This window comes from Hippoglossus stenolepis, chromosome 9, assembly GCF_022539355.2.
Source record: "Hippoglossus stenolepis isolate QCI-W04-F060 chromosome 9, HSTE1.2, whole genome shotgun sequence".
Classification (NCBI taxonomy): domain Eukaryota; kingdom Metazoa; phylum Chordata; class Actinopteri; order Pleuronectiformes; family Pleuronectidae; genus Hippoglossus; species Hippoglossus stenolepis.
The window spans coordinates 24702757-24769586 of record NC_061491.1 but is presented as its reverse complement, the minus strand read 5'-3'; the positions used below and the strand labels follow the sequence as shown (position 1 = coordinate 24769586).

At 43.7% G+C, this 66830-nt stretch overlaps 4 protein-coding genes across 5 annotated transcripts; 1 reads left to right on the top strand and 3 right to left on the bottom strand.

Annotated features, from left to right (window-relative positions):
* Positions 1-6177: 6177 nt before the first annotated feature.
* zgc:112294 (transmembrane protein 17A) lies at positions 6178-9681 on the bottom strand. 2 transcript variants are annotated; one of them, XM_047341397.1, is made up of 4 exons: positions 9405-9681; positions 8638-8744; positions 7426-7539; positions 6178-7125 (listed from the first exon to the last, which is right to left on the bottom strand). In XM_047341397.1, the coding sequence occupies exons 1-4, from the start codon at positions 9529-9531 to the stop codon at positions 6805-6807; spliced, it is 669 nt and encodes a 222-aa protein (XP_047197353.1). In that variant the 5' UTR covers positions 9532-9681; the 3' UTR covers positions 6178-6804. The 2 variants fall into 2 exon arrangements, with proteins under 2 accessions (XP_047197353.1, XP_047197354.1); XM_047341398.1 differs by having other exon boundaries at positions 6178-7080.
* Positions 9682-10049: 368 nt separating this feature from the next.
* On the bottom strand, positions 10050-12472 carry selenoe (selenoprotein e). The gene is made up of 4 exons (XM_047341088.1): positions 12017-12472; positions 11702-11778; positions 11315-11393; positions 10050-10399 (listed from the first exon to the last, which is right to left on the bottom strand). The coding sequence occupies exons 1-4, from the start codon at positions 12107-12109 to the stop codon at positions 10256-10258; spliced, it is 393 nt and encodes a 130-aa protein (XP_047197044.1). The 5' UTR covers positions 12110-12472; the 3' UTR covers positions 10050-10255.
* Positions 12473-20815: 8343 nt separating this feature from the next.
* On the bottom strand, positions 20816-38923 carry scarf2 (scavenger receptor class F, member 2). The gene is made up of 11 exons (XM_047341363.1): positions 38216-38923; positions 35620-35678; positions 35430-35531; positions 34197-34716; positions 33475-33693; positions 33176-33304; positions 32709-32812; positions 31385-31499; positions 30961-31058; positions 25370-25525; positions 20816-24421 (listed from the first exon to the last, which is right to left on the bottom strand). The coding sequence occupies exons 1-11, from the start codon at positions 38326-38328 to the stop codon at positions 23202-23204; spliced, it is 2835 nt and encodes a 944-aa protein (XP_047197319.1). The 5' UTR covers positions 38329-38923; the 3' UTR covers positions 20816-23201.
* Positions 38924-40699: 1776 nt separating this feature from the next.
* Positions 40700-52574, top strand: prodhb (proline dehydrogenase (oxidase) 1b). The gene is made up of 14 exons (XM_047341381.1): positions 40700-41080; positions 41823-42016; positions 44771-44805; positions 44896-45048; positions 45290-45354; positions 45473-45589; positions 45713-45786; positions 46286-46367; positions 46645-46737; positions 47227-47373; positions 48422-48597; positions 49410-49508; positions 49625-49713; positions 51334-52574. The coding sequence occupies exons 1-14, from the start codon at positions 40772-40774 to the stop codon at positions 51522-51524; spliced, it is 1824 nt and encodes a 607-aa protein (XP_047197337.1). The 5' UTR covers positions 40700-40771; the 3' UTR covers positions 51525-52574.
* The last annotated feature ends 14256 nt before the right edge of the window (positions 52575-66830 follow it).

Here is a 66830-nt window from a genome sequence, read left to right as displayed (position 1 = left end):
ATATGGACATAATTTAATGTGGTTGTATTTGAGACAAAAAGGCTGATGTGGGTAACATGCAAATGACTCAACTCAAAACCCTTTCAAATCATAGTAAAACAAAGCTCCCAGGAAACTGGATATCAGCCTTTCTGTGGTTCTGGCTGTAAAAGCTTTGCATTCTCCTGTGTCATCAAGCGCTGCAGATTTAATACTGTTGCTGCTGATCAAATATTCATCTATACTGTACAGCGAGTGGCCATTTAAACCACGGGGGAGATGCCACTTGTCCTGCCATTCCCCTTCACCCAGGTAATCAGAACCAAATTGAAAATATCCGACTACCAATTTCCCTCTGAGTTTCAATATCCCTGCCTGCCAGTGTGATGTCACATTCCCTGCTGGCTGCGAAAAAAGGGGGATACAATATAAGTAGCTTATGAATGAGATTTGAATTTCATGGCTCAATATCATTTAGAGGCAGTAATTGGGCAATATGTATTCTGTACCCCTAAGAAAAGGCCCCATTCGTTCTGATTGGAGCGGCGAAACACTCGGGTCATAGCAACAGCATCAAATCTCCAGTCATACATGTGTTCCCATCAACTGTGATATTGCCCTTTCATTGCAAATGCCAGGTCCTATTCTATCGGGGGAAATGAGTAAGAGAGATTGAACAGTGTCCCAGAGGATTTAACGGGAGGCTCACAGCTTGACACTCCCCGCGGGCCCCGAGCAACCGGGGCTCGGTATATTCTTGGAAGTATTTTTCCCTTCAGTTGCTAATGGAAACAGGTTGTGGACGGAATAGGAGGGGTCAGCTGCGGACATTTCACTGGTTTAATGAGTTTCTTTACCAGCTGAACAGACTCAGAGAGTTGAAGGACCGGTTCGCCCCGAAACATTGCAAGAACTTTGCTTCGCTCCGGTGGTACACAGAAAAACTTCAGACTGAAAAAAAAAGAAAAGCAGCTGAGATGATTTTCAGATTTTTCCTCTCAGACACACAAACTTTAAGATTTCTACTTAAATCCCAAAACAATGGAGGGAAATGGAATATGTGCTTCATTGTGGTCACAGATTCAGACTTCTAAAGGCACTAAAGTAGTTCCAATGGTACTCGTGGTGTTGGGGCTGCATTCACCTGCTCGACTGAGGCTGCTGCACACTGGTGGATTTTCAACTTTTGACTGATTCTAAAAACACGGGAGACAAACAGACATTAATGACAGATTTAACTGATGTTTAATCTTGTAATGTTCAGATCGCACACAGTGGACAAATTGACCAGAACGTCTGACCACACATTGTCGGAGCCAATAAACGTAAATAACCGACATTTTTCATATTTATGATTCGAGATCAGGGAGGCTCCGACATTAAGGTTATTTCGTAAACCCCCCCACACTTCAGGAATATTTGGGCAGATACGCCCCCATGATTGTCGAAAGGGGCAAATTGCTTCTAAAATCTGCCTGATTATCGTCTAGTGAGCAGCAGCCTTAACTCATTTGTTCCTAATAAACTCATGAAACTTGAAAGAATAAAGCCACAGTTTAACTTTTATGTTTAAGGGGTTTTCACAACTGAAAGTACAGACCGAAGTTCTTGTCTGACACATTCGATCCGGCTGGTCGGGTTTCACGTTGCACTGTAGGGAGCTGACTCCTGACGTCATCACCTACGTGGGCTGTGTCTTCCTATACTCCACATTAATCGGTGTGTAGACAGATGTTCAGCATAGTCACATCATTTCAAAAACTTTTTGAGTCCCAAAAATCTTCAGTGGGTACATCCTCATCATGAAGTAACATGTCTCCCAGTGGAATAGTTTTAATAGTTTAATGGAGACAGAGGAATAAGCTGTAAAACTCTCTGGCCACAGAAGTTTAATAAGATTTGACCTTTAGCATTTTGATGGCATTCAGAAAAATGTAGAAAACTGCTGCAGCCTTATTAGAGAGGAAATGTTTTATGTCTTCAATCTGAATGAAGCTTAGCGTAAGTTCAGTCAGGAAGACCTAACCTGCATACTGATCAGCTGATTGTGGGCGTTCCTAGTATATCCAATCAGGTCTGGCGCAGTCTCTTTCAGCAGCTGTCAAACTTTAAAAATCCCTTCTCCTCTCTTCCGCAGTCAGCCGTCATTCAGTGACTCGCATAACCCCTCCTCCAGCCCAATCTCCTCCAGTCTTGAGAAGAATACTCATCACCTCTTCCGGATCCCGACCTCAACTGATCATATATACTGTGTAATCCCACATCGTGTTGGCAGCGATCAAGGACCATGATGATGGATCCCAATAGTATCAGTGGATCATGACAATGGATCGTGGATTACGGCGGCACTCGATCATGGTGGCAGCTGATCGCGGACTAAAAAATCGACAAGACTGCCTGACAATATACTTATTACTCGTGGCATCCATTGCACTTCTGTCCGTCCTGGAAGAGGGATCCCTCGCATGCGGCTCTTCCTGAGGTTTCTACATTTTTCCTTGTCAAAAGGTTTTTGTAGTTTTTCCTTACTCTTGTGAGGGTTGAGGGCAGAGGATGTCACACTTAGCGAAGTCCAATGGGACAATGCTCATAATATGGGCCATCCAAACAAACGATTGACTGATGAACCACCACCAGTGTCTAGACCCCGGGGGGGGTATTCCTGTTCAATGCTCTGCTCCACCCCCTTCTAATCCTGATGACATCTCACAGGGGTCTAAAATGCCCAAAGACTGTAAACATTCACAATACTTCTGTGCGTTTGCCAAAATAAACATTGTTAAATTGGGAATCAAGTCTCTCCTGATTGAACTGAGGTAAGTGTTTAATTGTATCATCACACCGTCCATTAGCGACTTGTAATAACACTTTGCGACTGGAGCCGAACGGTAGTTTGAGGGTTAATTGTATAACCACCTGGAATTAAGGGGATGGGAACGTTTCCAGGCGTCTTGGCAGGTCTGGTGTGCTCTCCACCGTGAGGGATTACTGAAATAAGGAACAAGGATGTTTCTCTGACGTGTCGGATATTGCCTCCTGCGAGTGCTTGTAGCCTCGTCAGTCACATTTCGCGAGCACCTCCGAGCTGCCGCCCAATTATAATTAAGGGCGATGACGTGCTCGCCGGAGCTCAGCAGACGATAATGTGAAAATACAAGCCTTGTTGAAAACTTGGAGAAGTTGCAGGAGTGATGACTTTGAATGGAAAGGACGCTAAGAAAGCTGTTTACAGGAGCTGGAGAACATTATGTCTCCAGATTGTCCCAGGATATTATTTACCACACTTCAAAAAACAGGAAGCCAATTGGATAAAAGGTGACGGGTGCGGATGTGACCACGGTGTCTCCAGAGGGAATTTCTTCTCCTGTCTGATTAATCTCCTTCCTCAATAGATCCTAATAGAGTTATTAAAAACAGATAGAGGAGGAGCTGAGGGGGTCAGAGCATCGTGGTGAGAGCAACGTGAACACAAGAACACATTGGACTTGTGTTGGCATTAGAAAAACATGAAAACAGCATAAAGAACATTAGTTTTGGTCTTGAACATGATTCTGTGAAGCGTTTACAACAAATCAAGACATGACAACAGAATTAATTGTGATTCATCGGTATAATTACGATCAAACAAATGAGAACACGGTTGAGAGGATCACAGCTTTATACCCGACTCCTGCAGCTTTAAAATAACCGCCTGCCTTTTACCCTCTTTACTCTGCATCCGTTTGTTTTCTCTTCGGCTTTTACTGAAGAGGACAAACGTGTTGAAAGTGACTTTTTCCACGAGCGCAGTGTCTAAACTTTAAGAGACGACTTTATCCTCTGTTTGCACTCAAAGACGAGTGAAAAGGACAAACTGTGTGTTCTTCCTGTTCCCGGATGGATCAGGATCAGTGATGGTTTGATTTTAGGGTTTTAAGGTGGCAATGATTAAAAGGATTTCTAATGTTTTTCTAAATGTTGTAGAGGGCAAAACTGACGACCAGGCGCTGTTTGCTTTGCATCTACTTTATAACTAGTGGTCTTAGCTGGTGTCAGAAAACACTGGAATCTGCCCTCTGTCTAAAACCTGTGAGGAGCGAATGAGTGACAAGGTGCATCAGGACAGAATCAGGGGATTTACTGAGGAGGAAGAAGTTACTGCACAAGTTGGAAAAGATCCGACATTGAACTTGTGTCTTTGTGATCTTTTTCTTTTCACTTTCCGGCACATTTAGGGGACAAGGTGGTGCAGATCCCCCCCCAAAAAATCCAGATCTACTAAATTCAAATGTGGTTTCATGAGGGGACGTCTATAGTTTTAACATGCAGGTTGGTCTGAGCCAGTGACTTCAGGTCAGGCCAGGTAAAATCAGTAATAATGAGGCATCACACGCACACACACACACACACACACACACACAGAGAGAGACACAACGAACAAGAAGCAGCAACTGCTCCGGCCTCTATATGTATAAATGTGTCTACATAGTTAATATATTGGTGCATGTGTAGATATTATGACCCTATATTAAGTGGGCCTATGGTGTATAGATGCATTTTTTCCATAGAAGACACAACCTGTGGAAATACATTTCCTCCTGGGACAATACAAATCGAACTGGTAATTAAAAACATGTTGCTGCTGACGAACCGGATTCACGATCTGAAATAAATACAACAGAGTAAACGGCTCCTTCTCTCCTGTTGTCTGCACACGTTTCCTCTTCCATTTTATCGTTGAGCCAGAAGCACCGAACCAAAACCAAGCTGCCTTATCACCAGCACCGGTGGCAGCAGGTTCCTCTTCCACTCCGCGAGGTTAATTCACTGTAGGGAAGAATTCAGGACACGTGGAGCAGCTTTAACTGAAGTGAAAGAGCAGCGGCTTTTATTTAAAGGCCTGTGTTTGTTGCCATTTTCCTTATTTAGTCAAGATAAACTCGTGTTATCCTTCCTGTCGACCAATAAATAGACTTTTTCCCCTTTGCAGCAACATGGGACCTGGTTCTTCTCGGGTGCATTGAGCTTGTTTCCTGGATGTAAAGTGGAGCAGGATGAACACGTTGTATCACAGAAAGTGTGTCTCTCTCATTAGCAGCTTGGTGTGTGACTAGTAAAGCATCTGAGACTCTGGCTTTAGGCTCGTCGTAAAAAACAAGTGAGGAATCATTTTTTTACGCCTGCATCAAGAGGTAAGAGGGAAAGTGTAGACAACACGATATGCAATCGATTTCCATAAAGACACGACCCGGAGTTACAGATGATCAAATAATACTAGTGCGGACATGCCTAACCTTTCTTCCTCTGCCAGAGGGTTTCCTGACCAGGACATGTGCTGCATGATGATCTGTTCTCATTGGACTGTGCAGCACTTTCAACACTTCCCCTCCTTCCCCTGGTCACTGACTGCCACTGTGTGGTCATAAATATTTAACACAACTCTGCTGCAGTCACAGGTTTAAACTCTCGGACTTTATAAGCATTAAGAAATTGTGATTCTCACTTTTAAAGCTCATATTATAAACGGTAGGAGCGACTTAAAGATAAAGTGAAAAACAAAACGTGTTTCTCATTGCTCTTTCCTGAAAGAACAGGTTGCTTTCTACCTCTGAAAAACTAATCTCGTCTCGTGGGTAAAAGAAAAAAAAATGTAATCTACTCTTGCAAAAACAATTGTGTTCTACCAACACTCCAGCCTCCGTCATCCATCATCATTAAAGAGGAGAGAAGAGGGGAAGAAAGCAGCTCCTGGCATCGAACTGCCTGTGTTTCTGAGCCCATTCTGTTTTTGTGATGATGCACCTTCTTCTATTCAAGTCAGGTCACTTCATGACGGCTCGGCTGACACGACATCAGGCTGTGACATTTAGAGTGGGGCTAAAGTGACGTGTTTAATCTTTTCTAAAAACAACAACGGAGAATGTCTGGATGTTGGCGTCAGCGCTTTCTTTTTTCTTGCACAAGAAAATAAATCGAGGATGAAGATTTCTGTTAGATTTGTCACATGCAATCTGCACCAGTAGTGTCCTCAGAGAACCAGAATGCAAGGCAGTCACAACACAGATGTGAACAACAGAGTGCCGATTGTACAAAAAGTTCAGTATCTGTATTTAAATGGTCACAATGCAGCTGTGGATTAAAAGTAAGTGAACACTTAAATGTGTTTTTTGAGCTGCAAACTAAATTATATGACAGTTTTTAGATGAAACACATTAATGCTGTTTTTAATTTCACATTTATTCCCACATTTACAAAACCATGTCATACATAGATGGCTCATAACGCCCCGTAGTGTTTACAAACCATCTCAGACCTTGCAGGCCTGATGCTTACATAGAGAAAGCAACAGTTTGGGACGTCTCTACATCATGACATTTATATTTCAAAGATGGAAGTCCCTCGCCACCAGCGTCCGATCGAGTCTGGAAAGACGCGTCTCATTTTCAAATTAAATTAAATCTGAGCTGAAACTAAAGGCCTAAACCAACATTGTCTTCCAGTCAGAGACGTCCCCCAAGACCACAACCTAGTCCTTGGCCATTGCTTTAACCTTGGCTGCCCCAAACGGTTCAATGAAACTCTGGAGGCGAGTAACTCTCTACTTTTTTTATGACATTTCTTTTGCAAAAGTGTGTTTGCTGCTGCTGGAGTCGTCTTTCGTAGCCGGACAAACGCTGGCGAGCTGACAGGGGGAAGGTCCTGCGTCCCAGCTCTGTGTTCTAAAGACATTTTCTTGTATTTCCAGTGAGAGACACCCAAACATTTAGGGACGACGATGCACTTAGGCACAAAGTCCACTGTTTGGAACAGTAAGTAAACAAGTATTGAGTCAGGTGAACTCATATTTCAGTCATACATGTCACGGAGCGGTGACACCGGCAGCACGCTTCGATGGTACGACAACCCGTGGACGGGGCTCATCCCCGCGTGGCGGAGGCTCTCCACTTTGCCAAACTGCCGCAGATGGAAGAGGAGGGTGAGCTTTCGGGTCATGGTCCTGAGCGCCAGGAAGGAGGCCAGGATCTGGGCGAGGAGGAAGAGGAGGTACAGGGAGTGGACGGCTCTCTCCAGGGGCAGGATGAGAATCCCTTCATCGGTCAGGAAGAACAGCAGCACTGGCAGCTGGAACATGAAAGACAGGAGCCAGAAGGCGGCCAACTCTGGCACCTGATGACAGGCGGGGGAGGAGGGAGAGAATTCGGGTTGGTGGACGGAGGCGATGCAGAGATAAAGCAGTCGAGGGCTTTAGTTGTACACACATGAAAGCACACACACACACACACACACAGAGAGAAACTCAATAGAATAAGGTGGTTGTAGCCTCGAGCTGATTGTTTGCTCAAACAGGAGGAAAACTCAAGCAGCCACTTCCTCCGCTGTGTCGATTTCACAGACGAGCTCCGTGTTGTGTGTCTGCGTTGTGTGTCCGTGTTGTGTGTCAGGGAGGATGTCGGCTGTTTGAATTACCTTTTCTTTAAGGTTGCCGATGTAGCCCAGATAAAGTCGCACCACTTCGATGACTGTGAGGAGGATCATGCCGGTGATGAGCAGAGCCTGGTAGTATCCCGGCAGATGGTAGAACTGCAAATGAAGAACGGCTGTTATGTCAATATATTGAATTTAAAATTAAAAGCTGCATACTTTATTAAAAAAACACATAAAAGTATAATTCTTTAGCAAATCCCAAATATAACTTTAAGAGTGTGGATTTTTATCAATTCTGATGATCTAACACATTGTTTTTAAGATTGTATTGATGAGTTTTAAAGTTTTACATGACCTTTATTTTTAACCTTTATTCAACAATTAGTGCATATACATATACATGGATAGGGATATATACAGGTAGTAGGACAAAGTGGAGAAATAGACAAACAAACAAAACAAGTAAATCATGATCGTAATAATAATAAAATAAACAGAAAACACATAATATAAAGACAAAGAACAAAAAGAGGTAGAAATAAGTGTAATTTGTTGTAAATATTCATGGAGCTTTACAGGATGGGTTTGGTATTTTGTTCTGTTTATCAATTTAAATATACACATTTCCACTTGCATACATATTTCTGTTCTGTTCTTTTTGCCCTTTTCCTTTTTTTCTATTTTTATGGTCTCTCGTTCCCAGAGCACGATTGGCTTTTGCGGTACCGGCCCGAAAACCTGTGGAATGACTTCACCAGCTCAGACCAGACCTGCTACGACTGTTACTGCTTTTAAATCCCTTCTTCAAACGTGTTTTTAAAGCTTTTCATCTCCGTTTGAATTTAATTAATTTGCTATTTAATGTAATGTTTCTTTCTTTCTTTTCATTTGTTTTGTTTAATTGTTGTTTTATCCTTCTGTGAAGCACTTTGTGACCTTGTTAAGAAAAGTGCAATACAAACAAAGAATATAATATTATTATTGTTAATATATTATTTGTTGTAATACATTTATTATTTATTAATCTCAGTGTTGTTTGATGCGACCAATAGATGGCGCCAAAGTCACAAGTTTTCCAATTTGACATATATTGAATTTAAGTGGATTTAACTTCTAATGAATGAGTCCACGTATTCAACTCCTCTTTCCCTTATAGTTAAAACATTTTCCCCAGTTGATTTGATTTCAAGACGTTTGTAAAGAGTCTAAGTTTAATCTAATTTGAGTTTGTGTCGTGAACAATCTTCAACCAACCTTCACTTCCAGCATGAACACAGCCGAGAACCACCAGCAAGGAAAATAAAACATGTTGAAGTAGAGCAGCATCTGCAGGGGGAGGTGAGAGACCAGCTCGTTCACCACTGCAACACAACAAACACAATATACATCACATCCATGATCTATGAAAATCATCAAAAATAACATTTATAAAAAGCTGTGTGGACAACAATTGTACACAATCTAGATTTCAGGGATACAGAATAGAATATAAGTGCCAAAAACCAACACGTAATACCAGGAGGAGCCTGCTTCAATAAACGTATTCTATATGTCAATAGAAAGAGCTTTAAAAGTGCATATACAGAAATATCAATAAGATACAATAATCCTTTATTAGTCCGACGGTGGAGAAGTTAGCAGTATTACACCAGCAAGAGTAATAAGTAACATGCAATACTTAAGTGTAAGGAATATAAAACGATATATAGAAATGTATAAATATATGAATGTAATAAAACTAATATATAAAGTGTAAAGACAGGAAATATATGGGAATGTGTACAGTGAATGGATTACACATGAACCGTTGATATTGCACAGTTGAGACTTAGAAGACAGAGTTAAGTTATGATAAGTTTCCATGTAGTATCCACAAAGATTACAACGTATTTACCTCAGTTATGAGATCAGAATTAGTTTCAGTTACTCATAATCACATATTTTCAAACAATTCATCATAGTATATTCTACAATGATATTTACAACTATGGATCATACTATACTACACCACAATAACCGACCCAATGCGTCCTCCTGCTCCCTGGTGAGGTCGCTGTCTGCCGTCCGGTTGTTGGTGAACACCGAGCCGCCCATGTAGGCCAGACCCATCTGCAGGTTCTCGGGGACAGGTGAGTAAAACACAGGCATTGTGGGTAGAGTTGTTCACCATAACCGAGCCAGAGGAGTCAGGAAATCTCCCGTTCTGGAAACTGTGTTTGTGTTTTCAGTCACTACTGCTAATCCCTGTTGTGTTAAGTTGTGCACAGAGACACAAATGGACACACACACGCAGACGCAGGCTGGCAGACACTGGTGCTAATCAGATTAAAGTGAGGGAGGCGGGTTGAGGATTAGGCTGAAACAGCATCCTGACAGTTTGTTAGTCACTTAGTGGCTATTTATGATGCTCAATATGATTTGTTTGTCTAATTTGAGAATCCAAGAGTTATTTAAGATCTATACAGAAATAGAATATGGAGCAAAAATAAGATGCATCTTCATAAAATAGAGTTTAATTTGACCCTCCCTTGCAAATAAAAACTCAAATTTTGAGTCTGTTAACAATATGTAAGCTTCTAGTTTTCTTTTATTCATGCAACAGCTCTATTTAGTGACTGTAGTGAAGAAAACCGACCCACATGAATACACTGACACGTTCAAACATGTTTGTGTTGTTTTCCAGACATATTTCTTTTTATTATTTAGATTCAGCTCGCTAACAGAAGGACACATCCATGTCTAACACCCTGCTCCCAGCACCCGGCCAGCAAGTCCTCAGTGTGGAGCCTGGCTCCTCGTTTTCTGGCCTTTGGGCCCCACACGTCATTAAAGCGGCCGGGCTGCAGCGGCAGGGTTTGTCCACAAGATGTCGTCACAGCTCGTCCCTCGGGGCGCGCAGGGGGAAATGCTGGAACTCCTCTGGCACCTCTTCCCCTTTCTGGGCCCTCTTGTAGAAACCCAGTGAGTCCAACAGGCTGCTGATCTCATCTGCCTTCATTTTCTTCACGGGAACAGTCTGACGTGTCGGGGAAACACACACGGGATCACACACACATGCACGAGCACATACACACATGCATATGGACATAAGGCTGATAAGGCTGTCATGTTGTGTGAAGTAGATGGATGCAGAGAAGATGGTATTTTGCAGACTAATGGTTTCGTTGTGTTTCGTCTTTAAAACCGTTAATTTCACCGAAACTGGATTTTTTTTATTAAAACTTCCGTCTGCACATTTATTTTCATTTATCTGCTCAGTAATTTAGTCTCTGAAACGATTCTGCATTTGAATTCAAATTACAGTCCCAAAGGGCGACCGCCCACATTATGAAGCAATAAATGAACACAACAAACACGAGACCTTGAAACAGACGCAAGAAAAACTGAAAAAAGAAAACTCCCACATTGACTTAATAAGGGAAACGAAAAAGGTAAAAAGTCGACTCAAAGTGAAACAAAGTGGGAGAACAGTTCACTCTCCAGTCACAGCGGGGGCTCTTTGTGCATTTAGAAGAAACTCATTAACGTTGGTTTCACTGGGAGAGTTTTATCGTCCCTTGTCGGCCTGATCGCAGATTCAGGGGCTTTTCCACACTGATAAAAAGTCTGTGGGAAACATTGACAATTTGAAATTGAAGGGCTCACATTTATATCAACATTTATGCCAAGTATCATGTCTCCGTATAAAAATATTGCTCAGCTGTCAGAAACTCAGATTTATATACTTTCTCAACCTCCTACTTTTATTTTTTTCCGTGTCTCACTCTTTCAAACACACTGTCTCTGTGACTCGGTATCTGACAGAGGATCTCATATCAGATGCAGCGGCTTTAAAACTTCCCCACATGAATCCGTCTCGACACTCTGCTGCTCCCGAGGAAAACTGCATCACAAGGCCGGATTCGAAAAGATCCCTGAACTCGCGTCTCACCTTCACAACCTCGTCATCCTCGTCGTAGAATATCAGACGGGGATTCTTCTCCTCCGATGAGTCATACTCCAAGTTGTGGCTACGCGGGGGGAAAAGAAGGGATCAAGGGAAACAACAGGTACACAATAGGGTTTTGTGATGTGTAAAGCACATCCATCGGCTTTCTGCTATTTTTAGACCCTGCGTGATTTCGACTTGCAAGAGTTTTTGGAAAGCTCCCAGAGCTGGCTGGCACGGGACCGGGCTATTTGCTGGGACCATTGTTTTGTCTGCGAGGGAGAGGTCACGAGAGGACCGGCTGCTGTGTGTGTGTGTGTGTGTGTGTTGGGGAAAAGGTCACGTCTCGACAAGAGGCCGCAGGAGAATGAAAAAGAGCAACAAGGATACTACAGAGCCCAGCGCTCCAGGAGGAAGTGATGGAGCTCGGGCATTTTCTTTATGCTTCATCCAACCACGCTGGGAGCCTGCAAGGACGACAGCAGACGGTTGTTAAAGCAGCGTGACAAACGGCCTTGTGCTCGCTTTGTTCTGCTCAAAGCTGCCAGCTATCAAAACTCTGGACACCGACGTGACAGCACGTGGCTCAACCCTGATGTCAGATGTAAGATAAGAAGATATTTGATTTCAAACTTTTAAGCTAAAGCATTTTATTGACTTTAAACTTCCTCTGTGAGTTGTTCATCATCAGGTGTGTGTACTCACCAGCAGTTTACCTCTGGCTACCACCAGCTCCTCTGTGCCGTTTTCTGACGCCCTCACACCGAGGGTAAGGGCGAGCACCAATAAAACCCACATTTTACCACTCACTGGTTTCTTTTAGTGCTGTTGCCGAAGTTTTTACCAACAATATCAAACCCTTTCACACACTTGGACACTTTCTCAGGCTGGACGGGACCATGACATGTCCCCACAGGGGAGCAGCGTCCACCTGGGTTTGGTTCTTCTCACTGTTTCTCCCTGTTTGTCTGTTAAAATGCTTTTTAAACTCAGCACTGGAGAACAACTGTCCCACACACGCTTGATTCTTCTTCTGTTGTTATTTAGGCTGTTTGTTGAGTTTTCCAAAGTCACACAGAGACCCCCATCTGTTACGGTTTATGGTTTCTTCCACATCAGATGTCATCAGCAAACATCTGGACTCTTATCACTTATTCCCATAGAATGAACTCACAGGTAGTTAATGGCCAATGAGAGCGAGTCCGAGCCTCGCAGCTGCTGACAGACGGAATTCAGCTGAACCTGATCTGTCCAATTTCTCTAAGAAACATATCTAACCTGCGTGTGAACTAAAAACAAGTTTGATTCCCAGGAGAGTTTCTGATTGGAGAGAATCTGTGTAATGTATGTAAACGCATGCATTTCTACTTTCTTCATTTCAAACAAATCAAATCAACATTTAATATCACAAATATTTTAGGACTCTTGCAGGAAAATGTCATATTGACAAATGTGGAACAACGACACCAATAGACTCTCAATTTATCCCTTTTTGTTTTGGTCTCCACAAACTCATACAGACATATTGATTACAGCTGCTAATTAATGTGAAATGGAGGAGACCTGGTGACGGCCTGCTCCCTGTTTTTATACCAAGCTAAGCACAGATATGAGTTAATGATCTTCACAAGTCTTATGAAGAAAGTAAATGAGCATCCATCCATTATCTGTTCTTTGATGGTGGGGGGGCTGTAGAGCCAATCAACCTAAGCTGCATGTGTTTGGACTGTGGGAAGAAGCCGGAGTACCTGGTGTACCTGGAGAAAACCCACACAGATATGAGGAAAACATGAAAACCTTCTTGCTGATTTCATAAAGAATATTTACTCTAAGTTTGTACATTCTTGTAAGGCAGAAATAAAATCTCTGATGTCTGTTGTGTTCCATCTTTACTCCGTCCAATAACTTCCATACTGAGGCTGACACCTCTGCATAAATCTCACAAGTGTTGCCTTTATATAGATACCAAAAATGTTCATATAGACCCTGTAGTTGCAGAGATATTTTCTATTTTCTATTCATATCAGGGATGTCATTTTTGAATGTGAGAATGCAAATCATGAAGTCTGAGGCTTTGGACTTTCTCCGGAGTTCCTCCTGCCAGCCCTCTGGTAAAAACATCCTCCGGAGGATTCACGGCGAGAGAGTTGGCAAAGTTTCTAGCAAGCGACAGAAGCAAAAATGAAAAAGACCTTAAGAATACAACAATGTCAGGATGACAAAGAGGCGTCAAACACGTCAGACGTCAACTTGGAAAGACAAGACGTAGAGAATGAATTCTGTTGGTAAATCATGAAAATACCTCTACTCCTTTTTTGTTCAGTAAAATCTGCTTTGTTCAGATACAGTCAAACTAGTCTCTCTCTCTCTCTCTCTCTCTCTCTCCCTCTCTCTCTCTCTCCCTCTCTCTCTCTCATTGCTGTTGTTGCACAAGTCGAACACTTGAATTCCCTCGTGTGCTCTGGTATGAAATCAGACCTTATGAGAGAACGCTGCACATTTGCACCGCGTTAACACACTTGAGGAGGAAAACATCTCTCCATTTGTCCGAGTTTACCCGACTCCCTCTATCCTGTGAAAAGGCCGACGCATCAGGTCGCCACACGAGGGCGGCGACACCCACACGCACACTTCCTGGCAGTTTGGCGGGTAAAACGTGTGCACGCACTGCTTTCGCTCTACTGTTTGAGATTATGTGTCAAACGGCTGTAAAACAGTCCCCCTGCTTTAACAGGGTTTCCTCCCCTTGGCAGCCGTCGTAAAATAAAACCCGAGGGCCTTTACGCTCGTCCTGCTGGAGTTTCACGCTTTGCGTCTTCAAGTTTTTAAAGTTCCACTCCAGCTCCTCGCGGTCTGTGTTGGACTCGGAAAAAAAGAAAAAGAAGTTAAATCGCCGAGATGAGGAAAGGGAGAGTTGATGAGCTGAGGAGGAATCGTAATGAGCGGTGGGGGTGGGGCGGCTGTGCCTCGGCCTGTACGTGTGGATGTAAACCATATGTGTTCACCATCAGCATGTTTCAGCTTACATCACATGGTGCCGGCCAAAAAAAAAGGGGGGATGTTGTTATTATTCTGCTGACAAAGGGGAAAACGCTTTCATTTATAACCAGAGGAGAGAAGCAGACGATGAAAACATTTACAAAAAAAAAAAAATTGGACCCAGCAACTTTTCCTCTATTAGGAGACTCTCTTTTTATTTATTTTTTTATCAAATTGCAACACTTGCGTTTGGCAGAAGATCAAACGCTGAAACACCTCGCTGTGATCCTGCCTCCTTCAGAGGGCTCACTATAAAGACACACACACTTCCTGTCGCAGCTAAACACCGGATGCTGCCCACCAGCTAGCAGGACATTAGTGTGTGTGTGTGTGTGTGTGCTCTCTTATGATGTGCACATTTGTGGGAGAGAAAACTTGGCTGTAATGTCGACGTCAGCTGTCACGTACACTGAACATTTGCTTGTGCTTTAAAGGAGCAGCAGCGGCGACGAATATAAAATGTAAAGCTTTAGTTTAAACAGTTATCTTGTGTGTGTGTGTGTGTGTGTGTGAGAGAGAGAGAGAGTGTGTGTGTTTATCTGTCTGGAGCCTCGGGAACCTGGGGGAAGCCGGCTGCCTGTCTGCCTGCTGCGCTGCAGTCTGCTCATAAAGAGAAGCAGCACTGAAGGCTTCGTGCTTCATTCATTAACAACACAATGCTAATGAGGGGGCTCCACTGTATAATGTGCAGTGTGCAGACATAACCTCGTGAGGTTTAGGTTTAAGGTGCAAATATATATTTCCTCGACTTGGAAAACGTGTTAAAACGGCACAAAACACAGAGAAGCTTCACATTGTTAGAGAAAAAAACGAAAGAACAAGGTTTTTTTTGTATTATTCTCACGATGAATCCTTATACATGGATTTATTTGTCTTGATGCAACATCTGAAATTAAAATATCTCCAGAATCTGTTAATTAAGGGTGTGTAGTGAAATGATGCTACGTGACAGTGACTCTAAACAGATTTACAGCTCATGCAGTAAACTACAGCGTCACTGATTTTGATTTAGCTCGTGGTTAACGTGAACCTTTGACCCACAATTAGCTCAAATCATCCCAACACGGGGGGGGGTCACAGAAAGCTGTGAAACGCTGCTGTCCTCTGCAGACGATGTGTGTTGTACAGACGTCAATGACGAGGTTTTTCTTGCTTTGCTGTGTTGATGGTGAAGGTTTATCCAGTCAGAATTATGGGACAGTATTTGTATAAATTATGTAAAGTAACTTAAATTTTCAATGTACACCACTGATGTAGGACTTTGATTTACCTGCACCTTGTATATTTCAATTTTATAATATAACCTGCTACAATACTCATGAGTACTTATAGTAAGAATGTAATGCAGGATAGATAGTTTTTATTCTGTTGTACTTCTCTTACCTGAAGCAACAGTTTGACATATATTCATTTTTTGAGAGTTTAATGAGAAGATCATTATGAGAGGAATATGTAGATACTGTGTCAAAAAAAACATGGCTGTTCTCTGGAGGGACTTTCATTTTGCGTTGCCTCATTTACCATCAGATAAACTACAGAGCATCAGTTGCTGACTTGGTTTTAATTGTACTTTCTTCAGTGCTGTGGCCCTTTAATGTGACCTCTCAGTCGACGGTCAGCTGACTCTCATATGACCTCACACAGAGAATCACACAGGCGTCATCACGTCAATAACTTTTATCACTAAATCAGAAATTTACCACCAATCAATGCGTCCTCACACTTTCTGCTCGGCAGCTGACCTCTGACCTGCCTCGAGGAGGAAGGAACCAGAAGAGTGATTTCCCGTGGCGGTCACTTGGTCAGTATCGTGTGACTGATGCAACAACAGAAACCACACAACCCCAGAAACACAACAATGCAGTGCAATACGTCCAGTGCAACTCATTTCAATGACGAAGATTTCACTGTTTACATGTTTATATGAGGAAAAGCATAAGGTGATGGGCCTGGTAGTGACGTCATGGCGAGAGGTTTTGGCTTGGAGGTGAGAAGAGTGGCGGGGAGTGTGGGAGGGGGGATTTGGACCGACGGTTGTCCAGTTGCTGGCCACATCAGAGGAGCCGGGGGGGCAAGCAGACAGTAACCGCTGCTCCCCTCCCCTCTAATCTGAGTCTGGGTAATCAGAAACACATGGCTCCCCATAATGACTCCAGTGTTGTCCTGCGAAGTAGAGCAGGGCTGCGAGGGTCATGTACACACCAGCACACAGCCTCAGTGACGGTGAATACACGGCCGACACTTCCCTTCACACGCCGCTGCACCGCACCCACGGACACTAAATAAGTCCTGGCATCCGAGCACAAGTAAAACACTTCTCTGCCCTTTTTTCGTCCAGCTGTTATCAGTGTGTCTAAATAAATAAACCCCAGATAAGAAAGGGTGCGAAGAATCCTGACCCCGGCCTCTGAGTCACAGGGATGTGATGATGGAAGCAGATCTGATTCCGGCTGATGGTGAAACGCAGGCGGAAGGTGAGTAACTCTGCATCGACATGTGTTTCTGTAACTGAAAAAACAGAAAAGAGAAGTGAGAAGTTTACATCTCCAACAACACGAGCTGCTGTGAGATTCAGTCTGTCGCTCACAGACAGGACTGATCGCCGGGTTCAGTGCACAGAAACATAACCCGTCGGCTTCTTTTTCCCCGGGTTTGCACGGACACACTCGAGTCTTGTGATCATTTTCCGTCCCAATATCTGGAGCAATGCAGCAGCTCTGCCTCTCTTTCTCTCTCCCTCTCTCCCCCCTTTCTCTTTCCCTCTGCTCCAGAATGGAGTGAGTGAGAAGCAGAAAGGAAGAAAAAAAAAAACTAAACTTCGGTTGGGTCAGCTTGTGGAATTATGTGAAAGCTGAAACCTCAGGCCACATTATGAAGCCTGAAGTCCCACTTTACTGCACAAGATAGCGGATGGATGGGTGTGTGAGGGATAAAAGGACAAGAGGGGGGAGAGGAAGGAGGAAAATAGGCTGTGGAGGAAAAACACAAAAGAAGGAGAAAGGCTTTAAAAGAACGAACAGAAACAGAAAAAGAGAGAGAGAAAAGGGGAAGAAAAAGAGCATCTGACTGATCTGCTTCCTATTAGCCGTCCAAATCTTCTCCCCCTAATACGCTCGTTCTGCAGAATTATGCTGACAAAGGGGGAAAATTTCAGGGCAATTTGAAGTCCCAGACAACGGTTTGCACACCCTGAAAGACACGGAGGAAAAATAAACTCTCCATCTGGAGAGAGAGAGAGAGAGAGAGATGAGGCTTCATTTCTCACTATTTGTGCTTATTTATCTCCACATTTACAGAGCGAGTGCAAATAACAACTGTGTGTGTGCGTGTGTGTCTTTGCAGAAGCGTTATGTCCCGATGCTGCCGGAATAATAATAATACGTCAGATGCAGCAAACCAAAGTAAATTGTACTTTTCAAATCTCATACAATGAAGTTCATCGATCCCAAACACAAACTTCAGATCCGTGTGTTGTCGCTCTTATAACTTGTGCATCGAGAGCAAACTATTTTAGGTCACTGCCACTGCATGGGAGTTTCGTTTCTGTTATAATGACAGTCTTAAATCGCACAGCGAGTAGATGTCACTGGAAATCTATAAACACACGTCTGATGCTGGCATTTCTCCTCCTCTTCTGGTTGCGCGCTGACCTCAGTTCTCCGCGGTTTTGGCTCCACAAAAGCACCAGCAATCCATTTCCAGTAAATGTCATTTCATAAGTTTCCTGAATTTCCACGGGGCCGAGGAGCAACATCGAAGGCGGAAGGAGGAGCGCAATTAGCCATTTTTTTCTCGACAGGGATGAACAGATGAAAACAGCACTTTTCAAATGTCCCCTGGCTGCGTCTGATGCAACGAATCGGCCGGGGAAATGACAGCGTTTTTAGGAAATCAGGGGACATAGCCGATGCAGATGTTTGTCAGACAGCGACACAGACAAGGAGTGGAAAACTAGAACAAAAAACCCAGAACCCCTATGTTACAGGGAGATTTTTCAAGAATAAACTTACACTAACAGCAGGCTGTCAAAACAAATCAAGAGACGTGAAATCTCGCCTTTATTCCTGCAGAATATCTTTGTCTGCATGAGAAGTTGCTCTATAGCTGAGAAGCAGTTGCATTAATCCCAGATCCTGAACTTACATGGGCATCGGAAAACTGCTCTCGAGTCGGTCCGCGGCAGAATTAATATTCTCGACCTCTTTTAAGTGTAACGTGACTCCACTTTCTTTCTGCTTTGCATTGCAGAAAATATTTGTCTTTTTTCCCCCCTCACTCATAAATTTCTTTCTTCCTCTCCTCGCAGGGACTGAAATGGCTACCAGATGTGGTTCCAATCTGTTCCCGTTGCCATGGAAACGCGGGGACTGGAATAGGTTTGCAGAGTCCAGGGCTTTTTGGCTGACTCATAGGGCCTCAGTTTTTAAAAGCCTCGCTGTTGCTATAGATTTGGCACGACGAGGGCGCCCCGGCTCCAAGTCATGTTTACACTGGCAGCCGAGATGTCACTGAACCCCCTTCCCAAACTCCTCACCCTGACTCTTTGACCATGCCTCGCGTTATTCGGTATAGTCGCTCCTTTGTGTTTCACACGTCCACCTTCAATACCAAGTCAATGAAACGAGCACAAAAATTATTCTCAGCTAACTGCAGAGGGGATATGACGAGGCCAAGTTCCATAATCATACACAGGCTTTGCACGTTTAAATCCATTCAAAAGCTGCCGGCACAGAAATCCCTCACAGGAGATGATGCACATGATCAATCACCTCAGTTTATCCTGAACATGCTGCGCGCTGGTGACACACAATGCTCCTTTCCGTGCTGTGACTTTCCCACAACATGTCAGGGATGAAAAGCCAGAGAGCATGTGTTGGTATGACTCAGCTGAGAATCCCCTCCATCTGCGAGCGGAGAGGACGAGCAGATGGCGGCAGTTGTGTCAACGTTCCTCTGCATCCTGGCAGTGAATCAGACTTCAGGACATTGTCACATTGGATGTGCGATGACTGGAGGGGGGAGTGTTCAGACTCTGGTGTTGGTTTGGTTGAATATCTGGATGGCAATTAAGAGGAAGATTGATTTGAACGATTAAAGTCCAACTAAGAAGTCTAGCAGCTGATGATGATGTTCTACACAGATCCCTGAAGTAAATGCCAACATCAACACACTCCCACAGTATTACAATGCTGACATCTAAGGCGCCATCTTACGCCCTGCAAACTTTTCCTCTGCATTTGGGCCTCTTGTCCACAAGCAAATGGCGTTTTTAAGTAACTCAATTTTATTATTAATGCAAAAACTCTGGTATCCGTATGTAAAGCAGAGCATCTGTGAAACGATAACATCACAGCTTAAGTCATCAATGCCAACAGCTGCTTTGTGTGATGAATGTTGTCTCGAAACAACGACAACAATGGCAGCTACACACCGGTTTCTCATTGTTTGGTTAGCACTGCTAAGATCACATGTTTTTAGCTAAATTTAGCATCACTGCACCATATTACCAATATTCACAGGATTGTTGATGTAGACTTTATCGCCACCTACTGGCCTGTTATGCTCGTTTTAGCATTTTTCTGGATGGAGATATTTAGTGAAACAGTTCGTAACGAATATGTTCAACAAATTATCCGCAGTAGTGTAGACAAGGCCTTAGTCTTTTGTGTTAGTTATAACGTTGTGGTCAACACTAATAAAAGGCAACATCAAAGTAGGTATGAGACTACGCTGATCAAAGTGAATCCCAATCCAGACTCAACACTTATAAAACATGCATGCATTCATTAAACACATGTAGGACACTGTGCAGAAAAGAGTAGAATCCAAAACAAAGCCTCTCTCTTCTGTTTCCAATTAGCCATCACATGACCCATCCAGCCATCCTTACATCAACCCATTCATCCTCCTCCACTGCCTTGTGGCCCAGTCCTGGCTGGATCCCTCTTCTCCCCGCCAAAAGAGGACACATACGCGGCGCGTGATTAGCTCCTTAGCACAGAGTTTCCAATGTTTTTTCCCCCCAATGAAAGGAGCTCTTGTCCCTCCTCTATCCTGAAGGAGCCAAATCAACAGTCCCCTGGCTTCCTCGGGCCCTTTGAAGAGCCGCTGTGACTGAACAACCCGTCCTGAGCGTCCTGGGACGCGGCAGCAGCCCAGTAGCCCGGAGTCGTCAGAGGAAAGGGTCAAATATCAATCAGCAACTGAATGAATCTCTTCAGAGAATACAACAGGCGATTTGTGTGGTGTATTACTTCATATGTCCCGTTTCACCTTATTGTTGTTCTACGCTGGAATCCAACACCAGGAGAAGAAGCCAACAAGAGGCTGTGACCCCTAGAGTACGAACCGGGTCTAACTTTATCACGGCTGTCGTTGTGAATCAAGAAAATGAGATGTGATTTTTAAGTTCTGCTTTGACTAGAGCTACATGTATTGCTTTTTTTTTTATTCCAAAGAAGTAAATGAGGAAACACCATGAATTTAATGACCATACACAAATGGAAATCAAAGATGCTAAAAAAACAAATCCACAAAAGATAAAATATATCTTACAGTTGGTAACGAGTTTGCAGCTTTTCAGGCCCATCTTTACAAAAAAATGCACTGTAAGCCTATAAAAACAGGCACGGGCCAGTCAGATTAACAAATTGCCACTTACTTCATTATTACACAATGTTAAGGTTTTTAACTATATGCAATTGTTTCAACAGTGGTATCATAGTAGTATTGTACAATCCTTTCTGTATGTTTTTTTTTTTTATGTGAGGCAATAATAACGACTGAAACAAGAAACAGGACAAGAAGATTACAGATTTCCTGTGCAGCTATTAATGCCATATAATTACACTCTGCGTCATGCAGTTAAGTGTTAAACAAACAATAACATCAACAGAGAACAATTACAAAGCCAATGTAAACTTTACAGGAGGGAAGTACTGATACTGTAGGTTTGATTCAGAGCCAAAAATAAGTGACATACGAATGAAAAGCAAATGAAGCATGAAAGCCAGTTCATCGACACCAAGGAAAACAGAAGAACTAAAAAAAAAAAAGTCATATAAGCACAGCTTACAAGGATAATAAAAAGTACACAATGTATACAAGTAGAAAACGTTGAAAAAATAACCAAAGGAATGTGTTGTACCTTGATAAAAACACATAAAACCAAGACATTTTTTCAAATACGCTGCGAATGTAAAATATTCCTCAGCCCAACACATACCAACACACACTGTTTTCACCCACCACTCATAGCTCGTGTTTTAAGTGCTACTTTAAAAAAAGCTATCCACCAGTAACTGAAAAAAAGAAGCATTGTCCTCTTGAATGAGTCCAGTTTAAATGTTCCGCCCAACCACCTTGTTTGCTCGACTTATTCTGGGATAAACACTCGAAATAAAAGTTGGCACACGTTTGGCTGACATCGCTTAGACTGATCCACAGTTGAGGCACATTTTAACACTCAAGGCACAGTACCATTTGGTCTTATAGTCTTACCCCATGAACAATCGAATGAAAGCACCATGTTATTTTCAGCATGGATCTTCTAGCTTAAGATTTTACGATCCTTAAGGGACAAACATCAAGTTTTATTGTTTATACACAATGCCCCGATGGCATAAACAGATTCATGTGAGAAAAGAAGTAGCTCAAACTGTGATACTGACCGAGTTTCTTCACTGAAAAGGGCAAATAAAGATGGCAGGAGCCTCCTGACCTGTAGAGGACACTTCCAACTTTAACAAAACAATCTATTGTGTGTGTGTTTTCTAAAATACAGCGAAGGGAAACTGCAGATTTTATAAACGGAGTGATTTATAAGCATGACATAAAGCAAGGGGCATAGGGCAGCTCGGGTTTCATTTTTGGTTTAGTGGTTTAGCTGACTGAGTAAAACTTACAGTAAGAGCACATTCTGGTGATTTGGTGTTAGCACAAGTATGAACGAGGTTTCAAAAAAGCCCCTTCTTTGCAGAAAGATCAAAAAGCTTGTTTGGGCTTCAAAATACCAGTCGTGACAGAGTTGAACAAAAGAGAGCCACTCCTTTAAAATCATCCCAAGATACTACATTTCTGAAGAGAAGAGCCTTGAAAGCAATATTGAATATAGCATAACATGTAACTAGTTTTTGGGGTTCAAATTTAGTTCATTTAAGAGAGAAATTCTCATAGCACAAGGTGGACATCTGGAAAACAGATAGCAACGAGGAAAATCTATCCGCTAAACCACAAAGCTAAGTAGAGTGTCATCTGCAAAGAATAGCCTTGACGTAAAAATGAAGACTAACATCTAACTGTGTTTTGCGCATGTTGGTCCATTCAAATGACAAAATCAAAAAGAAAAACAATAGCTTGCAATCCTTAGAGGATCCAAATTTTCTCGTTATTTTTAGTACCTTTAGTACCTGTGGAGAACGTACGTAAAAATAGCTAGTTTTTCTGACACCTCCATGACATATTACAATTATGCAACCTCAGAAGCAATCCATGTATAAATATAGTGGTGGACATACTGCAGAGATGAATGACCTATGGATTTACGTCACTTTCCGGCCAAGCCACAGGCTGATTTGTGAGATACACAGTTGTTACACAAAAAAAAAAAAAAAGTCTTGAAATGTAATACAAAGGGTGTATAGAGGTCATTATAATACAACTCACCAATATGCCCTTGATTTAAAAGCATTTCTCACTCTTGACTGGTCCTGAAGTCACAGCACACTCACACAGGGAAATGTTTATTCCTCGATTGAAAAACGAGGCGGTTCTCCTCCCGACAAATCCATTTAAGTTCTCCTTCGAAAAATCCATCACAAACTTTGTGCCATTTGTCTTTAAAAAAAAACACTTATTTCACTACCTGTGGTGGCATGATGGCGGTCTTTTGCTGGGGTGTTTTACTTTCAGGTGTATCCAAAGTACCTTCCTTGCCTTTCTTCCTGGGTGGCTTTTTTATTGGAGTTTTCTTTGGTGTAGGATCCAGCACTGGGTCCCCTGACCTTGAGCCGTTCAAGTCCTGCTTCTCCGGGCTCTTGGCTTCAGGGGTCCCGAGGTCGGTGGTGACGGGCGCCACCATCTTCTGGAGGCTGTTTGAGGTGGGCAGCAGGGGCTTGTTGGAGCCCTGCGGGCACAATGTACTGGAGGGGTTCCTCTTGGCTTTCTGTGGAGGTGTGGGCTTCTCTCGGGTTCCCTTGGGCGTGGAGAGGCCGTTGGTTTTCGTCAGGCCTGTCCCCTCATTCCTGTTGATGCTTTGGGTTTTCTCCTTGAGCTGAGCAGCCAGCAGTGTGGCAGCCTCCGAGTTCATATGAGGATGGATTACCTTGGGGCTCTTGGGTGGCTCCTTGGGGGTCTCCTTTGGACTGTCAGGGCTCTTCTTCTCAGATGAGGAGCTATGGAAGCTACTGATCTTCTTCAGGGCATTCTGAACGACACCATTGATGTGCTCCATGTGACTGGGACTGCTGTGCTCGTCCCCAGACTTCTTACCTCGCAGAGGTTTGTGTTTACTGGGCGAACCATTGGCGTCTGCCTCCATCCCCTCCTGTTTCTTCTGCTGCTCACGGTTTCTCTCCTTCATCTTCTGACGCTCCTCACTCTTGGCTGAGCCATCACTCGAGCTCCTCTTTTTCTCCTTTGGCACTGCCAGCACCTTCATCCCCCCCTGGCCCTGCTGCTCTGGCTGGGGAGTCCCTGTGGCATTACCGTGTATCCACGATATCTTGGGCTTAGTCGACGGATCCGGAGGGCGCGGTTTGGGCTTGCCAGGTGAAGGTGGTGGTTTTCCGTTGCGCTTGGTGTCTGGTGTAGGAGCGCCTTCCCCATCCCTGCCGCTACCATCATCCTCTTTGGACTTGGAGAGGCGGGCGATGCGGGCGTAGAGAGCAGCAGTTGTGGACTCAGAACCGCTGGTGGACCCCTCACTGTCAGAAGACTTGATCAGGGGATGCTCGCTGCCTTCTGGTTTTGTGAAGCTGGTGTCTTTCAGGGAGGTGTACTCCCCGGCATCCTCCTCATTAGGGACAGCTTCTGGGCTGGGGCTGCACTTCTCTTTGCTTTCATTCACCGACTCTGTGGATCAATGGCAGATCACAAATTATGTATTAAATTGTGTGAAATTATCTTAATGGAAGAAGTGACGCATTCATCTTCAAATAAATCTGAGGTTCAGTTCATGAGCAATAAATACAAACTGTGGCTTTAATCAAGACACTGTGGTTTGGTAAAACCATTAGTTTATGGTGACTAATGCTGTTATATGACTCAATGGTTCCCTCAGTGTGGTACCATTACCTCATGTTCAATGTTACACCATAATTACTACTGGACAATGACTATTGTTTATCAATATAATGCTCAAATTTGTGTATTATTATTTTTCATGCAACATAATTTCCTCCCCACCAGAAAAGCCCTCCTCCCTGTTATTAAAGAGTGATATCTGTTCATTTGTTAATTTGTGTACACACATACTTGAGAGCTGGAGCGGTTCCAGTGCTAAAGATCCTATCTTTGCAAATCTAATTCAAAGCCCTTTCATGATGTTTACAGTAATGATTCTGTGCCGGCTGCGTTCTGCTCACAATCAATTGTTTTCAAAGCCCTTGAACCATTCATGAGGAAAATGAGAACTCAATCAAAGCACGAAACAAACATCCATCAAACACACATTAAAAAATACGCGCAGACAAAACCTGACTTACAGAATAGAAACACCCATTCCATGGTGGAATGGGTGTTTCCCACCAAACTTCCAGAGGTTCGTCACTGTTTGGATTTGCGCCATATGCTGACTTGACTATTCCATTTCCTGTTTATACTCCCTCTGTTCTCTAAGCAAAACCTAGACCTTGATGGCACACGATAAAGAGCCAGGCTATCTCTGTAATGACATTAGGAGCAATGGGGACGTCACAGCCCGGCACTGTGTGAATGCCCCTTCATGCCAAAGGCCAATTATCCTTTTATGTGCATCATTCCAGATAATTAAACTGTTTATTTACTCTAACGGTGACTCACCTTCGTGGGGCACACAGTAAACCGGGCCCTCGTCTCCGCTCTCAAAGGAAGAGAAGGACTCCTGGGATGACCAGGACGAGGGGGAGGGCTGCTCGGCCACTGAGGGGGGCTCGATGAAGCTGCAGTTGAAGGTGTTCTCTTGGTCATGGTGGGCTACTGAGAACAGAAAACAAACGCAGAAGCCAAAAGGTCAGCCAGAGGGTATTGTACCGAGTTACAAGAACAACAGTCTGTTCTCACTCACTCTCACAACTGCAGCAGAGTTGTAGAAATGTTGGTTTAAGTGAGTCTGCGGAAAAATTGGGTTTTTATTGGTTTTGCATGTGAGTTAACAGACACAGCAACGTTATTGGGTTTTTGACAGCGAGAGAAGCAAACGCCTTCGCAGAAGCTGTGGAGTCTTTTCATATTCTGATGCCAAAGAGCTAAAGTGATTCTGAGTTGTTTTTTTTTTTAACAGCATCCTGACCATTATATGAGACAGAAATTCTCAACTAACCCAAGACAAAGAGCATTGATTTGGGAGGTCTTGTGACCCAGACAACAAGGGAACAAAGAGATCCGACTGTTTGTCCTTTTGAAAAATGCCACATAAAGCTGCTAAGGTATAAATAGCAGTTTGCTAAATCGTTATTTACCTCCACGTAGAGGGTTGTGTTTTGATTCCTGTCAGTTTTGTTTGCCGGAAGGATGACGCAAAAACTACTGAATGGAAATTCCACGAAATCAAGATTCAAATCCAGTTAAATGACATTAAAGTGGAAGCAAAGAGGGCTTAAAAATATATGATTTCTACATGTGATGGTTCAGTATTTCTTTGTGAGAGTGAAATAATAATGAAGCTAATGAGGACACGCTCATCTCATCCCTCATTGTGTTCTTCTCCAGTATTTAAATAACGAGCACAATGGGCCGTAACTGGATTCTTTCATCATCTTCCACATAATCCTCTCCTGCTCCGATATGTAGGTCAAGTCATGTTTCTCTCTCTCACCGTCTCCCTCTTGCTCTTTTCCATCCTCCTTCCTCCCCTTCAGACACAGCAGGATTCTGCTGACCCTTCAGTCTCGGGACAGCTGCGGTCTGTGACGGATACTCGCGGTTTTTATCTTCCCATCTGGCACGCACACTTTTGGCCTGAACTGCATTGGGCGTCAACTCGCAATTGACCGACCACATCAGACGCTGCTATATGCCCGAGGTCACGTGGGTCCATCCGTTTGTTTGGACCTCAGATAAACCCTCCATGTGAGGAATCCCCTGACTGTACCTGCACCACGGCCAGGAACAAGCTCAAACTCCTCAGCTGTTGTTGTTTGACTGTAACTGAAAAGACGACCTACTTTAAGAAAAATGTCTGCAGGGGTTTTTCACAGACCTGGTGACTTGTAGAACCGCTGATAATACTCTGTGATATGAGGATAAGTGAAGCCTGTGTCACTGAGATTTCACTAAGCTTGTTATGGATGATTTCCGAAGTGCTACAACACAAGAAAGTCTTGATCTCAACACCATTCAGAAACATACAACACAAGCACATGATCGGTTTAGAGGCTCTTCTCACCATTAAGCGTAAACTGAGCACATCTGGTTTATTTTTCATCGTAAATCTGTCTGATGTTTTTCTCTCTCGAATTCCTGTGTCCAGTTTTCTGCCTCACACCATATGACAGCAAACAGATTTAGTCATGGTCAAATCAGAAGTGGGTTATAAAGGGTGCGCGTGTGTTTCTGTGTGTGCGTGTGTATGTGTGCATGTGTGTGTTTTCAAAGACCTTGCTTTGTAGTTTTCCCTTGATACAGCTGAGTTTTATCTAGTTTTACAGATTTGAGCTATTACAACCTCAGATAGAATATCTGTTATCTAGTTGATTTGCTGAGAACTGAGACATTAGGTTAATCTTTATTGCTACACTGATAAAACAGTTGTTCCACAGAACTATTTTTCTTACAAGTCATCTAAACCTCTGAACTACATGTTTACGTTTGAGAGTCTCATGTCTTTGTGTTACTTGTCGGGTGGATAATGTCAACACAGGTGCAACATGTCTATGGAAAGCATGTGCAGATGTGTAGAAGAGAAAACAATGACCAAAGTAACAAGGGCTTTGGATACGTGTCAAGGGTATTTCTATCCAAGGGCACACGTCTGCGTGCTTATTTAAAGATATCCTCTTCCTGCTCTCTTTACATAAGTAAACACATAGCCACAACATGCATTTTCCATATAGCTACTAATCATAGGATTAACTGTACGTAACAAACCAGCTTTCTGTGGGTGTAGAAGAGCAATAACAATCTATCTAATAATTCCAGATATCCGTCTGTCTGTCTGTATGTGGAACGCATATCTTGAGAACTCTTCATCTTATCTGCTTCAACCCAGACGCTGATAACGACAACTGATTCTCCAGTTCAGGTTCTGCGTACTGAGTCGAGCTTCACCGGACTTTGAGTAAAACAGGTGAACAGCTCTTTGTGCAGAAGAGGGGGTGAAGCTTCAGGGTTCTGTGGACTGAGCCCTGCAGACGGTCTTCACTCGCTGCAGCTAAAAGTTTCAGAAAGAAGAGCAGCAACCAGCACAGGCCAAACAAAGAGCCCTTTCCAACCAGCCTATGGACACTGACTTTCACTTAGTCTCTACCTTTCTGCCTGCTGCTGTAGGCTGCTCTTAGGGACTGAGGAATGTGGAGCATCTGACCTATGTTAATACTCCTGTTAAGTTAGTCAACAGGCTAACACATGGGCATTTTGCAACATTACTTGTACACGGTGGTGAACAACTGCTGCCCTTGAAAGCGACTCCCTCCAGACTGAGGGTCTAGCGGAGCAGATTGCTCTGCAGACTGGATGCCACTGTGATCCCTCCCCTATACTGGGAGGCCCGACACACAACAGGGCCTTATTGACGTGTCCCAGCTGCAGAGCTCCACCACCACAGTTGCTCAGTGGGGGGACGCGTCTGCAGACCTGGGGCTTTTTCAACATGTTTGAGACTGAAATAGCCCGTGACAGAAATACTGGACTGCATTGTCTAAACAAGTCTAAACAGTTTCACTGATCATTATTTACACATATACATAGCTGTAGCATTAGTTCACCCTATTAAAACTACGGCCAATTTTTAATTTGGTTCATCGAAAGGACTTTATAGTGTGAGAAAGCTTATTTTTTCACCCACTTTTATTGGGCAGAACTGGATGAAAGTGAATCGGACTTGCTGCAAACACTTTTGCAAAACCCGGCCAACTTTTTGCAGGATAAATAAAGATGAATAAAGCAGGTGGTGCTGCTCTCGGCTCTCGCCCATGGGGAAGCTAAGAGGATGCAAGGAATGCCGAACAGACGTGAATGTGTAGGGCGTGGAGGCAACAGAAAGCAGAACTTACACGCAAACACTTTTGCTTTGGCCAAAAGGGGACGATAGGTGACAGTGTGTTTGTGTAGTTCTTTCTCTGAGGCTGTAGCTATGCCAACAAAGATTTGAAAGTTGACGTCCTTCTTGCTTCCCCCTTTTTTTTCATTTTTTTTTTCATATTCTCTTGCCACATCTGTTGCCAGTGACCCTGGTGTGGATAAATCACAGTTCTGACACGGGCTGGGGTAAATTTGACCACTTCCTGTTTCCAGCCCCATTGGGCCCCCTCTGGAATGTGTGTGTGTGCAGGACTGTGCAGCTTCCAGTCAGATTTAGACTCTCTTAACGTTGGCAGACCACGCTTCTGTGGGCAGGCCGACAGAAAGCAGAGGAGCAGAGGTTTACACAGGACAAACCAGGGGAGGGAAGAGAGACAGGCATCAGTTGTTATAAGTGACCGGGATAGATGCTCTTGAATCTGATTGGTACATGTACGTAGTCTTTGTCAATCCTGACTAAAAGCAGAAAAATCTATTTCCGCAAAAAAGTAAAATTGATTTTCTTTTTGCAAAAGCCTTTAACTGGATGACGTCATGCATCTGGCACATGGTCTTCACATGGTCCGGCTCTTGTCAAATACATTAATGTCCCACTCTGTCATCGTGACAAAGGCAACTCTGTCTGAGTGTTGTATTTAGAGCTAAGATATATAACGGTGGCAGACTCCAGCTTAAGTAATCAACTAACTGAGGAGGCACGTGCTGCTCACACACGGAAAAGGAAACCAGGGCACCATGTTGTTAACTCCTTCCACGTCTTGGTCACTTCAAAATGACCAATGTGTTGATGTTCTAATCTACAGGAAGCTCTGGGAAGTACAAGAGTCCCAAGTTGATGTCAAAATATATGTTTCGTCCGAGCAACAGTCCAAAAGATATTCTGTTTACAATCATACAAATCAGACAGAAAGCAGTAAATCATCAGATTTGTGAGTTCAAAACCACAGAATGTGTTTTACAACAAAGTGATTTTAAGAAAATATTCCAGATTGAGTTTTGGTCAACTGTTGTGATTGCCTTATTGTTTTAAATATCATCCCAAACATCTGCCAAGGTTAAATATACTTTGAAAAACTTGCATGTACGGAGAACCTGGAGTTCTGCAGCAGCCGTGTCTCCCTTGCTCTCTGACCCTTTCTGTTCTATCCAATAACAACTGACTGACCAGAACATATCTTTGAAAAATATATATTGGTATAAAATGGTTCATTTATGTTTACAGTGAGAATAATGTTTCCCTGTGTTCAAATATTTTACAGAAGAATATAATAGTTGCTGTACATTTACCCTGCGACCGCAGTGTCACAACAAAGAATAATAATTTATACTGTACAGCATTAAAAGAGATGAAGCGTCTGCTAGGAGCAAGGCCACAGATGAACCCTGAAGAAAAACCAGCCATAAGTTAAACTGTGTGTGATGGGGTTTAAAAGATCAGCATATCTCCTCCGTCTGCTGTATAAACGACTGGGGTCACAGACAGATCTGTCACACACCACGAGCCGTCCACACGGCGCAGCAGTGCTGCAGCGTCCACCCAAACAGTGCTGCCTTTGATAGCGCGTCACTCACCACCACCCGGGCCCCTCTGACAACCACTGGCCTTCTTTTAATAACACGGCCTCCTCCTCCTCCTCAGCCCGAGAAAAAGATGATGGAAACGAGCAAAGAAAACGGGAAGAAAAAAAAAGCCCCAGTTTTAGGGTTGTAATAATATGAACACATGGCATTTGAGGGTGCCAAGAATAATAAGGGGCTCTAAAACCAGTGCATTCCTTTCAAATGAAACCCCACACTCGCCTGGCAGCCACCATACACTTTTCAACCCTATTCATCATCCACGAGCCAGACGAAGGTAGCACCAAAGTAAAGCGCTCACCCTGATTTGCCATTCGTCCCTGTCATTGTCTCTACTGCGTTTGCCTGAAGACATTTAAAAGCCTCTGAAATCGTGGTTTTAAATATCCTCCGATCTTCTCCATCGTTATGTCACAACTGTGTTAATTATGCATCGGGTGTTAACACAGCTAAGCATCATGCAAACTGTCTGAACCTCACTCAGTGATCTGCCTTCAGCCGACCGTGTCGCTCAAGAGAAGAGAAAGATTACATGAGTGAAAGCAGCTTCCGGCAGCAGTGTGGTGGGATGTTAAAAAAAGACTTCAGGGGCTTACCGACTACTTTGGGCAGTTTCTGTCGCCTCAGTGGAATACGGGGGAGTTTAGTGCTGATTCGGCTGAATCGTCCACACAGGATCCGCTTGGCTTTTTTGCTGTTGGTAGAGTTGTCTTGGTTAGGACTGAAAAAAGGGATGATGCCATGGAAATCCAAATGAATCATTCAAGAGAGCCATATTAGACCTGGCCCGGTGCCTCTTTTGAGGGCTCGCAGGCTGCTCACATTGCTACTAACACTGCAGCGTCAATATAGAAAGAAGGACTTAAAATACAACTTTTATGTATTTATTCATTTAACAACTTCATAGCTGTGAGAAAAAGCAAAAAAAGGTAGCGTCTAGTTTTTACACATTATTCAAATCTCTTGGAACTTGGAAGCCGGCATTGTGGACCTCGTGCGGCGAGGATATCTGTCACTCACTTGTGGTCGTCTTTGTGTCGACACAGGCAGCAGCAGCACAGCAGCGAGAGCAGGACAATCAGCAAGAAGGAGACCAGGGTTCCAGCCGCAATCACACCCATCCGCTGGTTGGGCTCTGAAAGACGAGATGTGGAGAATTCTGGGTGTGCCACACTGGCGTAGGGAAGCTCTGCATGCCAGTTTCAACAAATCTCCTTCTCTGTCATCGCTACAAAAACCTTGGCGTGTAGTAGATTATAATGATTTACTCAAAAACTCCACTCAGATGACTTGAGTATATGGGGCTCAGCTCACTGTATGTAATTGTTATTAATGCGCTGGTTTGCGTGGATAATAAAGACGGAGCACGGCGTTGCGTTAGTAATTGATTCACGGTGGCTGCTTTTGACATGAAGCATCTCTGAGGAAATGAGGTTTCAACAGGCTGAAACTCACTACACGGATAATTCACGATTAATCTTATCTCCCCCAAGACACGAGAGCACTTACCCTCTCAATGCCGATTTCCTGCGAGCAACGTCCTCCTCCCCTCGCCCCCCCCCCTCATTACCGCACACCCCTCGCCATCGCTCGGATGATTTATTAGCTCCCCTCCTTTTACCCCGAGTGAGATGCACCCCAAAGATAAGTGCTGCGGTGCATGTGCGGACAACATTTGGCGCTCGCAAGGACAGAAGACACGAACCATCAGTTAACGAATAAGCAGCAGCAGACCGTGGATCTTTGCACTGTCACATATAGGGCGGAGATGGATTGTTGGGCAGTGTGGGTTCGTTGTGTTGTTATTGCTGGTTTGTGGGGGTCCATGGACCACAATCGCTGCTACCTTTGCACAATCATACTCTCATACTCATCATCTCCAAACCATCCACTGTTTTTACCTCTACTCTCTGTCTCCCTTCCAACTCCCTCTCCCTTTTTTCTTCTTCCTTCCTCTCCCTCTCTCCCTCTCTCTCTCTCTCTCTTCCCCTCTCTCTCTAGCTGCACAGGAACTGGGCCAACAAACACAGCCATAAAAAGGACACCGGTCTGGATCTGGAAACACTATCAAGGCCCCGCTACGTAAAGTCTCCTGCTACACACACTGACCTGAATAGACTTGTTTGTTGCTGCCAACTATTGGACATTTAATACACAGGCGGCACTGGAGGCATCTGGCTTTTTGGACAAACACTTTTAAAAAGGATTTGTCCTGTTTTTTTGTACGTGCAGCGAGAAATATTTGTTTTGTCTGGAAAAAGGGGATTTACCTAGAAAAACACTAGTTTCTGCTGTTCGTAAAAACATCTTAACCACAGAGCAAAACAAATGAGGGTTTCCTTACGTAGATAGCAGGCTCCAGACACAGGATCACAGTCCTTGTTGTGGCAAGAGCAGGTTTGGTTGCAGTTCACTCCGTACTGGCCAGGTTGACAGGTCATATTGCAGCTTGAATACAGAGAAGAGACAGGAAAAACAACATCTGTTTAATGTCCAGTCCAAGTGACAGATGTGCAAAATACGACACAGACAGAAAGAGAGAGGAAAAGGTGATCGATAGGATCCGGTGCTTTGTTCTTTTTATTCTATGATGGAAGTTTGCAGGAATTTAACTTTTCTATTCCAAGAGTGCACTTTATCAGTAACTGTAAAAACATGCCTCAGGACCCAGGCTCACTCCCTCCATTCCCAGGACGTAAACGTGTGTGACAAATGTATTATGAAAGGCATCAATCCTTTTCACTGAGCACCGGGTGCTGCCGAGGGCAAAGAAATTGAGTTTTTTTGGATATGAGGTGTCTCATGACTTACTAGGTGCCATAAAACCCCGGGTCACACAGGCACTCTCCGGTGACAACATGACAGATGCCGTTAAAACAGTGGCTGCAGTTGTTCTCGCAGTTCTCGCCATATGTGCCATTGGGGCAGCGCACCTCGCACCTATGACAAATAACAAGGAATGTCGTAAATAGTCATTTTCAAAAAATTGCAAGTATGAGTCATGGAGATTATTACAATGACAAAAAGGGTGGAACAGTGGCTACTAGTTAAAGGCACTGCCATTGTGCTTTTAACATTTAAAATGATAAAGCTCCTGTGTGTTTTCTTACCTGTCCCCAATCCAGCCGGGGTTACAGTGCGAGCACTTGCCAAGAATGGGGTCGCAGTGGTGTCCGTCTCTGCAGGTGGGACACACCTCCTGGCAGCTTTCACCGAAGAAGCCCTTGGAGCAGAGCTGGTCGCACCGCGTCCCATTCCAGCCTCTGTCGCAGGTGACGCAGCGTCCCTCCGTCACCTTGCACGGCTGCATGCCCTTGCAGTGCCCGCACCTGTGGTCGGCCAAAGGAAACAGCGAAAACAATTCTCGTTTATCTTGAGATAAGAAATCCCCCTATCTCGTCCGACTGTAATGAAACTGTGATGAGAGACATGTGTATTTGCCTGGTTTAAACGGTTGCACTAGAGAGAGAGTAACAACACTGAACTCTCACTGTGTTCTCTTTGGTTCACAGCAGCTGTGTAGTGTGGAGACCATGGAAGGTAAAGCACTTAACCTGAATTGCTTTTATATGTTGGCTGGTGATTATGGGATAATGTGAATACCAACTCCCAAATCTCACTTTAGAGTTGCTCCATTAAGTAGCGTGTCCAGATATTTCAGAGGTTATCAGCCGCAACATATATCAAATCTTATTTCCTATCAAGACCACAAAACCGCACCGTAACATGCATCAGACAAGGGACCTGAACATTAGGCATCTGTAAAACTGCATGTTTCCTGTGTTTTCTGAAATGGTACATTTGCTCTCGGCCAAGTTTTCTTCCCCCCCACCTGTTCCTGCAGTTTTGACCGTAGAATCCAGCGGGACACGGCTCCCTGCAGAACTTCCCACGGTATCCTGGCGTGCAGGTACACGAGCCGTCGGCCTGATTGCATTTGCCGTGGATGCACTGGCAGTATCGTTCACACCGCGGGCCCCACAGCCTCTCTCGGCACTGGCAGCGTCCCGTGAACTGGTCACACGGTGAATTGTTACAGTTACACTGGATCGCACAGTTCCTCCCCGTCCAGCCCGGGCTGCACTGGCAGCGGCCTGTCATGGCGTCACAGATGGAGTTGATGCTGCAGTAGCAGTTGTTGTTGCACTGCGGACCCCAGACGCCGGGGTGGCATGTGCATTTGCCCGTGTCTTGATCACATTTGCCCTTTTGGCACATGCACGCATTCTCGCAGTTTGGTCCCCAACGGTTGTGGTTGCAGGTACAAGCGCCGGTCAAGTCATCGCACTGGCCATTGGGGTAGCAGTTGCATTTCCCCTTGCAGTCAGGGCCCCAGAACTGGGCAGGGCACTCTGTGAAAAAGACAGTGGTGTAATCAGGATACAGTTTAACATTTGTATGTGTTCTGTCATTAACTAAAGAATTATACGAATAAAGACTTTGGCCTGATGCTGGCATGAGATAAAAAGGGATCACTAACATTATCTACTGGTGGCACTGGAGCCCAGTTTACAGGCATGAGATTGTGTATGAGGATGAACAACATGTCTCCACTTCCTCCCACTATCCGGGATATGAAGCCAAAATATCCGGCACGCCATTGCTGCCACCTGTTGCATTTTGAGCCAAAATCTGCAGAGTAGTGGTGGAGCAGCGGTTGTGTTGTCTCGCCGACACACACTCTACTAATCACAAGTCAGTTTCAGCTGTCAATCATGATGTTTCAGCGTTTTATAGCATCAAATAACTAACTTAACCCAAACTTACTAGAAAATAACTACTTGGTCCACATCCCGTCTGCTAACATGGAGGAGACAGGATTTATGAGTTCATGAGCCAGCGACCAGGTGGTGATTGAGATGATTTGTTTTCACTTTTGGGGAGCAGTCATATCGTCCATGGTTATATATATATACCCTAAATGCTACTTATCCTGTAGTTCAAGAGCTAGAAATTGGTGTTTAGTAGATACTCTTTAATAACTTGAACTTTTAACACCATAGTCAAGAGGCAAAGGGTAGAAATGTGGATTTAAAAAAAACATGAAAACAAAACAATCCCTTACTCGTGTCACAGCTAGCTCCAAAGTATCCATGACGACAGCGGCATTCATTCGGCCTGACACACACCTCGTTTTCCTTGCAGGTGAAGTTGCCTTCACAGAGTGCTGGGGTGAACAAGAAGAGGCCATGTTAGTCGACTGATCTGCACATTGAGCTGTCATGATAAATGTTTGCTCCCTGTGTGGCACGTACGTGTCAGGCATTCATCCGCGAGCTGCGCCCATCCACTGCAGCACGCCACTCCAGACGGCCTGGGGAGAAGAGATTCAAAATGAGAGGGGAAAGATAAAACACCAAACTGAGAAACAGCAAAACAAACACATGAGCGTGGCTCCATCCACACCCAACTCATGTTTCCTTGATCTCTGTTGATGTGGCTCAGGCTAAATTCTGCAAAGCTGTGTGTTTTGCACATGACGCATATGCTCAACACATGCTTGCATCATTTTCCCGATGCTGAGCCGCAGCCGTTGGGGGCAAGAGAGGCACATGAATATTCATAGAAAGTATTTTGCAGCCACGTTTTCGACCTGTCAGGAAACGAAGGATGCTTCTTCCCTTCCTCCCACACCCGTGACCTCTGCGGGGGCCCTGCAACACGTCAGCCTCCCCTGGAGTGTTTGAGGACGGCTGCTTGCTTTCGGTCAACGAGCAGGGGAGCGATGCTGTTCTCTAAAAGAGGCGCGTGGTGGAGATCACAGGCCTAACCTCTGCATGCTTTCCCTTCCTATGAGGGAATACATTTGACTTTCACCACTTTATCTATATAACATGACACTGGATTTAGCTTTAAACGGCTCAGCTGCTCCGCATTTTGACAAACTCCAGGTAAAATGTAAGGAGTTGACCCTTGTTGACCCTTTGACACGCAGCCAATCCATGACAGCGGCACCCAAGGACAAAGATTACATTCACTGTTTGGCGGAGCTATTTTAAAAGCTGCGCCCCTGTTTGCCATTTATCATTGAATGTACCACGTTTTCCAAGGATTCTACTGATTCAAAAACAGATTTTTCTGCATCGCTACTCAAAACATCACATGGCGAACAGCTTTGTTTGTTCACAGTCATTTTTTTTAAGGAGCTGGAAAACAATCAGTGTTGAAGGAATCATCGAGTAGTTTTATTGCCGTTCCAGCTGGATTCAGCAGCTGATTTTGCAATGTGAAGACACACTGGAAACGCTGAGGAGTGACGATAAATGCTGAACTACTTCCTTCTATTCATTCGATTCAAGTGAGAAAATAAGACATAATGGGCGTAATGTGAAAAACAAGTGAGGGGAGAGTGGAGAGTTCACCGCGATGGATGTTAAATACTAGAAGGAGGGCAAAATGTCAAACTTGTAGAGCAGAGGAAAGGAAAGTACTATAAATACCACACTGAAAACTTCATGAAGAACAAATATAGGAAGTATCTTTTCTGGTAAATTACTATTTGTGACCAAGCAGAGTACTAAAAAAACTCCGGATGACTTTGCATTTGATTGTGACCATAAATTTAGCGTGTTGCTTTCCAGATAAGCTATTTTTCCGTTTCCCTCCAACAACTGAGGCTGCACAGGAAATATTATTATCTTTTTTTATTTCAGTTTTCACTCCCAACTGCCCCAAAGTCTGTGAAAGAGGTTAAGATCCAGGAAACAAGGGCTACTTCAATGTGCACATGGTTTCTTATCACACATCTGTTATAGCATATTGGAGAATAAGGTCTGGACAGTATTTTGCTGCTTCTTGCTGAGCACACTTTTCACAATTTATAGCCGTCTGTGCAACAAACTTGGATCCTGCAGTCGGTAATTGTGGACTTGGATGTTTTCTTCTTTTACACGAGTAACCAGAGGCTCAGTTTTATTCCTAGAGGTCGTCAATAAATGCAATTTGGATGCATCACCCTTTGAGGGGAGCCTGTCCAGATATGTAGATTCCTAGTGTATTTAATTACTTTTCACATATTTGATCTTTATACTGAAATATCAGCTGTTAAACAAAATCCATCTTCCCTTAATTCCCTTAAAGTCCAATCTCTTTCACTGCAGAGACCTGGCTAAGACAGCAGGAGTACAAACGCACCACATATTAAAATACAACATATACAATCTGCAAAAGATAAACACATCTCTTCACCACATTCTCTATGATGCCCTTAATTTTCTAAGAATATGAAAATATGTCAAATTTTGGTTCTTTTCTTGTCCAAACTGCAGAATTATGTTCCTCAAAACATTTCTTTAAAACTTCCCTAAAACCTCATCGTGTCATCTAATGGTGCCACGAATACTGTGAAGCTCGAGAAGAGCGCCCCCTACAGAGCAATAACCCCCTCGTTCCAGATGCACACATCTGTATAGCTGCTTTCTGCAGTGGACTCCTCCTCCTGCATGCTACACAATGAACATGTTATAGAGGAACAATTAGGTCAAAGTAAAAAAATCTGTGTAACTAACACTTACTTATATTGTGAGAAGAGAACGTGTGGTTATAGAATAAAGTCAGAGATTGATTTCACAACAAGTTACTGACTCTACAGTGAGAACCGTTATTCGTGCATGTGGCCACCACTGCAGTATGAAAACACTTTATCTTCAACTAAATGAGAAAAGTGGAAGGAATGAAATGATTCTGTTTATTTTAAATGTGACTCCAACTCTGAGTGGATATCTTTAATAAAGTTTTATCCTGAAATAAGGGACAATAAGGCTGAAATGTCAGAGGGAAAACTTTTAAACACATTTACAACAACAGGGAAATAAAAGAATACTTCTTCTCCCGCAGTGAAGTGATGCTTACCCCGGTGCTTTGCAAACATTCCTGCCTTTGGGGTTGAGCTCTTGGCTGAAACTGGAGCAAAAGAAGAGACAAACCAGCGCAACAACAGCAGCAGAACAGTTCTTCACTTCCATTGTACACGCAGCAGCAGCATCCTTCTAGACGCCGTCTTTACTCCTCCGAATAAACTCGAGATGGTGGTGGAGTTTGTTTCACTGTATTTCAAACACGTCCACGCACATGATCCAGATGTTGGGAACGCGAAATCCGTTTTCTTTTTCCTCGAGGTGTTTCAAGAAAAGTATCGACCGCGACCCCTACGCCATCGAGAAACTCAGCAGCAGCAGCTCAGTGTCTGGAAACACGGGGAAAATAAAAAAAAAGTCACAAAAGCAAAAGTGGAAAATCTTCATTCTTCATCCTGCAGCGCGCAAAGTATTCCACCAAAGTTTCTAAAAGCAGCCAGCGCGCAAAGCGGATGGATCCAGACGCATAAAGGCAGATAAATCACACTTTTCCAGACAATGTAATGTCCTGAAAGGAAGAAATATCCGGAAACGTGTGAACTGGTGATGATAATCTTGACCAAAAGAAAGTAAAAATCAGTGAATTAGCTGCCTGTCGTTCGTCTCCTCTCCCGATGAGAAGCGCCTTACGCGTAACTTTTGTCCTCTGGTGCGCTCTCAGGAGTGGCAGGAGGGAAATTCCTGATTTGTTACTCTATCTTTGGCTTTGTGCGCCATGTGTGCGCCACCAAATTTACATACGCATGTGTGCAACAGGGTCTGTCTTCAATGGCCTTGGATATACATTCAAAAAATCAGTCTTGAACAGTGAATAGAGGCAATTAAGATGGAATAAACGGTTTTAGATTAAGAAAATGATCCTAATTCTAACTTTTATATTGACTTTTTTAAGTTTTTGAGTTTCATCATTCAGAACTTTAAATTAAAGCTATTAAAAATGTATTTCAGGATACTAGTCAATTAAAAACTACATGGATTTAAAGTAGGTTAAATGAATAAAGTAGAAAAGTGCGTGTGCTCTGGAGTGTGGGTGTCGGAGGGGGCAGGAGTGTTCCAACATGTGAAACAATGGCTCCCCCATCTGTTAAGAGGAACAAAGTGGTGCTGCCACATGACTCCTCCTGGATTCTCTCCTGCAGAAAGCCTCCTCGAGGTCCCTTTTGCCTCTGAGAGCGAGAGAAACGTCATGTTTTTATTGATTGTATTAGATTAATGACGAGTCAGTCCAATACTTGTGTTGCATTTCACATCTGTCCACAGCTGTGCTTTGTGGCTCTCCAGGGGCCTGTGCGAGGAGACAGGCCCAAAGTCAAGTTACTCAAAATGTTATGACATGTTTGTAATTTAATTCAACTTAACATCATTTGTGATCCATATGTCAACAAACGCGGTGCCAAAATCCAATACAGGCGAATGCTCAGACCCGTTTTTGACAGTTTCTTTATTAATAACTTAATAAACAAGCGATGAATAATATTTTCTAAATGTTCAAGACGTCTTGTTTTTTTGCTGCTCAGGATTAAAATGTCCCAGTGGTGAAGTGAGAGTCCTCAGACAACACGGATGTTACTCAAGCATGAGATGATTTGCATTAAGAATTCTGCTGAAGGGTAAAGTACTCAGAGTGGTTTGTTACTCAGGCAGCCTCCATGTGACGCCAAGCACTGAACTGGTTTGTGTTCAAAGTGTATGAACCAGTTTGTCTCCTATTCAGAGGAGGTTTGTCTTTGTCTTAAACAAGAGTAAAGAACCCCACACACACACACACACACACGCACATGAGTCAAAACTAGTAGAAATAATAGGCTGATCCAAATCTTGTATATTTCCTCACAGCCACTCATACTGTGACTCAGTGTTATTGCCCTGTGTGCCGGTATGTTCTCCTGACACTGTCTGGACATGCTCCTGATGAGTCAGCGGATGGTGTCCTGGGGGATCTCGTCCCAGATCTGGATCAGGGACCAGGGAGCTCCTGGACAGTCTGTGGAGGAACCTGGTGGCGTCAGATACACGAGACATAATGTCCCATAGGTGCTCCATTGGATTTAGGTCAGGGGGACATAAGGGCCAGTCAATGGCATCACTGTCGTTGGTTAGCTATATAGTGTGTTAGTTAGTGAGTGAGTGAACTAGTTAGTTAGTTATTTATGACTGCTGCAGCTCAGTCTAACTGAGTCATAAGAAAGTGGGTCCCATAGTTAGTTAGTTAGTTAACTAGTTAGTACGTTAGTTAGTAGCTCAGTCTACCTGAGCCATGATACAATGGGTTAGTTATTGAATTGGTTAGCTAGCTAGTTAGCTGGTTAGTAAGTTAGTTAGTTAGTTTCCTCTGCTGCAGCTGTCTACCTGAGTCGTGAGAAAGTGGGCGTGTCCCTTTGCAGGGTGTTGGCCTGTGATTGGCTGATGTAACTCTTATGTCACGGACTCTCCACCAACCACAGTGCTACCTCAGTGTGTGTGTCTGTGTGTTGACATGTTGTGAACCTGCACCACTTCACTCTCTGTGTGACTTCACCTCACATCCTCCTCCTCCTCCTCCTCTGGGCCGATGTTCTGTGTCAAAGCTCCGGTCCTCCTGTCGCGGACCCCCGGGGCGGACACCCCCGGCAGGTGGCTGCTCTCCAGCCGGATCCGCCTCCGCCGCTCCAGCGCCCAGCGGACGGAGCAGCGGCGGGACGAGGCGAGCAGCTCCACCTCCACCTCCAGCAGCTCCAGGACCAGGGCCGCTAATGGGATCTCCGTAGACTTCGACCTGACCCGGGAGGCTTATAAGAGCAAAGACTCATTAGAGCTGCTCAGAAGTTTGGTGGTGTTCAAGCTCTGCTCCTATGACATCCTGGTTGATAAGAACACTGAGGTAATGAGCTGGTTCCGAGCCGGTTTGTCTGAGGCTTGTTCACTTGATCAGAACATTATATAGAAAAAAGGTTAAAGGAACTCAGTGACATTTCCACAGAGAGGAAGGGCTCAACACTCAAGCAGGTGTTAGCACTGAAGGTGAAATACTCCATTAGACTCACTTATATATCACTAACAGTGGTAACCCAGTGTTTATACAGAGATAAACTTGTTTTTTAGATATAGTTAAAGTTGTGTTCAAGGTGAACAAACCCACACACACACACACACACTGTCAACACTTTGAAACCTACACATCTAACTGTTGGTGCCTCAGCACAGCTCCCACCTCTCATATTACATATGTGCAAACAGACACGCTTCCACTGAAGGTTGTTACTGGATTCTTTCTGCACAGATCACATCAACAGCTAATGGTGACACATCCAGCTCGAAGCACTAATCTGATCTGGTATTAATCTGCTTTTCGTTGCAGCTACAGTCTGTGATTCTTTGTCCCTGTGTACAGTCTTACATGCACACATGTGGTTCACAGCCTGGGGCGAAGAACATGCTTCGAATTCCTCCGGTTGGGAAAGAACAACTTGCTCCTTTTTCCTCTTGTCCCCATAGAATTGTCAGATTAACTTGTTGCTTCAAAACATACTTTTTTTATCTGGGACATTATGATTCACATAGATAAACTATATGTGTTTTTAAGTAGTAATAAGCTTGTCTGTAATGTCCTCCTCTCTGTTCAGATAATGGACCTGGGTAAGAAGATTCTGGGCCAGAGAGCCTTCAACCAGTTCATGAAGATGACGTTTTACGGCCAGTTTGTGGCCGGCGAGGACCACAGGTCGATCAGGCCTCTGATCCAGAAGAACCAGGCCTTCGGCGTCGGCTCTGTCCTGGACTACAGCGTCGAGGAGGACATCAGCCAGGAGGAGGCGGAGTACGGAAGTTTTTCGCTATTGTCACACATTACAGTAAACGCTTAAAGATGCTTGTGAGCCTGTGCTGTCGGTGTCTCAAGTGAATCTAACAGCACCAGGAGAGAAAGTGAAACCTTCTCTTTACTTATAACAAAACTAAGATCAAATTACAAATAACAAGGGTATAAATACGCCTGTGTGATGCCAAAAATAGATTTACCAGAAAGTAAACAGTCGTTACATCACGATTTGTTGGCCCAGCCGTGGCCCCTCCCCTTTACTGGACTGGAGAGAATTTCTCACATGACAGGAATCCTGTCACATGGGGGGGGGGGAGCAAAAGGCAGAGCGGCTCTGTCCTGTGAGCTGATGTAAACTTGGATAACAGTACAGACCTAAAGCGAGCGGCCTCTCTGGGCAGCAGCAGCAGTAATGTTGCTTCAGTTTGGCCGTGGGCATTCATGCACTCTGAGTAATTGGGACATCACATCGTCCAAAATAAAAGTTGGACGTTCTGGCCCATTTAGGAGATGCCCCACAGTCAAATAAGGGAGTAAAAGTTCCCAAGTGAATCTATCTGATGTTCATTTCATTAATGTGAAAAAGACGAGTGCACTTGTCAGATTTACTTTGCGCGAACGTAAGAGTCAGCCGGAAAAGTTTGACCTTTTGTATCTTACACAACGGCTCCATTTATGTAAAGGCTAAAAGAGACTAAGAGCTGTGAGGCGTTAGTTAAAGCAACCCTGTGCAACCTTTTCACCATGAAATATCAGTTTCTAACTTAGGGAGGAGGGAGAATTGTTCCTCCTTTGTTCCCTCTCCTCACCCTGAACGTCTGTTCTTGCTCCATATAACTGGGGAGTGGGTACGATCTCCTGTGAGAAGTGTGGAACTGCAGCTTCTGAATCAGGTCCAGAAAGTTGAAGAGAAAAGTTGAACTGTAGATCTGTTAAAAAGACTTAAAACCCAGAGTTTATCTCCAATTTTCAGTGGGAAACTTTTAAAATAGGAAGAATTCTACACAGAGTTTGGTGGATTTGCTTCAACTTGAAAACCACCTCATCGCTCAGACGTGTTGGCCAACAGAATGAGTCACCACACGTGGCTGCAGGTGGCGCTGTTGCTCAGTAAAAGTTACCTACTGTTGCCTTGAGTAAAGGCTTGACTGTAATGTCGCTCTGCACCAGACAGAACATCCCCTATCATCATTTCATGGTGTAACCACATCCTGTAAGGCAGCAGAGCTTCCAGGAAAAGCCCTTTGCTGTGACTTTCTCGGCCCTTCTTGTACTTTCTCTTACGAGCAACAAGATATCACCTCTCAGCTTTACGTCGTCTCGGGCATGCCTGCTCGGAAAAAACATCAGAAGAGGCATCAGACCTCAGGCTAGAAAGGATTTTGTTTGGCGAATATATACACCTCGGAACCTGGAGGACGGAGGACATTAAGACAGCTTGATCTCAGGCAGCAGCGAGGTTTGACAGGCGCTGCAATGATCTGTCAGGACAGCAACAACAACACGAGTCAGTTCCTGGTAACAGAATGAAGATGTAAGGAAGTGAGGCAGGTCCCGGGTTTGATGTTGAGAATAAACACACTCACAATGCCAGCCCTCGGATTCAGAGGCCTTATATATAGACTTAAAATATATAATTTTTACATTTTGGATTTGATAAATGCAGGCGTGTGAAGACTGGTTCTGACGTTTTTTTGTAACAAAGCTGCCAATAACCAATATTTTGTGCCAGGCTTTCGGTTGATTGAATTATTGGCAGTGTTGCAAAAAATTGCTTTAATGAAATCCATATTTGTCACTGGACACAAACGTTTCAACCAGAACTAACAAGTTTATTAACCCTATTTGTTCAATGGTACTTAAAACTCTGAGATTGGTTTCTGTTTTATTTTTATATTCACGATTTTACCTTTAATTTATTCTTTTAGTCTAAACTAGACCAGAAAACAGTGAAAAATGGCCATCACGAATTCCCACAGCCCAACTTTTACTTCTCTTCTGTTTTTCTGACCAAACAGAACAAAAACCAAATGATGTTTAGTTTACAGTTTTATCAAGCAGAGAAAATCCATCAGTTAGGTCTTTTACTATTGTTTTGATGGAGACCCCCCCCCTTGTGGCTGTAGTTACTTATTCTGCATTTGAATGATCTGATCATCCGAATCTTTCATTGATAAATTCTCTGTCCTTTGCCTAATTCCCATTCTACGGTTTTAGATTAAAACATTAAATCATCCAAAGTGCAGGACAAGTGTGTGTGAAATGTGTTTGAGACAGTACAATGTCAGTCGGTGTAAAAAATATACTCCAGTTTCATCCACTTTCCTGCAGTAGAAGCCACATGATATACATAAAAATAAACTAACTCCCTTTAGTTTTTCCGTCTTTGAAACCCGCTGACGTCTCTGATGTCCGTATCTGCTTAGTTACACGAGCTCCCCGGTGGCTTATGACGGGGGGGGGGAGGGGGTGAATAGGTCAAGTGTGGAGTGACGCCACAGCCGCCCCTCGCTGTTCAGCACACACCCATCAGTTTGTTTCTCATGTTGTGGCTGATGTGTTTATTTAGGTTCACTAAACACAACGTCCGCCTGTGGCACGCCGCTGCCACAAGGTCCAACGTGTCCACAGAAAGAATCCCAGCTCCCACACTGACCCCCAAAATGCTCGGCTGCAATAATGATGCAACTTTCTAATATCGCACAAACGCACGCTAACCGATTTAATCCTGTTCTATTCCTTCGTCTAATTTAGCTCATGTGAATCCGCTGCAGAGAAAGAGAGCATAGGTAAGCTGCCTCGTTTTTTGTTCTCATTGGCGGACACAGTATATGATGTAATTAGAAGAAATAGGCATGCAAATTTGTTTTCACCTTCAGGCGAGCACCACGGAGAGGAAAAACAGAAAGAGCACCAGCAGTTGGAGGAGCGGCGTCGCGGGGGAGTGACGGCAGCCGGCACACATTCCGACAGCTCTGAGGCCAAATGTGACCGGCATATGGAAACCTTCATCAAATGCATCAAAGCATCTGGTATGTAAATGGGGAGTGAAACCACACACAGCTTTACAGTGTGCGTCTGTTTATGCACATTGTGTTAAGTTGTAACTCTATACTGGCTCATATACTTTCCACCGTTAACTTGGAAAGATTGCCACCCTCCACCAACACACACGTGCTCTGCTTCTGTAAGCCACCGCGTTTTATTACATGCAGCGCAGTACTTAATCTTGTGTTTACCGTCATGGTGATATTTCTATTTGAATGACTGCAGGTGGGAATTCGATGGACGGCTTTTCTGCCATCAAAATGACTGCTCTGGGACGACCTCAGTTTCTGGTAGGCGTTGAGGGGCGATTCAAGGGTCAATGCAGCACCCGGTGCTCTTGTTGTAGGGGTGGGATGGACTGACTTCCATTTCCTTTTTAATAAAGACTTTTATTTTTTAATCTTAAAGCTCCAACTCTCAGAGGTCCTGGTGAAATGGCAGCGGTTCTTTAGCTTCCTGGCGTCGCAGCAGGGGAAAGATGGCGTGGACGCTTTAAATCAAAGGCTGGAGCTCAACCAACTTCAGGTGCAGTTTTCTTTCCCTCTTAACTGGTGATGAATGAATAAGTATTACATGCAATGCTATTAACCGTCTTTGCACTTGGAAACACAGGAGGAGTTTTACACTTGCTGTACTTTATATCTTTAGGAATCTTTGACCAAACTAGGTGCAAAAGGTGATTTCTGTGGCTGGTTTACTGACGGGAAAGAAGAAACCTCAGGGTGAGCAAGATCACAGGAACAAATATCTGTAAAATAATACATATTTAAAGTATAAATACTGGTTAATATTATATAATGTTAGGATGTGGTTTAAATTATACATATCACATAAGAATCACCATTATTTGTTCATGTCCATGCAAACAAAATACATGTATTATCATGTTGATTCATTGTCATGGTTAGTTTCTACAGTGCATGTTTCATACTGGTTTTTGAAGACAAAAAAACCCCCACTCATAATATATCATATTACCACTGAATGTTTTTAGCTGAATTCAAATTTAGTAAAGATCAGTAAAGATGGATTTTCACTCAGCGTCTCCGTTTGTTCTCAGACCTTGAAAAAGTAAGAAAACTAGAATTTGAATACAGGTATTTTTTTTGTCCATATTCAAGGACACGTGCTGCTGCAGAGTAACTGGGGAATTTCTTTCAACAAGATACTGCTAATGTTTTAATCTCTCACTGGTGCCTTAATATCGTTCTGCTCTGACAGAACCATTGACGTGCTGGACTGGAACAGCCTAATAGATGACAGGACAAAGACATCGGACCTGCTAGTTGTCCCGAATGTTCAGGTCAGTAGATTCAAATCCTGAAATGAAGTGGTTATAATTTAATACAGTTTAGAGCAGATGTGAAGTTTGAGCAGCACCAGAATGACAGGGAGCAGTGATGCTAAGAAGCCTCGTGTTAATTGCCATGTCAATAACATCTGGACAGGTCACCCTCAAGCTATCTGCTGACTTTCTAATGCAGGAAGCTGAAGGGTGGATTTAGTGAGACGCACTAATAGGTGTCATATTTGGTTCATTTGCATCTGACTGTGAACAACGTGCTGGTTTGTTCCCTCAGCGAGGAGAGCTGGAGCCCCTGCTGGAGAAGTTCACCACAGAGGAGGAGGCGCAAATGAAGAGGATGCTGCAGCGTATGGACATTTTAGCAGAGGTAAACAATAAGATAACGCCTGATCATCACAGATAAAGATACACACAAGTTATCACTAATGCATCTCTTGTTAATTAGCAAAAATCAAGCAGGTGACATGTTAATATGTATAAATATGTTTTAGTCAGAACAAATATGTAATATATAAAAACCTGTAATATATAAGAGAGGTATTTTTAATAGGACCACAACTACTACAGTGCTGCATTGTATTATTTGTATTGTACAAGAAAATGTTTAAAAGTTCCAATATGTGTAGACAGAACCACCCATTGTGTTTAAGTTTTATTAATTTAACAAACAGGACACGTGATTGATCCCACAAGATATTATTCAAACAAGTTATTTATCTTGTGCGCACCAGATATAAAAATATCACCTGAGCCTTTAAGAGCTCTGTACAATCAAACAACCTTCATGGCAGAGGAAAAACGTTTAAGCACTGCCAGGTGATTTAACACCAAATCATTGAGATCTGTCATGTCCCAGCACGCCCTGGAGAATGGCGTCCGCCTGATGGTGGACGCAGAGCAAACGTATCTCCAGCCAGCCATCAGCAGAGTGACATTAGAGATGCAGAGGATCTACAACAGAGACAAGCCTGTCATCTTCAACACGTACCAGTGCTACCTGAAGGTAAGAACCCAGCAGCTGGCGGCAGATGTTCCGATCTGTCAGTGTTTAACACGCAGACACAACAACTGTAAGTGTTGTGATGCTGTGACAAGTCGTTCATAATCAGATTAGCATGAGACATCTGAGTTGGGGAGGAAACTGCAAAAGGACAAGGATCGTGTTGGGTGGAAATTGGGTTAATTTACATTGCAAATGAAAAGCTGTTTAAGTAACAGTAGAGTTTCATTCATGTGCTTAATTAACACCTTTCACAACTTGATCATATTCTATTTAAAATGACTGCAAACATACCTGTTGTGAAGTAAATACAACATATTATAATGATGAGATAACACCGATGGGGCTCCCACTTTGACAACACTGCTGCTTTGCTTCACAACAATCTATTGTTCATTTCCCCATGAGAATCAATTATGTAGAAACACAACCACACATATTCTTCTAGCATATTTGACTGTTGAAGTCATAATGAAAGTAGTTTTTTTTTCAATAATCCCTCTGACATTGTCGCTCCTTCATTTTTCCTCGGTTGGTAATTCTTAATCCAAGTCAGGTTGAATACACAGACTGAGACATGATGAAAAAATGATGTAACTGCATTGTGTTTGTGGTGGTCGGCCATTGGTCTGCCGAATACCACGTGACGTGACGTAGGTGGCAGAGTTTTGGGAGTTTCTCCATTGGCTGTTGCACATTTGTTGCTAGATTTACCAATTTATTTAGACTCTTTTAGGGACTTTTTTCAAAATAACTCCAAGCTGCAAACTCTTGTGAGTTTTAGGACAACCTGTGTTGCCCGTGAGTGAGAGAAACAACTCAATCTGCATCGATTCTGTTAAGAGAGCGACAGAGAGGTGGAGCAGCCGTTTGTCACCCAGATGGAGACAGAAGCAGCTCTCACACATGCACCACATCCCTGAACTTCTGCAGATGTTATTTAGTGGAGGTGTTTGTGTGAAACAGTTAAACAGCACATTAACTACGATACAATGACGTCGTCCTCAATTTTACACATTGACCATTTTACCGAGTCTTGTTTGTTCCGCAGGAGGCCTATGACAACGTGAGCATGGACGTGGAACTGTCACGACGTGAGGGCTGGCATTTTGCTGCCAAGCTTGTGCGAGGGGCCTACATGTACCAGGAGCGAGAGAGGGCCGAGGAGTTTGGCTACGAGGACCCCATCCACCCTGACTATGAGTCCACCAATATAACGTACCACAGGTAAGAGCCAGGACTCGTTCTCTGTCCATTAAGTGCTGACGACTGTCCAAATCTTCGTCTACTTGCAGAGCCTGAAAACATCTTCCTCCCACTTGTGCCACTCCGAGTTTCCCATGTGGTTCACAGACTCTCAGTGGCCACCTCACAGGCACAAATCTGCTGAAATGCTCAGCACGGGGATTTCATTTCAAGGAAGTGGTCCTTCAATTGGAGTTTGTGGGCCTATCATCCTGTGTCAGCAAGCCCCCCCATGGAGTCGTCCTTGTGCAAATTGCAGAAACCATCCAGCTGTAGGGGGTGCTGTGTTGTAACCATTTCCTGACGCTCCCACATTAATGTGAGATCAAAGCCGTCACCCTGTGGAGATCAACATGTTTCCTCACAAAATAGAGGAGCGGCCAACCTCCCCGAGCGTTCCATTAGATTTTTTTTAGTAAACACCAGCATAGGACAGACACGGGGTTTTTGGGCTGATACGGCACAGCATGAGGTGCGACTCGAATTTTTGCAGATGGTGGTGAAGTGCATGAATATTAACGAAGGCAGAGGTCCTTCCAGAAAGGATTGGTTCCAATTCCTGAGAAATATATTCACTGTTTAGAGATACTTGTGCTGTTTAGTTGTGTGAAAGGTAAATCATACTTGCTAATGAGAAAGATACGTGTGGAAGAGTCATGAAAATAGTCTAAGTCATAATATGCACACAATGTCCTATGATATATTTAGATTTTACACCCTGTAGTAGGAAATAACTCACTTCACAGACAACGGTTTTTATTCGTGTCTTCTCTGTGTGTCTGTGATTGTGTGAGGTGTCTGGATTATGTGCTGGACGAGATTGCAATCAACCGCAATGCCAACGTAATGGTCGCTTCCCATAATGAAGACACAGTGAAACACACCATTCACAGGTACAGTTTCAATTCTTACCAAGGACACTGTCGAAAAACACTATTGATTTCTTTCACGCAGCTTTGGATCCGTATAAAGCAAAGTGTATTTGTATCTCTCTCTCTGCCACACTCAGAATGAACGAGCTGGGTCTCGTCCCCACGGAGAACAAGGTGTACTTCGGGCAGCTCCTGGGAATGTGTGACCAGATCAGCTTCCCATTGGGTGAGAAACCTCCAGACCGACACACAACAACACGCGCCGATCTCTGTTGCTTTGACAGATTCGACGTAAAAACTCTGCGTTGAACAGGTCGCCCCCCGGAGGCCACGAGGAGCGCGTGATGTGCACGTGTAGAAGTCAGTCCGCTGCCCACAACGTGACATGTGAGCCGAGACACCTCGGTATTGACAAGCTGTCGTAACGAGGCGCTGCTGCCGGCTCTCGACACTTTGTTTGTCAGTCAAAGGCCGACACGGCAGCGGCAGTCGGTTATCTGTCAATCTGAGGCTCGTGTTAAAACCACCTTGACCAGTATTGATGGAAACAGACACGTGTTTTCTTTGTGGTTGTCTCGAGGGTTAGAGCAGACAGTGCTGTGTCTTAACAATTACTGGAATCATACAGAACACGTATATTATGTGTCCATCTCCATTATTTTAAAAGGTGTAATTCAGTTTTCCATATTTGTCGTTTTCACTCTATTTTATCACTTTATTGATAGTTTTGCTAGTAATTGAGGATAAGCTAAAAAAGAGACAGAGTAAAGGAGTGTAGACCTTGACAAAGTGCAGTGTGTGAGCCTGACTGGCAGACGACCGCAGCTCCTCTAATTCAAATGCAGCGAGCGGGGGGGTCTGTAAACCGGCCTGATTAGAGGGATTGGAGCAAACACTCGGTGAGGGAAGCCAATCAAAGCGACGTCCAGTTGTGATTTGCTCTCAGGAGTTTGTCCAAAGACAATATGCTAATTTTTTCCTGAAACTGTGGTTTGTGAAATTAGTCAATTAAATATCACATTTTAACATCTTCAATGGAAATGTCTTTGGTATTTGCAGACAAATAGAAACGTCTTTGTTTCCATGTTTATCTTCATTTATTCTGTTACATCCCCCACGGGAAGACTGGGGGACTGGAGACAATAACACAAACAAGCAAAAGTCTTGACAGTCAGAGAAATAGTGGAAATTAAGGGGATTTATTCTTTAACTTATCAAAATGTGGAGGAGCGTAGAACAATGTGGATGTGTCTAATAACATGAAATCAGTAAAACAAAAACTAGGCCTGAATTACCTCTAGAAATCCAATAGCTTCCTCATCTAAAGAGAAACTATACACAAAACAATAACAATATAATAGAGCCATTTTCATTCAGGAGCATAACAAGAAGAGAGATCCACACATAAGCAAGAATATTAATCAACACGCCCACTTACTCCCTGTAAATTCTCCGGACGTGTTCCACACTCCAGTTACAGAAGATGGCGGTAATGCGACTAAAGGTTGTTTTCCAACCAGCATAAAAAATTCAAGAAGAATCTTGCGAGCCCCTGAGAGATTTCAAGTCTCTCGTAGCGCCACTGTGAAATGGTTCCTCACAAACGGACTGTGTTTGGTCTGACGTCTGTGATGTGATGCCTTAGAAGTTCGTCCCAGACAACTGCAACATAGAAATAATGTTTTTCCTGAAATTAAACACAAGTTAATCAAATATAACATGTTGAAGAAAAGTCTGTGCAGAAGGACAGAAAAGTATTTGGTTTCGTTAGTTCTGTTTATCCTCTTCATCTATGCCATTGTTTTTTCTTTTCTCTCGTCTTCCATCCCATGCACTTCATTCCCAGGCCAGGCAGGCTTCCCCGTCTATAAGTACGTCCCCTATGGCCCGGTGAGTGAGGTGATGCCCTACCTGTCTCGGAGAGCCCAGGAGAACAGAGGCTTCATGAAGGGCGTCCAGAAGGAGAGGGGGCTGCTGTGGAAGGAGCTGAAGCGCAGACTTTCCTCTGGGGAGCTTCTCTACAGACCGACGTACTGAAAAACGCAGGAGAAGAGACAGAGAGGAGAGAGAGTGCTAACGTGTTGGATTTTTCCTCTTCTCTGGTTGACAGCTGCTGCTGTGGCTGTCGGTTCTGTCTCTCCCTCGCTGCAGCTCTCCCCGGACATGTAGCTCCCGTTCAAACCAAATTCTGGAGTTTCCTCGTTGATGGACTGTTTCTGCACGTCACTCCCTTTTTCTCTCACCCCCCCCAACCCCCTGTCTTTTCCTCGCTGATGTTGCCCACCTTCACCCCTTGCTCCCTACTTATATGTACTGTCCATGTTCCCTTTACTATCTGCCTCTGCGTCCACAAGCATTCCTCACCTCCCTTTGTCTAAAGAGCTGTGGTCTCCATCAAGCTCCTTCTTTACGGCTCCAAAAGGACTCTCTAAAATGTCAACAGGACCCTTTTTATCACCCTATTTATCTTGGAGTGGGACAACAATAATAAGAATAACGGGCTTGATTTAAATGGCAGTAAAGGAAACATCAATATCCCCACTCCTATATTATGTTTTTTTTCTTTCTCCACTCGTGGACAGCCACACTACTCTGAAGAGGTTCCTCTGTGTTGTGTGCGTCTGATTTTGTATTGCCGGTTTGAAAATGATGCCTCTCTACGAATCAATGAGAAAGTGTAAATGCCTCCTCGCAGCACATCCCTCTTCTTCTTCTTCTTCTTCTTCTTCTGAGAGTGCCATGCTGTTGTTATTGTGTTTGCTGGAGGAAGCTATATTCTCGGCCACTGAGGTGTTGCGAGGGAACACGCCGTGCCGAGCATTCAGCGAGTGAAGCTCCCCTTTTTAATACAGATGCCTGCGAGTCTGGCAGGTTGTTTTATTTTTAATGACATGGATAATATGCAAAGGTGGGGGGGTAATAAGTCAGGGGGCTGCCTTATTGCATTTTGATGTATGAGCACTGTGCAAGTTTTATCTTTTATAATGTAAATATGTTTAAAGCAGGCGATTCTATTTGTTGGTTTTGCATGTCTCACTTTATGGACCTGTGAAATTGCTCATAAATAAAAGAAAAAGAAGGACCGGAGGTTATTGACTGCAGTTCTGTAGCTGGGAGCTATTTCTACTGCTTAGGTTGTTTTGGGTTTTAATTCTGTGACATATTCCGCTTGATTATTGATACGCAATTAGTATTTGAGTCAGAGGGTAACCGAGCTCCATGATAATTATGGCCTTGTCATTTTATGAGAGCAGTCAGTGCTCTGCAGACCATCATTTAATTACCCATGATGCTTCGCTCAGTACAGATCACAGAAATTGGATGCATTAATCATTACTCAGAAGAAACTTTAGTGGCTGTTAAGTTTTACCGAGGCAAAGCAGCCACAGCTGAGCCGAGTTTAATTAAGAATGAAGTCGACTTTTGATGCAAGATGTGCCTTTGAGTATACGTTTGCCATCAAATCCCTTCTTACACGGTGCTGGAGTTAGCTGCAGCGGCAAATATGATTTAGAGGACACATTATGGTGCAAGAGAATTCTACACAAGCTCCACGAGTCAGTCAAAAGCAGCAGGGGCTCAGCATATTCTTTGGGACTTATCAACACTCCCCCTCCCGACATTAAAGCACACAGGCATGTAATAGTCAGCCGAGGCAAATTTACTTTATGGAATGAATGTTGACATTTTATTAGGAGAGATGTGATGGACGGCATACATAACGGATTTCTCTGGGCTGCTTTGTCGTCGGCTCCACGTAGTCTGACGTCTCGGGTTGTTTGTTCGCCCGTGCCCTTGGCTTTTTGCGATTTCAGCCAAGCGGCGGTCCAGTGCTTTTCAAACACTGCGACATGTGCTGTGCGACAGGCCCTGGTTTGCAAACATACTGAGCATTGTTTGTTTTTTTCCAGATTTTCCAAATTTTGAAAAGATTGGTTTTCACTGTAGCACATTGAGCGGATTGGCTCGCGGCTGCATTCCAGCAGCCATTTAATCTCGCACCAACGTTTGAGTGCCAGTATAGACAAACTGACAATAAGGAGTGCGGCGGCTTGGAGCCAGCCAGGAGGGTTGTGTATTTTTATCTTTTGATAGCAAATTGAGAGATTAGTGGCCCGTGGTGTAAAAAAGAAAACTGGAAAACTAGGCCTGGGTACTTTTAAATGAACGGCGGGAATCATAACCACAATATGAGATGATGCTAAAACTATATCTCACTCCGGGAGAGCTGGGAAAGGTAAGAAAAATAATGTTGCACTGTACAGTAGAGGACCAATTCATAAGATTTTCCATGTTTTTCCATGTTACCCCATGTCCATCAGTACTTCTACAAGCCTCTTCACCCCAACAGTGAAATACAGTTAGCTACTTTATTTGTATCCATCATCAGAAGGTGTTTTCTGCAGTGATGTTGGTTTAAATTACTTGTTTCATGTGTAAAAACAACTTGAAAACATTGTAGAAAGGCTGAAAATGCAGAAAGGACAACAACAGACAGTCGACTGCGTTTCCTGATGTTGCAACATCTTCTCTACACGGCCAGTCAACGTGACAAGCACAGTTTAGCTCATATCAGCATCATTGAAAAAGAAAGACCTGTCAATATTTCATAACATCTGAGGCTCACTGGGCTCTGATGTCTAATAAGGAGAAAGGGTTGTGAACTTTGTGCAAGACACTGAAATTTCCTCAGTAAACTAATTGGCAACACTTGACAAGAGTCCAGGATTATATTTTTCGTTCCCTGATCACTTACACCACTTAGTCAATGTGTGTTTTTAATGGGTTGATGCCCGAATGTCTGTGGTTGATACAAGGTCGACAAATGTTAACGTCTTAGTCTACGAAAAATATAATATAATATAATAACCACCCTCATTTAATTATTGATTTTCTTTTAGGCCCAATAATGTATGTCTGCTGCAGGAGAGTCAAATAATTAAAATCTATTCAGGAGCATTTACATCACGTCTCTGATATTCTTTGTTCATGTAGACGAGCTCAAACACTCGAGCGTGGAGACGGGATCAGGACTAATTTAGCTGTAGCCTGAGGCTGAAGAAGTTTCCGCTGCATGTTTTTGCACATGAAGAACCTGAAATCTGAATCGCATTGTTCAGGTTATTTTCAGGTTCCACAACTTGTTTTGGTTTGGAAAGTTTATCTCTCATGACAAAATACGAGAATATGACAAATTGTGGGAGTAACCAGAATTAGCACAAGCTGGTACAAAAACCACAGATGCATGGATGGATGGAGAGATCATAAATAATATTTTTGCAAATTACCTCTCTGGCATACATTAAAAACCAAAGAGTGGACAACTTTGCATTTCAGCGGTTTTATTTGACTGTGAATGTCTCCAGCTGTGTCTGCCCTGCTCATCTACATAATGTGAAAGCGTTGCAGCCGTGCTTCACATCCCCACCTGTCCTGTCAAGCCGTGTCCACGTTCGCAGCTACTTCCCCTGCACTCGGCAAACAGAAGCAAACTTGTTAGTCCTGCTCAACGTGTCACATGTGGAGAACATGCCAACCGCGCGTGACCCAGCAGCTTAGTCGAAACGTGCATTCGGTCTGCGATTCTCCTGCAGGCGCTGTCATATGGCTTGTTTCCATTCATTACAGGGACAAATGAAGGGAATCTGTGTTGTTCATCATCGTCCACTTAGTGAGAAAAGGAAATGAACGGTTTAGCTAAGATGACCTCGGAGCCCGGACGCAGCCCTGCACTGAAGGAATCCCCCCCCGGCCGCTGTGAGCTCCGATGTGAACCACTGAGTAAACAAATGAGTCGTAAACACAACAGATGGGACGGGCGATGACTAATCTCATCTGTCCTAATAGTGTCGCTGAAAGTAGCACAAATAGTGAAAAGCGGAGGGAGGGCAGGATGGAGGGAAGAGATTTGAAACTTTGTGTTTTTTTTTTCCGTTCTGCTAATTGTCAAGTGAGCAGGACGAATAACACTTTTATTTAACGCAGCAGAGTGTGACACGGTGGCGCCTTTATGGGTGTCATCCCCACGCTATCGAACACAAATCACCGAAATCAGCTGCCAACGCTCTCGAGTGGATGAGCGACGTCACTTATCACAGGTTTTGTGACAGGGTTGGCTGAAAAAGATTCAAACAACATATCACACGTGTCACACGTTGCTGAAATGAGGTTTTCCTCCCTGCGGTCGTCCTGTCGTCACTGACTGGTTCGTGTTTTTAACCCTCTCATTTGAAGCTGTCCAGGAAGAATTACCAGCACAGTGCCCAGCGGCCTCCCAGTGCTCTCCCTCACAGGCACCAGTTAAGGTGGACGACTGGATTCCTCGCGGTCTGCTGTTCCCTCCAACACGCAAACCTTTTGTTCTGTGCCAGTGAATGGCAGCCATGTATTATAGATCGTGAAACCGCTTTCATCTCGTCTCTTTGAGATTCATTCTTTTTTCCCTTTGAAAGCGATAAGCGCGGTGCAGCACAAATGTGCCACGACTGGATAGGAAGAAAAAAAAAAAAGAAGAGACGAGAGGTTTCTCTCTGTGTGTGTGTGTGTGTTTGTGTGTTGAAGAGAGAAACTGCTTAGAGAACGGCCACAAGAAAGTAGCAGAGCAAGCGATTCGTGATATCTCCTGGCTAAACAATCTTGTTCTGATACTCACCCTGACGGCTTATATTCCCCACCTTCGCCTGCACACATACACACACACACACACACACACACACACACACACACACACACACACACACACACACACATACACACACACTTAAACAAACATATGGAGACACACATGCATAACCACAAATGCAAATAAACAGACGTTAGATGAGGAGACCTGTATGCACAGTCAAAATTTCATAACAAAAACACACCCTGTCAGACACACACACACACACACAGACACACACTCGTCCTCCCATCACTTCCCATATCTATCAGTCTGGGGTGAGAGATGATTTGAAGCGGCTCAATGTTTTGATCATTAGTTTGGACTCATGGAGTGCAGCAGCAGCAGCAGCAGCAGCAGCAGTGAGAAATGAGACTGCTATCTCACGGCCACCTGTTCTTTTAATAAGAAAAAGAACAATTCCCCATCACAGGATGGATTGGCTACTTGATGCTGGAGGAAGAAAACCATGTTATTGTGTGCACACTTGGCTGAGTGTTTATTTTTTTTCCCCCCCCCTGCATGCGTATATATACTGAATTCAATTCTGCCTTCATATGTCTGTGGATATATTGTACACACACATTGAAGCCGGGATAAGGGTAAGAGATAAATCTTATTGGAGAACAGAGATCAGGTAGAGGAGGGCAGGCTTCTGCTTCTGTGTGATGCATCCTCCAGATTTGTCTCAGATGAAAAGACACTGTCGCCACATTGTGAGGTTTGTTTTTTATAGCTACATATTAAGTTTAGAGCACGATCTCACAACATAATCATAATAGTAATAACAGTTCATCAGACTTTTTAATCTGCAAGTAAGTCAGACATTTATTTGTTTTGCAAAAGTTTTTTTTTAGATTAGATGAAGTAGACTAGACTAGAAATTTGAAAGAACGAGGATTGAGGATGAAGAATGGGCACGAAAAGCAATTATGATACAATATAAATGCTTTCATCGATTTAAACAATGTAAAGAGCTAATGCAGGAAGTAGAGAGAAGAACGGAAAGTTGTGAGCTGCGCTGAGTTGGGTTTTCATTTGCGTTTGTTTATTTGTCTGTTTGCAGGATTAGGGGAAAAAAAGTACTGGACGGATTACCACAAAAGAAAATGAACACAAAATGATGTGTTTGTTCAATTCCAAATTAAAAACCTGATCTTGTGTATATAGATGTGGTTTCATAAAGGGACTGTGGGGCCCCTCTAGTTTTAATTTATTAACCGTACTTTAACAGAAGCTCATTTGTAATTACCAACGCATTTCTCTGATCTCAGAAAGGAAGAAGAGTAAAAGCTTTGGAGTTAAACATGATGATTGCTTGGTGCAGCCACTGATATTGAATGTGAGCACAGAGTTTACACGTTTTGTCATAGTCCTGTTAGTTGAGGATATTACATGTTTGTCAGGACCTCCCCCTGAAGCAAACACTAGTTACAACAACTGTAATTTGTCAAATCAAATACAAATTTTTACATGAATTACATAAGTTGCTCATAAACACAAGCAGTGTGTGAGCATTTGTTTGTTTAGTAATGCCAGCATGTGCTCCCGTGGCGTCTGTCCAGCTCCTTGCATGTGTTATCGGATATGTCTGTGCAATGCGTATAAAAAGTAGCCTGCTAGCAGCATGGTGCTCCTCGGTTTATGGATCTAATTGTCATGCCGGAACAGTAGGAGGAACATCTACCCAACCAGTGATGCTGAGATGAAAGCAGAGCAGCCACGCTGGAGCTTTCTCTCCGCTGCTGCTCTGCAGCGAGCGGGCGAACACTGATCGACCAGCCTGGTGTTTGGGTTTTGCTGCAGGTGATACTCAGGTACTTTTTGGGGAAGGAAACGGAGCCAAGCCACAGGGAACCATGTTAAACTGAACGTAATTGGTCTGCCTCACTTCCGTACTACACCCTTTCATCCCTTTCTCTAACTCGTCGGGATGTATTTGAGCTTCCTGCAGTATCTGCGTCTTCAAAGCGTTGGTTCACTGATATCACGGAGAAACGAAATCAAATATCTGACTACCTCACAGATATCGTGCACATTGTTTTTGTTTTATTCCTCCTGCTTTTCAGACCATTAGAGATGCTTTCCTCCATTCTGCTATTTTTTCAAAGAAAAGGGTCAAAACCTGAGCAAAGAAGATAATTAGGTTTATAAAGCACCAACATTTGTCCATGTCTACAAAACAATATCAAAACTCTTCACATGCAGAAATCCAAAACTCAAATAACCAATCTCAGGGCCAATCTGAGTAATTAGCCTCTGGGGGGGGGGGAACAGCCAACATGTTTGGTTCTTCCAGTTTAGACAGCGGATATCCAGACAAAGAACGAGTCTGACTGGTTTCTTTCATCACACCAGACGAATGATGCTCCACTCAAAACACAAACAGGACAAAGGAAACCAGAAGGCATCCGGCCTTTTTAAAAAACCTGCTGTAACCGTTCTTTTTCTTTTGCTGAAAACAACAGCTGCGGCAGAAGATTATGCAATGAGAGTGAACAAGAACATTAAAGTTGTGTGACGTGAAACCGGAAACCAGAACAGCTCGTCTGTGGTTATCAATGCAAAGAGCAAAGTCTCAAATAATAGTGATTCTCCAGTTTGGTGCCATTAAACTGTTACAGAGGAACAGGGAGCAACGAGATGATGAAAGAGAAACAAGTCAAACGGTGAAAAACAATGTTTAAAAAACAGATGGAAACGTGGCATCTTTGTTTCATGTGTTAATTTGAGTGAGGTTACAGTTTCTTCAATGTTTCACACAGAGAAGCTTCGGTAAATTAAGACAAATTGATTGCCGCTGCTGTTAAATTAGCTGAAAATCATTAACAAAACACATTGATTGCACATCACAGATAATAAAGCAAATATTTTAGTCATTAGCTCTTTCTTCCCACATTTTTCCTCATTTCCTCCAAACATGAATATTTAATTGGATTCGTGTTCGATAGAGTTTAAAAAAAAACAGTAATTCAGTATTATACAAAGGATTGAGCTGCAGAACACAACGAATGAGAAGATGAATCAAATGGGTTCATGGAATCATGGACTGATATATCACAGACTGACAGGTTGAAGAGAAGAGCAACTGGAGGTGAGCTGTGTCAGCGGTATAGTAACTTATTTGATCCCCCCCCCCTCCGAACAGGATATGAATAAATGCTGGTTTTTATTTGGGGATGATGAGTCAGAGAACGCCTCCCTGTTCTTACACAACCTCGGGCTGAACGTGCAGCAGCACCGCTCTTTTTCTGGATAAGGGAGCTTACGTCTTCACTTATTTCTCCCCCTCTTCTCTCCCTTGTGTTTGTGTAGGCTCTGACTTTTTAAAGGGCTACAGAAAAGAGGGCGTTTAGAAAGTTAGGTGGGGGGGAGAACGGACACCTCATCCGTTCTCGTGTCTCGTTTCGGACACCCACACCCTCTCTGAAGCCGTGATCACGATGCCTATATGAGGAAACTGAACCCACATGTTCCTGCCTCTCCAAAAGCTCTGGAGGTGAGTGTATGGATGGAGGACAGAAAAAAAAAACATGTTGTCCCAGTGGCAAACACCAGGGGGCAGTGTTAGTCTTTATGGCCCTTCTATGAACCTCAACCCAGTTGTGTATATATATATATATGTGTGTGTGTGAGATCCTCAGCAGCATCTTCTCCTCCACAATCCTCAGTCCCTAAAAAGCCCCTTTTAAAAGCCTGTATGAAAATTCATCGCGCTTTCAACCCGACCTATTTTTGGAGATTGGTCGCTTCGGCTTCTCTTAATTATTTTTTTTTCCTCTTTTCTTTCCTATAGACTCTGTCTTCTCCAAAAAAGAAATCCTCATCACTATAAGACAGAGGAAATATTGGCATGTTGCTGGGGCAGATTTAAACACACGGAGACACACACGGGCAACGAGTCGAGACTGTCGGGCGCTATAAATAGAACCGTAATACCCGAAATGTCTCTTTATTTTTCCATAAATTACCTAAAGAACATATGGCAGGGCTCACACCCACACGCTGCCAGCATGCACACACACAGAGAGACACTCTCGTCCTCTGTTCTCTCTCTTCTGCCGTCTCACAGAGCTTCTTGAAGACCAAACATGCCACCGTCACTGGGTGAGAGCTCTCCGTTCCCACAGACGTGCACCGTAGTAAACACAGTAATCCCCTCCTTCATGTTTTAAGGATTAATATCATCTTTATTCATAAGCGTATAGCAGGAGGACTGCTGTCGTGTTCGTGAATGCACACACACACACACACACACACACACACGCACATGCATGCTTCAAATAACCATGAAGGGTCATGCGGGCCGTGCAGCTCCAACACACGTGTCCTTGTCGTCTTTCCGTGATGACATGATCTGTGGGTGGCAGATTGTTTCTACTCTCTCTCTCTCTCTCGCTGGACCGAATCAATCAGATCAGAAAGGGATAGGAAAGTGAGAGAGAGGGAATATAAGCAAGAGGGGGTGGGTGGAGGGCAGGCTGGGGTAGGGTGGGATGGTGTTGGCGTGATGGGGGATGTTGAGAGAGGAAGAGAGAGCTCTTCCACTTTGACTTGATGGATTTAACTCTCATTCAAAGGGACGGACTTATGACACATGGGAGAGAGATACGCTTTTCCTTCCTTTCATCTGCGGAAGTAACCACTGTGTCTCCTCTACACACACACACACACACACACACACACACACACACACACACACACACAGACAGACACATGCTTCTTAAAACTCACCCCTTACTCCCGAACGTCCTCTCTCTCTGCTCTACAAACACACAAACACACATACCTCCAGCACTCATCTTTCCTCTCTCTCTCTCTTTCCCACTCTTCCTCTTGTCTCCCTCGTCTTCTCTTTCAGAGGACGGCTTCGGCGAACAACCCCGGGGCTGATTGGGGTGGTTGAATTAGCGAGGTCCTTGTTCCGCGGCCCCCCCATCACCGAGCCGGAGGTTCCAGGGGTTCCAGAGCACGACTATCTATCTGATCGTGTGTGTGATAAAAGAATAAAGCTGATCGGAAAGGGAAGAGGAGGCAGACGAGGGGGGTGGGGGGAATCCTCATAACAGCCTTTGAGGGGCCACAAATCGGGCTCCCGGGGACAAGATGGTGTGCCTCTGATTTCCCTGTATGCTTGGTACCTGGACTGATAAAACAGAGGCAGAGTGCGGAGGGGGGGGTTAGAGATGTGCGTCAGGTGTCTTGGTGGCATTTCGCTGCATGGCCGCGTGCGAGGATGTGAATTTGTTGGTTGGCGCGTGGTCCCAGGCGAGGATTACCTTCGCACTCATTACCACTCACGGTGAAGATCATGGTTATAGCCTCGCCTGCCTGGCTCCCCCACCTCCCTCCACTAACTCACTGCTAATACCCACACTGCTCGGAGACACACTGTGGGCTGCAGCAGGAGCCCTGCACATGAAATGAGGCTGGCCAACAGGGACGGTTCGCTTCCTTCAGGGAAAAACACACAATTCTGCACCATATGAGCAGCGAGTTGAACCCGTTCATCCATAGAAACCGCGTGTTTCTCTAACGCGGGAAATGGTAAACGCCACTGCTGGTTTTGTTTCTGTCTTATTGAAAACTGCTTACAAGCTGCTCCAGCCGTTTGCAAATCTGTCTGGAAAAACTATTTCACTTTCACAAACCTCCCTCGCAACCATTGTTCTCCGTCTCCTGCTCGTCCCATGTGGGCTCTACAGCCAGATCACCCCTTGATCTCACTTTCTGCACTGAGTGCATTGTTTCTAAATGGAAGCTGGATGGAGGATCCATCGCTTTGTGGTGAAAATGTGATGTGTGGTAGATGTACTGTACGGTTGTAATAATATTAGTAATGCTGGTGCTGATTTAAAGGTTACTGTAAAAAACATGGCTGCCTCCGTAGAGAGGACCCACTCTGATGTAAATATAAAGTATTTAAATATAAAGGCTCATTCTAGGGTAAAGAAAACAACAATTCTCACAATCTAGATGAAACGCACCAGTGAAAACATCACTAGGATTATTTTATATTGAATTTCTGCCAAAAGATAATTTTATCTAAATCTTACACACTGAACCTTTAAACTATATTTCTTTCGTTTTAACCCATTTAAAAAATAAATCACATCTGTAATACAAATGTTAAAAAAGGCAGAAAGTCAGAGAATCAGTGCAAAACGACACTTTGCAGCGGCAAAGAAGAGCAAAAAACTTGTGTGAAACAAAAACATTTATGCAAATTCACAATTTGCCAAAAAAAGTCATCTTTAAAAGCCACGAGCCGCCGTCTACTTCTCATGCTGAAAGTTAAAGTACAGTCTCTAAAAGTACAAGCGTATTATTATTATTCATGACTGACATCAAATCACATTTCACCTACATTTTAATGTTGACTGAGGAAAAGGGGTGGGTTGTGAATAATGTCATCTTAAACAGAAGTTCTGATATTCTCGCCGCGAGCCCAGAGAATAATAAGACCCAGCAGCCCACACGAGCGAGACGGAGAAATACTACTTATGCTTTTCATGTGCTTTCAACATGGCATAATGAGAAGTTGAGCTGTTAAACACACAGTTCTCTTTTTACAGCCTGGCTTGTAGCCCATGAAGTTTTTACACATCCTCACGCTGCAATGCACTGCATCTGATGGATGAACTTCAATCAGTCATTCAGTTCAGAAACACAGGCTCCGGGGGGGATTCTTTCCTGGAGCTGATCCTTTTTTAAACGCTGCAAAAACAAAGTCTTCAAATGCAAATGCGGAATATAGAATTTAAGAGTATGAAAAGAATCCAAAGGGCAGAGGCGGCAGCAACAATGGTCATTATCCCAGTTTATTTAACGTTGGCAGACAGAGACACAAGGATGGAACCTGTCTACGCAATTTTCTGCCATTTTCTTTCTTTTCTTTTGTTCTGCTTGAGAAAGAACCCGTGCTACTAATCTCTCCCGATGCAGGTACACGAGAATATTTTTCTAAATGCAAACACGGGCTTTCACCAGCATTGAATCGCATCCGTCTGCAGATCTGCCTGTGTCTCTTCTTTGTTTTTCTCTCTCTCTCTCTCTCTCCCCAAAATATTCACCGACACGCACGCTCACACAGAAATTCATCTGATTCTCTATCCCATCATCCCAATTCACGCTCCCTTTCAGTTGTTTAATCACTGCCGAGGATTGTGGGACGCAGATAGCCCAAAAAAAACCACACAAAACAGAAAGCGGGGCAGACATTGGCTGGCCCCGCAGATTTCAGTCTCGGCAGCACCAACCTCAGCTGACCTTGAGCTGGTGTCAGAGGGAGATACAGAAAGCCGTCTGCCTGTCTGGCTCAGCGAGGATTTCACTCTCTCTCTCTCTCTCTCTCTCTCTCTCTCTCTCTCTCTCTCTCTCTCTCTCTCTTTCACCTACTGATGTAACACACACTTGTTTTTCAATTTCCCTCTCTTAACTCTCTCACCTGAAGGAGTACAGTGTCATCTCTAATCCTGACGCCGCTGCCCTCTCCCTCTGTCACACACACACACACACACACACATCCCACTAATCTCATCATCATTCAACACCTAGCGGAAATGAGTCCCTCCCTGCCGTTTGCAGAAACATGTTTGTTTTCATTATAAATTAACGTTTTCTATCTCTTCGTGGAAATCAGCCACAACATCGAAGCCACTTCCCAGTTTTAAGGAAGTTCACGCTCAGGAGAGCTTTTTATATTTTCTAGCTCCGCACACCTGTGGCCTGCGTTAAAAAAAAAAAAACCCGTCTCCTGAGTTTGCTCAATAAAACCTGGAACCCACTCAAATCCGGAAACATGAACTGATCCACAACAATGTTTTCTGGTTTTTAGCCAGAAAGATTGATTCACATAACTCAATAAAACCTGCTTTTGAAATAGGCCTTGGCTTCTTGTGGGTCTATCAGGGGAACTGGATGCCCTCCAAGACGGGTCGTGTTCTTTCCAATGGAAGCTGCCAACCCAGGGTGCACATGCCAGAAAAAAGTGTTTCTCTCTTGGGTTTGTGTTGTGCGCCCCATCGTGCATGTGAACCAGTGTCTCTGAGCCCACTGGCTACTCCAGCATTTAGATAATATCTGACTCAGCCTTTTGGTTCATAAGGGAAATTAGGTTTAAAATGTCATAATACAAAGAGGTGGTTATTTTCCTTGTTTTTTGTTGTAGTACCACCTCTGGCCACTACAACAAACTGGTATCAAAGCTGATTTGCTATGTATGTGTCTCGGCCATGTTAATGGATTGGACATGGATAAAGTAAAAAGTTAAAACACAAAGATGGTGTTTGTAATTCTGGGCACTTCTTATCTAAAGTTATTTGATGCTATTAAAAATAGGTGAAATGTCATTATTGAAAACTGAGAATTGGTCGATCGTGTGTATTGAACCTTGATACCATGGCTCCGCATTAAGGTCACTACTGGGATCTAACAGAGGGAAATGGAGATGTGTCGTCCATCTTTATATGTAGTCTATGATATGAAGGGAAACAACTTATAAATACAAAGTATATAAGTAAGTAAAAAACCTTTTGGGGCTCCAAAGGCAGACGAGCGAAGCCTCAGATGATGTCACTTGATTCGGCATCAGTTGGGTCTGAAAGCTGCACATTTCTAATCTGGACCTGATGAGTTAGAAAGATGTAAACTTATTCAATCTCTGCAGTCCACTCCTCATCTTAGTTTGAGGCCAGCAGCTTGGGCGACATCACTTGCTACTTGCACAACACACCAAGCTCAGCTGAGTTGCATTGTGGGTGATGTAGGTGACAGGCTGTCAAGGGGAAGAAGAATGTGTGACATTGATTTGATCCTTTTTGCTGTTTACAGAAGCAACAGACAAAGAAATGAGCTCAGCCTCTCCAGAGACTGAAACCTTGTGTGCAGGGAAGTCAAAATACATCAGTGTTGGACTCATGGTTTATAAATGATATAAATAAATATATGTTGATGTCAGAATTCTTGTGTGTAACTGCTATAATACTACTATACTAATACTATAATACATATCTTTTTATATCTGATATGAAGATGTATTGAATTAAATTGCAGTTTGACCTTTACTTTTTGTTGGAGTATTCCATTTTAGAAATCCCACACACGTGCTTTCAATTCACACTTTCGATCACTTGATACTTTCATGCCGTTTATAAGTCATTCACAGTACATTGCATAAAGGGATATTGATTTTTGCATGATGTTTGTATCAAATACATTCGACTCAGTCTCTGTGTATTTCCAGAATGTTTATGCTTCATTTATCTCCCAGTGTCAGCCGTGCATTTTGTTCCTCATTCTTTCAAGAGGAGAACGCTCATTTTTCTTAGACATTATATTAATAATAACTATATTTAAATAGCACATTTCAAACTTTGGCATTACAAAAAAAAAAGGAAAACATCCGAGACAAGAAGCAAATAAAACAATGTCATTTAAAGTCAAACACAGCAAATGATATAATACATCATCATTTAAAAGTAATGACAAAATAAATTGATAAAATAAATAAAAGTAATAGAATATATACAAACATAGAAACTAGACGGTTTTAATGCAAATTACTGAGGGGATAAAGAACATTAAAGAATTAAATTAGTCACTATGATTTTTAGCAAAAGGAGAGGAAACACCTAATTCTCTAGTCATTGATAAACAGGAAGTTAAACGCCCTAATGATGTTCCTCACTAATTAAAAATCAGAGTCCTGGCAAATACAAAGAAAAGAAAAAGCACTTCCTGGACCATTCATGAAATCCATGTTTGACGAGTTGGTTTAAAAATGAATAACCGAGCTGTGGCGTGAAGAAATCCCCTGACAAAAAAATTACACGGATTAAAAGGTCATCTATTTCCTGGACTTCACTGGAGTGGAAACAGTCTGAGGCAGAACAAGCAGAGAAGGGGATTAACCCTCTGAGCAGGAGACTGTGTGTGTGTGTGTGTGTGTGTGTGTGTGTGTGTCCGTGTGGTGTACGTGTGTCCGTGTGGTGTACGTGCGTTTAATAATCTGTATTCCTCTCACTGACTCTGTGCCGGGATGCAGCCGGGAAGGTGGAAGACGCTCTGGCATTTAAGCGCTTGACACCAGCGGAGGTATGTGAGTGTCAGGAGTGGGTGGGCGTACAAGCGTGGGCGAGAGAGGGCTTGAAGAGGCGGGGGGGAGAGAGGGTGTGTTTGTGTGTGATGCGTGTGAGGGCTGGCGGCGGTGGTGGTGGTGGTGGTGGGGGTGGGGGTTGAGCCACGAAGCAGATGGTGCAGATGTGTGTGGGTGTTCTCAGTTCCAGCAAGGCCAGGTTTTATCCAGCAGCCGCGCCGAGGTCCAGGGATTCTTCTCCATCCTTGCTCTCCATTGAGGATTCCACTGCACACAAACTCATTACCCGCCTCGGGCTACGCTGTCTGTTTACAGTACAACCGGCCCACCACCACCACCGGGGCCACGTGTTGTGGCTTCGCTCGGTGCAAGTCGAGGGCTTTAAATTGTGCACCGTGTCGAAGTGATGCGTCATCGTGTTGCACCGCTCATCGCACAGCGGAGGGGTCAGATGTAGGGTGTAGAAAGAAGGGTTTGTCAGATTGTAGCTATTTCTAAAAGAGGTGCGAGTGCCGAGGTGCGAAGCTGCTAACAGCTCGCAAACCCTGCTTTCATTTTGTCATCACATACAGAAGAGCTCGTTCCT

Excerpts from the sequence above, each read along its gene's own strand:
- zgc:112294 (XM_047341397.1), bottom strand. The coding sequence starts at position 9,531 with ATGCCTGTGTTTTACTCACCTGTCCCCGAGAACCTGCAGATGGGTCTG. Across the intron at positions 7,540-8,637 it reads TGTTCATGCTGGAAGTGAAG|TTCTACCATCTGCCGGGATA; the intron begins GTTGGTTGAAGA and ends CTTCATTTGCAG. Across the intron at positions 7,126-7,425 it reads TCGGCAACCTTAAAGAAAAG|GTGCCAGAGTTGGCCGCCTT; the intron begins GTAATTCAAACA and ends GCCTGTCATCAG.
- scarf2 (XM_047341363.1), bottom strand. The coding sequence starts at position 38,328 with ATGGAAGTGAAGAACTGTTCTGCTGCTGTTGTTGCGCTGGTTTGTCTC. Across the intron at positions 33,694-34,196 it reads GGTCAAAACTGCAGGAACAG|GTGCGGGCACTGCAAGGGCA; the intron begins GTGGGGGGGAAG and ends GGCCGACCACAG. Across the intron at positions 32,813-33,175 it reads CCGGGGTTTTATGGCACCTA|CTGCAATATGACCTGTCAAC; the intron begins GTAAGTCATGAG and ends TCTGTATTCAAG.
- prodhb (XM_047341381.1), top strand. The coding sequence starts at position 40,772 with ATGTTCTGTGTCAAAGCTCCGGTCCTCCTGTCGCGGACCCCCGGGGCG. Across the intron at positions 46,738-47,226 it reads GTATGGACATTTTAGCAGAG|CACGCCCTGGAGAATGGCGT; the intron begins GTAAACAATAAG and ends GTCATGTCCCAG. Across the intron at positions 49,714-51,333 it reads CCAGATCAGCTTCCCATTGG|GCCAGGCAGGCTTCCCCGTC; the intron begins GTGAGAAACCTC and ends CTTCATTCCCAG.